Genomic DNA, 70,517 nt, shown 5'->3' on the forward strand with positions numbered 1-70,517 from the left:
TAAACTTCCTCGAGATAAGCTTGATTCATTACCTCGTGCCGTCAGATTCAGTTCTTCTGAAAGTACGGATTTGCCCTCGGCATTGAAATGTGATAGTGGCGGCAGGGGGCAAGGGTAATTTCGGGTGGAAAAAAGTCGCCAGTTAATACCTCAAATCCTATTTTATTGCTGGTCCCTGTTGTAAAAGTACTGGTGAAGAGCTCTCGTTTTCAGTTTACCCACGCTCCTAGTTGCGCGTGTATGTGTGCATGTTAAAATATATTGAGTAGGTCTCTTGTGAGACAGTCTCGCGAATTTTTATTTATGAGACATGTCAATCCTATCGATATTCACAATAAAAATTAATACTCTTAACATAAAAAATAATATTTTTTTATGGATGACTAAAATAAAAAATCCGTCTAAAAAAAGACAACTGTCTGTTTCGCATAAGTTTTCGCCAAACATATTTTAAAATCATGTGCCAATTCATTTTATGTTTACTCATTTATTATGAAAATAAAATAGAGACGATGGATGGTGGAAGAGTTTATATTTATGATTATACCACATACATGAAAGGAATTGAAATATGCATTCGATGATTTTGAAATTTGAAACAAACACGAGTGTATAAAAACTACTCGACGATTAAAATAATGATTTGTGTTTCGTTTGTTTGTATGCTAATTATAATTATTGTCGGTTTTTTATGACGTGGAATTGTTGATACAATGAGTGATCACCGTAAGATATGAATAAGGGTTTATTTCATCCTACTCATGTGAGCATTGTCCTTATGATAGATGGATGGTCAAGATTTGTCCATGTATATATAGAATCTATTTTTCTTTTGTAAATTGTATGTGTGGTAAGATCTTACTCATTGAAATGAAATGAGAATAATGTCAACATAAGTAGGATCTCATCTACCATAGATAAGGATGATAGATATTAAAAAAGATTATCCATTAATGAAACCGTCGCATTTTGATTGAAGATTAATATAGACCTATTGCTATTTAGTGACAGACACGCGCGAGTTCTTGACGTGTAGAACTATAGAAACCCTACCAAGAAACGTCTACAGACAAACCACATAAATTAACTAAAAGAGTGAAAAAGGAAAACAATTGGACAAGAAAGAGAGAGACAGAGAGAGCAAGGCGGGCTTTTATTTTTTTTATTTTTTATGTTCCACGCATCCATGGCAGAAAACACAAGGCAAGGACATTTCTACTTCTTCGTAGATTAGAGGAGATAATTATCGACTGTGAAATGAAATTGCTTCGAACCTCCATTTCCATATTTTCTTGACCACCCATCCTATTTGTTCATTATCCCAGTATAATGATACTGAAAAGATAGCCGCAGCTACAGATTGATACATGTTCTTGTGGGTATACATGCGCATACATGCACATAGGTACTTGTATATATTCCCGAGTTTCCTGCATTTGCAAAGATTTTATCTTGTGGATTCATGTCAAAGATTTTAATTATCTTGTAAAATATTCTGGTCAGTCTTGTTTTGGTTGGTTGAATCTAGAGGGATTGAAGTAGGTGGTGGGTTTTTGGGTCTTTGGTTCTTAAATGAAGGGGATGCCCTCAACCTTTGATTTTGAGGGGACGGGGGTGTTAGATTTGGAGCTGATTTTGAAAAATAGAGGCTTCTTCTCAGATTATTGCAACAAAAGTCACTTCTTTAACGGTAATTGTGGTGAGCCTACTTCTGTCCTGGATTCTGCGCGGGTTCCTAGCCGGCCTTCATCTTCCTCAACCCTGAGTTCTTCTTTCGGCGGCGGCGGCGGCACGCCGGGGGTGGTGGCTGTTTCTGACACAAACCCATCTCCCAAATGGCTGCAAGACTCTACTACTGCCACCAGCTCCAATGCTGGAGGAGCTGATAGGGAACTCCTCCCTGTTCCTCCTTCCCTTGAGATCGAAACTGCCTGCCGGGGAGGAAATGCGGAGAAATGTGGTATGTGGGACTGGGAGAGTGTGTTTTCAGGGTCTGTCGCCCCTTCTCCGAGCCAAGAACAACCCGTTTTCAGGTGGATCATGGGGGATGTTGAAGACCCTGTGTTGGGAAGTCTGAATAAGGTTCTTCAAATCTCCGGCGGCGGTTCAGCTGCAGCGGGGTTTGAGCCTGGTGGTGGTTTCGGGGTTATGGATCAAAGCTTTGGTGGAGACCAATTTGGTGCGATTCCTACCAGCCAATTATCTTCAAATCTCCATACTAATCTTGAGTACCCTTCTATATCTAACAATCTAGGATCTTTTGCTCTTCATCAGCAACCTACTTGTGATTCTTCCACAGAAATGAAGTCTCCCATTTTCAATCCACAGCTGCTGTCAAACGAAAGCCAAAGCCAGTATTCTCAGAATTCATTATTTTTCTTACCTCTATCGTATTCGCAACACCAAGAACCGGTCATTTTCGCTGCACCTCAGGCCAAAAGGCTCAATTCTGGCTCCATTGGCGGATTCGTCGAGCTTCCCGTTGGCCACATCCCTAAAGGGTCTTCTTTTTTACCTCCACAGAATCTGCATCAGAAGCCAATTGAGTCAGAACAGCAGGCGATTGACCAGCTATACAAGGTAGCAGAGCTGGTCCAGACAGGGAATCCTATACTCGCGCAAGGGATATTGGCGCGGCTCAATCACCAGTTCTCTGCCGTTGGCAAGCCTTTTCAAAGGGCTGCTTTTTACTGTAAGGAGGCATTGCAAATGCTCCTTCACACGAATAACACCACCAATACCTCCATCATTAATTCATCCCCATATAGTCTCGTTTCCAAGATTGGTGCTTATAAGGCTTTCTCTGAGATTTCACCCCTAGTACAATTTACTAACTTCACTTGTAACCAAGCCATTCTTGAAGCCTTGGATGGATTTGATGGAATTCATATTGTAGATTTTGATATTGGGTATGGTGGACAATGGGCCTCTCTTATCCATGAACTAGCATCAAGGGGGAGGGGCGTAACACTTTTGAAAATAACCGCAGTTGTCTCCCCCTCGACACATGATCAGATAGAATTAGGCCTTGCTAGAGAAAATCTCATTCAATTTGCAGGTGAAATCAATCTTGAATTTGAGTTTGAGGTTATGAGTATTGATTCCTTGAATTCTAGTTCATGGTCTCCATCTTTTCTTGCATCTGGAAATGAAGCTGTTGCAGTGAATCTACCATTTGCTTCCTTTATGAATCACCAATTATCAGCTCCTTTAGTTCTTCACCGAGTCAAGCAATTGTCACCAAGAATAGTGGTCTCTGTGAACGAAGGATGTGATAGAACTGACCTTTCGTTTTCTGGCCGGGTAATCCACACTGTTCAATCATATTCGAGCCTGCTCGAATCTCTTGATGCTGTTAGCATGAATACTGATGCCTTGCAGAAGATTGAGCGTTTCTTGATCCAACCTGGAATCCAAAAGTCTATAATGGGTCATTTTCATACTGAAAAACCGCAGAACTGGAGGAGTGCATTTTTGTCGTCTGGATTTACCCCGGCAACATTTAGCAATATCAACGAATCACAAGCTGAATGCGTCCTGAAGAGGACCCCGGTTCGAGGATTCCACCTAGAAAAGGGCCAATCTTCTCTGGTTCTTTGTTGGCAAAAGATGGAGTTGATATCTGCTTCAGCTTGGAGATGCTAATAGTAATTAGCTGAATTTAATCCCTCCCTTCAACTTTACGAATTTCCTTTTGCTAAAATTCTATATTTGGCTTAGGCAGGATTTTAGTACTTAATGATCTGATATTAATCTTGATTATTGGCCTTTGCTGGTATATTTAACTTTTCTAAGCATTGAATATAGTCTTCACCAATTTGTATGTTTGTCAGTTCTAATCTTGTCCTTCAGATCTTGTTTCACCATCAAGATTTCGCCATTAGGCCTCCTGTCCGATTTTCCTGAAATTGTAGTTTGAGAAATCCTCTGTTTTGCATCGACACTTGTTTCATATTGATTGCTGTCTTGTCTTTGTATCAAGCCGAGATTTATTCTTGTCTTTACTCGAATTAAGCTTATGCTCTGCGTTTTCACGTGATTTAAATGCTCATACCTCCACTCTACTTGATGTTATTGAAATTTTACCAATTAAAATGCCTTTGAGTCGATGTTTTTTTCACATAATATCCGATTTCTTGCGATTTTTTTTCCTCCATTTTTTGAGACAGGAAATACAAACGCACGCAACAGTTCATTAAATGTATGTTTATACTTTAGTACTCTTACCATGTACAAATTTTACTAGAAATTTTACGTTTTTCCCTGCAAATGACCTCTACGAGGTCTAATCGTTAGATTAATCAAAACCTAGTGACTTCCCTAGTATAATTTAAAAAGTTTGTCATCGCCATAAATTTCGGGGATTTAATAATAGATGGTAGGCTTAAACTATAATGGATGAAAGACAAAATTCTATTTAGTACATGCATCTGCAATAGGGTATGCTCTGTCTCCATCATTAGTTTATATAAAACAAATTATACAACTTAATAATCCCACACAAATTGAATGTCAGCTTTTGTAATATAATTACATTGAACTTTAAGACTAATTAGTTTCTTAATAACGTCTGTCCAAATCAAATCACATGGGACTCGTACTATTCTTGATTAGTTTTAGCCATGTCTTTCATTTTGCTTCGGAGTTTTTTATTCATCAATCTAATGTGCAATTGTATGATTTTTATTTTAAGAGAGAAAAACCATGTTGTGACATTGAGTTAGAATTTACTGATCGAGGACAAATAATTGCATTAATAAATAAATCCAAATAATAAAAATAAAAGAGAGATTGTCCCTGTCCAGCCCATCACAGCCAGCTTGGATGTCTCCTCGCATGGTTAGCATTGTAATCTCTGTCTAATTAATATTAATGATGTAGCAGTAGAATTGTAACTCTGATTTGACAGAGGTACCAAGTACTGTTTCATTGCTTTGTCGTATTGATAGCGTAAAAATTGTTGAAATCACTAATTCACTATATATCTTTGGCCTCCATTGCCCATTCGTACTGTTATTATGCATTTGTAGGGTAAGAAACTCATGGAGGGGACACTATTTTGCATACGGTCAGCTCAAGTCTTATCCATTTGCAATTTTTCCATGGAGCAACTTCTTTAGTTCCTTTTGTGATAAATATACAATCAACCTTCGGGTAAACTCAAATATTATTCAGTTCATGAAGTTATCGAACTCCCAATTTTCAAATTGAGTTTGATGCCCAGATTGTGTTTTTTTTTTTAATCCTATAAATAATAAATTGCTTGCAAGTTTCAATGCATTCATGAAAATGTCACAAATGTATCTAAAATCAAAGGGAGACGACTTAAACCATAACTCAATATCTTGTTAATAGAAAATCATAGTTAATGATGAATAAATCTCCCTTCTTTTTGTTTGCATAATCATCTACAAGCCTAGCCGTACCGCACGTATCTTCCAAATCATGAAATGAAATAGTTTCTGAGCTATTTTAACTTGCCACTGAGCTGTCGAAAAAGAGCGCCACTGCAATCTCGCTTTCATGTAAAAGATGAAAAAGGAGACCTATCCATTGTTCGAAACATTAACAGAATATACCTGCTTAAGTTACGGAAATAACCATTTTGAATTTGTTAGTCACCCATTTCCAACAAATTACAAAGAACATGAAACCCAATCTAGGCATATTTTCTACAGTCAAACAAACTTCTAAATTCAATTATAAGCAACTTACAAGCAACACATTTTCTTCAACGACCTAAATCTTTTGACAGACAGGCATAAACTGTGGTTTCCCTTGGAGCAGATCGAGTTTAATTCTTCATGTTCTTTTAAACAGATACCCAACCAGAATCCCAATCAAGCCAATGATGATGACATACTTGAACGGTATACCACCATGGCTTCTATTGCCTTGACGTTTCAAAAGTTCCTGTACATCATTAGTAAAATAGAATAAAAATGACAAGAACAAAGGACAAAATATTAGCATCATGCAAGAGCTGCACGTGGCGTGTAAAAGAAATCAGTATCCTACACAGAAGCATACTCCATGATGGCCCAACCAATCTCATTCCCAAAAACTCAACTGGGATTTTCGCAAGAATACCACATTTCAACATAAATTTGGACTCAAACCCAATGCAAATTCTTTGGTTGAGAATTTAGCTAGAGGTTTCAAATCATCGGTTTTCATTCATCGTTTGAACAATTTCCTAACAAAATGAAACTAAATAATTTCAAAGAAACCCCTACATAACCCAGACGTTTTCTCAATCCACGACTTAAAAATCAACAATTATTCAAGAACATCATGAATCATGTTGTTTCTCGTTCTTCATACTGTTCTTCATACTTCCCATTTGTAAAAAGCTTGTCAATCGAAAGATATTTTTTACATTTATTCTATTTTGGGGCAGGGTTGTTAAGAGGAGACAGTTACAAGCTCATCAAATCCTTGCTCGTCTAACAAATCAAATCATGAAGTACCAGAAAGCAAACAACGAAGTGGTACCATTTCTTGGTGAAGCTTCTTATTTTGCTGAATAGCATTTTTTTTCTCCTCGGTCAACTTAGAAATCATGGCCTTAACCTACAGTTGAGACGAAAATAAATCCTTCTTGATAGAGTAAAATATTCAGAAGATTTCATCATTTCTACCAAAGCACAACAATATTATCCACAAATGTGCTCCAACAATAGATGAGTAATTGATGGGTCAGAAAGCACGACTCTAGATTGAGGGAGTGTTAGCACCCCTTTAAGTGATTAACTTGTGAAAGAAAAATCCATAATCACTTATTTTTAGAGGTGGCACGAGTAACTTGTTAGTAACAGCTAGCTGGCTACAGATAGAGTAGTTTAAGTACATGCCAGGTTCAGACATTCGTCAACAAATTATAAGTCAAAGCAGTAGCTGACAACTGCGATCTACTAGTCATGATATGAATGCTCACTTTGACTCTTTAATCCCAAGGCATTTTATAGCATACGAGGATTCAGTCAGGATTCAATCAACAGAAAGGACATCCGAGCTATATCAAAACAGACCATGTAAATACGAGTAATGTCTAAAAGAACAAAAAAATTCACATAAACAGAAATTAAAATATCTTAAACCGACCCAAAACGTGCAACAAATGAGATATAAAGCAGAGACAAATATGTCCATAACAGTAAAAGCCAGCATATGCAGAGGGAATACTCGGAAAAAAAAGGCAATGATGTGAATAACCTTGTAGACTGTAATGGTTAATGCTAGTAGATGCCGAGGTGAGGATATCTTTGCACACGAGTAATAAAATTATAATAATAACAAGCAATAAATTACAAAAAATGATGGATATAACCTCTGGTATGCTCCCGCGAGACTCACTAAATGGTTTTGACATCTGCGAAATTATCAAAAAAAAAGTTCACTTATACAATCATGTACTTGACATATACTATTATGGTTAAAATCGAGATTCAATCAAGGATCCAAAACTCACAATGTTGAATTCAGGAGTCTGATTCACCGTCCCATTGTCTGATACTGAAGCCCGAGGTGAAGAGCCTTCCTCTGACCCTTCTCGAACAGGAGAAGGTGGTTGTGGCGGTGGAACATAGGTAACCTTCAACTTACATTCGTCAACGTTATTTCCCGAGTCTTTGTTGAACTATCATACAGCTCACACATGAAAACTGTTTACATTTTTTAATAACAAACATAACTTATCTGATGAAGCACATGAAAGTAATATAATATTACCATTTCTGGAGTAATATCCTTTGAAGCAATACCGGGTCTCACCACTACGCTCTGAAGGAGAAATTTATCCCTGCATTGCATGTCTGGCGGTGCCTCTTTTTGGGCTTGCATAGTAACTGAATGACAGAACAACTAAAGATCAGCAATCGGTCTAATTCTTAAAAGAAGCACCTCGACATTAAATAAATATTTCAAAGTCTTTCAGCATCCATTAACTTCTAAATTTTTCATGCGAATGATAAATAAAATAAATAAAACATGAAAATATAAAATAATTAATTGATAGGGACAGCATATGCACGCCGAGTCGCGGACACATGGGCAGATCAGATTTTAGCGAACGCGGAGTCGCGGACACAGGGTCAGATCAGATTTTAGCGAGGGGAATGACGTGTCCATTTATCCTAACGATTCAGAAATACACAAAAAATTGAATCTTTCATCTTCAGCACGGAGATCTCACCCACAGCCTGCCGGTTATACACACACCAGAGAGAGAGAGAAGAAGAGATACCTATGACATCACAAGCCGAGCGAGGCATAACTACACCAGTATTCGGCCTCACACAATACTTCTTCGGATTTGTAGTCTTCACCTGAATATCACAAATTAAACAGAATAGAATAAAAAAAAATCAAAAATTCAGATACCCCAAGAGAATTAATGATTCTTCAGTTATTTCTTATCCTACTAAAGACAAACAACTTATACCTTGAAAGCGACATAATCATCTGATTTGTTGGTTAATTGCATGGAACAAGAGATCTGCTTCTTCAATTCGACTTATTTTGCAAAAACAATAAATAAAATTAATCAAAAACAAATAATTCGAAATAAACTCAACGCGCAGATCTAAACAAACAGAAATTAAGGCAATTATTCATCTAAATGTTAACATAAGACAAAGGAATTTGAAACCATAATAGACACCGGATACAAATATATTTTTTTTAAAAAAAACTTACATGGGAATTGAAGTTCAAGAGGATCAATTAGGAGAAGGTCCCCGTTACTCATTTTCAAGCGGATCGCTGATCTACACGCCTATAATTGATCGTTCAGATATTACCGGAGGCGGAGAAGAGCTTCTCCGGCAGCGGGCGATGGAACTTAAGTACGGTGTCTCCGCAAAAATATCGATATTATTATTTATTTATCTAAGAGAGGAAAGGCCGAGGCAGATAATATAAATATAAATAAATATAAACATAAATGTGAAACGTGGAAAAGACAATCTCTATCTCTATTAAATAAATTAGTAGTTTTTCTAAATGAAGTCGCATCCGGAAGTGTTGTCGCTAAACATATTTCTGCTTTATATACAGCGCTTTCAATATTTTTACACGGTAATCAAATTTTCAATTTCATTTCAATTTCAATTTCAATTTCAATTTCAATTTCTCACGAGAAATTTACCATTTTCGAATTATCTATGTTTATGTGGCAAAAGAAAAGATTTAAATGTCTAGGCGTGGACCATTTTGACTCGACTTCAAAATTGGGCTACATAAATCTTACAAGTGTAAAAACTACCTTGGGACCATGAAATTAAAGGGCACAGTATATGAAGACGTGGCTATTAGCGCAATCAATCCCCCGAGCTGACGAAGGTTTTTGGATCCAATTATTTGGCCCACTTCATGACATAAACAAATCCAGATAAATTTAGGAATATTGAGGAAATATCGTATAAACAGAAACACGACAAGTTTTAAATTTTCTAAAGATAAAAATACATCTCTAATATTTGTAAATAGGTCATGTATTTTAATTGTAGAAAGTAAGGACCTAATAGGATCGCAAATGAAATGAAGGGCAGTTGAGGCTGAAGAAATCCCTTTTGAAAACCGAAAACTATTGCTAAGGGGACGCCATACCCGGTAACATTTGCAACCGTGTTCCAGAACTAATGACTCGAGGGAGGTTTGCTGACGCAATCTTGCGTATTATCCTTGGACCAGGAAGTAGTATCCGCCATGGGAAGAAAGAGGGAGGCGCCAAGATTGAAAATACAGTCTAGTCCTGTTAATGAAAGATGATGGCTAGCTATGTTGGGATCAAGGAAAATTGATGAAACCGGTAGCCACAAGCTGGGAACCATGCCTGACACTAAAAGAACAGTTTGTCCAAGAAACTATAAAGGCCATCTAAGGTACTGGAGCTGCATGTGTGGCCGATTGTTTCAATCTAGAAGGTGTTCATTTTTAGTTATCGAAGCTTCTGCTGGATCATCAGAAGAATTTACTGTCTCAAAGTTCAGTAATTTTACTTCATTTCCATGGCACCTGTTGTAGGAGCAGGTTCCCATGGAGACATATTTGCATGAACAATAGTGCAGCATTTCCTACTAATACAAGTAAACTTAATCCTATATTGCTGATTTTGAAATTTCCATGACTTTGTAAGAAAAAGAGAGACATGAGTAAATACTGGAACACTAGATAAAGGCTGTGTCAATGATGTCATGCATTGGTTCTTGTCTGTTGAACTAAAGATTAATTGTAAAAAAATCCGATTAAGCTTTCAGATTACCTGAAACCTCAATACAAACACCACGCATCATTTTTACTAAATTGTCGAGGTGGGTGATTATGGTTACAGAATCCAAAAACTTTCTGAAAATAGATAGGTCCTAGTTCTTCAGAGTCAAAAGCAAGCTTATGTTAAGGAAAGCGCCACATAAAACTTTTGGGCATTCCAGTTCAAAGCAAACTCAATCTCTAATGAAAAATTTTAAAAATTGATTCGACCGATAGTTTACAACTCCATCTAGTACAGTCCACGTATTTATATGCTTATGATAACAATAGCCCATAAATAACTCAAAGAGCACATTCCCCACCTTCTGGAGCACATAAATAGAAATGTTTCAACCCATTTGATCCTAGCTATTTCAGCTGCACATTCACATCAGTATTTCTCTGCCAAAACCTATTTACCCTTCCCCCGAAAAGTTATCACAGTGATATATACTTCAGCAGCAGCAAAAAAAAAAAAAAGAATCTTCAGCGCATAAAAAAAGTAAAGGTGGTTCAATCTTTCCGGTAGCGTTTGAATTGTTTGCTATCCTTTATTGGGCGATTTGGAATGAGAATTGTAAAATTATACACGACTCTTCAGGAAAGAATCATAAAATTCAAGTGGATTGGGCTTATGTTTTTTTTTTATATATAGAAATATTCGAAAAAACAAGTTTGGAGTGCTCTATTGCTAGTTCTGATATGACGCAGCTATCGGAACATTCTTCCAAATCACTTCAAATTGAATATTGATTCGGGTTTGTATTCTATCAGCAATAGATATAGCGTGGGGTAGTGATATTTGATGATCAGGAACGTGTGTGTGGAGCTTCGACTATCAGAAATCCAGGTACTGTGGCAGGTGCGGAGCTGATGGCTATCAGACGCGGTATATCTTTTTTTTTTTATTACAACTCACGCGTGTGTAAGGGGATCGAACTGGAGAACCGGCTAATCTGACAGGGGTGAGATCATTGGGCTACAAGCCCGGTCTCAGACGCAGTATATCTTGGTTTGACTAATGTGTGTGTCTTCTTGGATTGTCTTGCTGCTGTACGTGTGATGATGTTTTCCTATCTTGGCTTATGAATGGCCTTTCTGATCTAATTATATGGTAGTTTCGTTTTAAAATTAATAATAATTTTGTACTTTTCCATTCAAATACAAGATCGTTTCATCTTTAATTTACAAAATGATTTTGAAAACACAACTGAAAAAACAATTATTTAAAACTCAATTCTTAATTATATTACCCAAAACACAATTTATATGGGAAAAATATAGGACACATACAAAAATTATTAATATTATTTCAACCGTGGAAGAAAACAATCCATACGCGCATATTAGTTCCCATTGTTACATATCACACTGCAAATTGCAACAAATATGAAACCAAAAACATTAACCCTAATATAAATATATATAGTTAGATATTTATAAAAAGAGAGTAAGTTGTCCTAAAAATATCATCAAGGGATTTGTATAGGTGGAAGAATCTGCAAGGTGTGGAGTATGTCGGAATCCGGAAATTTCAGCGGCGGCAATGAGAAATGGCTATGAGTAGAGCTCCCCCTTCTCATCTCCTGCATGGTGAGAAGCGCCGCCACGGTGTTCTGGAATATTCCTTCACCGGCCAAGGCTAAAGCTTCCTTTTCTCCACGGAGTGTTCCGGCATCCGATACCGATGGCGGGAACACTGAGTCTAAGGTGTTTTCACACTCTTTGATTAGCTTTGAGATTAAATCCGTGGTGAAAAAGGGCTGTTCCAGTACTTTTTGGATGAAAGGCAAACGCAGTACTCCACCTGTTCTCTTGTCATATTTCTTGAGTATCTTAGCCAATCCTGAGGTTTACATACATAGTGATTTCAGTATTTTTAATTTGCAATTCATAAAAACTTTGATTCAAATATAAATTAACAAAGACATACAAATATTTAAAAATAATAAAATTTGTACCTGTGTAATTAATGTTGCTGTAATTCATTAAGAGGACCATTTCACCATGGAAATTAACAATGTCTTTTCTGATCTTTGCCAACTCCTCCTTGTAATCCTTTTCATTCCCATTTTCCATCACTTTCTCTATTCTCTGCTGCAATTCCTGCATCATTTTAGAATAACCACTTTTCATTAATTAATACCGAACCATCCTGCTTCACCACTAATCAACTTGCTAACAGTGTCAGGAACAAAACTACAAATTTAGCCACAAAAGGCCAAACCTCGTATCCATAGAACAAGATTGAGTATATCATTATAATATTAGGATTAGTCCATCCTACCACTGCAGACAGTGACTGCCGGAGTACATCCAAGGGTCGGATTTTTTTTTGGCCCAATTTTTTTTTTTTAATTATTTTTTCCATGAAGTGGAATCCCCACCATTCATATGGGATGTGGACACTGCCCCCACACCCAGGATCGAACGAACCATAATATTAGCAAGCTACTTGAAATATGTCGAGTCATATTTGGCAGTTCTATGCTTTTTTCGTTTCGGTAAATTCGATCGCATTACGCAATACGTACTCATCGTCTAACCCACATGCTAGATCCAACGTGACAACACATGGGCTATGGATTATGACCTTCGGGTAAGGCCAGAATCGAATTTTCTCTTGGATTCCCTTGACCCCACATAAATTCATGGGGGCCTCCCATTTATTTTGGGCATCCAAAAGCTTATGTTACACTGAAGTAGCATAGTCAAAGCCGCAATATAATATCCCATTGGGTTTGAGTTATAACGACGCTATTACACAGAGCTCTAATGCATTGTTCAAAAACATTTCAAAAAAGAAAAACAAACAAACATACACCACATGATTGTCAAAAGAATTTTGAAATACCGACACCCTTTTATCGTATTTACGTAAAACCGGTAGTGCTCCACTCATGTCATTGTAGCCAATAATGTAGCTGGTTCAACCGAAGCGAAATTGGGGAATATACTCTTGATAAGGTGAATATCTTGGAACACACAATATGCGTCTGATTATAAATATTGTACTCATCTTCCTAGTCTAAGACCCATTTTCATGCACGTTGTGAAAAAGTGAACATACTAAAACATCGACGCAAAAAAATGCCACACGAAAATGAAATTGCTGCGCTTGAAATGAATTGATTACAATGACTGAAACAGGGAATTCAGCAGAAGAAAAACACAGTGGATCTAATGAGTCTGAAACAAGAACAGAGCATAACCATCTATATCGATCGATGAATTTTTAAGTTGGTCTAAACTTACTGATTTCTCAAATTTATCTCAAGCACTTGCATCGCTATGTATCAAACAGAAAATGGATCGGAATTAAGACCAACCTTATGGTGAATAATGAAATCCTCCTCTTGCTCCATGAAGAACGAATTGAACTTGTCAATCTCGTCGTTCAACAAGCACACGAACTCGGCCTCCGCCTTCCCACACTCCAACGGCGGCGACGCCGAGGAGATCAATCTCACCAGCTTCTTCAAATCCTTGTAGGACAGGAAATAATCCCGCCATCCCGGAAGAGACTGTTCGATTTGCTGCTTCAATCTCTTCCCGAATTTCATATTCCCCGCGAAACGGGAAAAAGCAGATTTGACGCGATAGATTTATGGGGGGAAATCGGAAACTGGGAAGTGGTGGGTTTTATTATTGAGAAAAGATAGAATATTTGGAGAGCATATGCTTGGCGTGATGAGAGTAGCGGGCGTGAAGAAGAGTGAATTCCTCAGCATATTCGCTTCGCTTCTTCAAGTCACACTTGCGACCTAGCCAATTAATGACTTTTCCTATAATAATTAATGTTGAATTTGGTGGGTGGCTCAAAGTGACGTCTAAATCAAAATTATTTTATTTATATATATATACACACAGACACACACAAACGAGAAACCAACCAAGTTTATCTTTACGAAATAAACTGCATCAAACAAGCTCAATGAGTAACATTTCGGTTTATTGTTTATCTATTCAATCAGCTCGAATACTCATCAAAGATGGACTAAGATCGTATAAGAAACACGGGGTCTTAGACCATCTCCAATCATGGCACCACATTGGTGCCACCATTGTGGTGCCATGATTTTTCATTCCAATCCAGCACCAAAACTGGCGCCGGATTGGAGCAGCTCTACAAGCTGCTCCACAAATTGCTTCGCCACAATTTTTTTTTTAGTTTTTAATTTGATTAATTTAATATAAGTGTTTAATATTTAATTAATTAATATTTTTTTGAAATTTTAATTATAAAATTTTTAATATTCTGATTAGAAATTAATTAAGTGTAAAAATAAAAAATAAAAAAAACACAGATTAAATTAATAATGCGTTAAAATGGTACAAATTACGAACAAAAAACAATATTGAAAAAAAAAGAATATTATTGAAATATTCTATTGTAGTGTAAAATGTAGTGCAATGTGGTTGGAGATGATTTTAGTGTAACACCAATGTAGTGCAGAATGTAGTGCAGTAGATTGGAGATGGCCTTGATACTTCAAATTGTTGAGGATCGAAGTTGAGTTTAGAGGGGGGTGAATAAACTCTACTCGTTTTTCGTTCTGATGAGGTACTAAAATCCTGTTAAGGATAGTAGTTGATCTTGTGCAAATACTTTCACCTGATTACAGTAGAACGTGCGGAAACAATCTGATGAAGTAGTTGGAAAAACAATAAAGCAGTAGACAGCAGTTGTTTATGGAAGTTCGAAGATAAATTCTTCTACGTCTCCCCTTCTTCTATTTCCAGAAGGTATAACTAAAAGACTTTGGATATTACAGTACAACACTTGTACACACCCTACTTCATAAGGACTTACACCTCAGCCTACTGAAACTCTTAGTTTCTCAACTCACAAAAATGCGAAACACAAAGTTCTGAAAAGACTCTTTTCAGATTACAAACTCTTCTGATAAAATATTAGTGCAGTAAAGATCGTGAAGAGTGTAAGAATTAGTAGCACAAGATGATCTACAAAAGATCAGATATAAGCTATGAAGCGTGTACTACTTTTCTTTGTGTTGAACTTTTAAAATGCTCAAGGAAAACTGATATTCGTTTGATAAGAGAGTAGCTTTGTTCCTTGAAAAATGATATTATGCGAAGTGTCGTATCGAACAAGGATTTGATCCAAGTATATATAATCGACTGAGTTCAACGTTCACAATCAGAGAAGTCTTCAGATAACTGATACAATCAGCTTTATTACCGAAATATGTTCCTGCAGAAAAGCTATAAAACAATCAGTCTTGTTTTATACTTAATTGGGTAATATGCATTAAATGACTCCGTATAGTATTTAATGCTGCAATTAATACTAGTACTAGGAACTCTTTAACGGTAACAATTAAGATAGCAACGTTAGAAAACGTTCTCTACTGGTTTGTATTGTTATCCTTTTTCTACTGGTTTAGTTTTACTAGAGCAGCAGCTACTGATAAGCTATTCTGTTGTTCTGGTCTGCTGGTCTGCTGGTTTTAGTTATCATCGCCACAATAAAATTCATGTCTAACACAAATGAAATGTATGTTCTAGCAAATCAATTTTGATTGAATTATTTTGTGGTTATTTTGCATTTGTTTTTTATTACACGTAAAAAGATGAATATGAAAATGAGGATCAAATTTGGAATTTTAAAAAGGATCAAAATTGGGATATTTTAATTGAAAATGGAAACTGGTAAGAAAGACTTTTAATAGAATATAATAACAATTCTTCAAATAGGGAACGAGAATATGTAAGAGGATGATTCCTAGGAATCTCCTGGGATTCTCCCCATTGGGCTGGAAGGGTCAGTCATGGAACAATTCACACGTATACATATTTTTCTTTGAACATGTGTTTTATGATACAGTCTCACGAATCTTTATCTGTGAGACACGGGTCAACTCTACCGATATTCACAATAAAAAGTAATACTCTTAGCATAAAAAATAATATTTTTTCATGGATGACCCAAATAAGATATCTGTCTAATAAAATACGATACGTGAGACCGTCTCACATAAATTTTTGTTTTTTTCCTTTGTTCTCTAACCCTAGTTAAAACATATTAATCAATAAGAAAATGACTATAGTTGGATTAATAAGTTGATGTGGCACTATGCAAAATTATATATTTATCTTTGTTTTTTTTACTAAAAACTTAATTTTATGCAAATGTATTAAAATAAGGGACAATTGAAATTCCATTTATGTTACCAATTCAAATATTTCTTTTATGATAAGATATCAATCATTTGGACGTAAATTTATCATTTCATTTTAAATTTGATTTCATTTTTAACATATTCTATTTGAGTATACCAATCAACTCCGAATTTTAAATTGAAAAGAAACAAGTTGAAAACAAAAACATTTAAATATGTTATGGAAGAATTAAGAATACTTTATTCGACTCTTTCAGGGTCCCACGCCTTGAATAAAGCTGATGGATACAGCCGTTTATATTTAATTATTTATTTATATTCCTAAAAGAAAGTATTATTTAACTAAATAATTTAAAAGTAGTAACTTTTTACTGAAAGAAAAAATTTATATAAAACAAATAACTTCATGGTCAAGTGTAGGATTATTCACACCCTTTCAACTTAAAATCTGTGTATCAAATCATAGGTGATGTTTATCGTTAAGTCCACTATTTACCGAAGGAGCGATCCCGGGAAGGAATGCAGTTGACTTTGAGATAGTCGTGCCGAGTCAACCTAGGAAGCTTCGGCTGAAAACATGTGTGCATAGAGAGCTGGTACCAGGATGAAACTTCCGTTTCAGAAAAAAGGAGAGAAAAAAGGAAAGTAGCAGCGACCATCTTCGCCTTCCTGTCTTGCTGCTCTTAAAGCCAGTCTCGACAATGTGGGCTTGTTTCAAGTCAGAATCGTCAGAAGCCACAACGGGCTAGTTTTATTACCCGAAATGACTACGACCGATTCATATCCAGTCCCTTACAGTGGAAGAACAACTGGCGGAAATAAGGGCAATCGAATGAATCATCCACCTCGACAAATACATAGGTCACCGTTGCACGACCACAACCACAAAAAGCAGGAGCAAACATTGACTGACAAACTTTTCCAGAGGATCAAGAAAATCTGAAACAAAAACATAACAAGATGCTGCATATAAAATGGATACAGCAAATGACTGCAATAAATTCAGATAACCAACATATTATTGATTGCATATGATTCTCTCCCAAAATGAAAGTTTATGAAAAGATCTGTCAGTTTTAAAAAAAAAAAAATTGGACAATTAGCGACGGCTTTTTAGAAACCGTCGCTGATTTGCTGACACGCGGGATAAATGAGTAGACAACGGGATCCATAAATAATGAGTATTAATATTAAAATGAATGTGGGAGTAAAATGAATGTGGGAGAAGGAAGCTGTTAATGTAATGTGTGTGTGGCATGTGAACCCCATACTTTTTAATGAGGTGGTGGGTGTTATAACATCCACCAATGCGGGTGCTCTTAACAGGAAGGCAGAAAGGTAAATTCTATGTTAGTTACTCGTGCTAAAGGCGACCCCTTACTTTTATCCAGCATTGTTGTGGTTGTGAACGTGTTTCATCTACGAATTAATTAAAGATAAAAATGCCAATTAATATCTAAAAATATCTTAAGAATTGCTTGTCAAATAGAATCACCAGCTAGTATTATCATTCACTAACATAAAAAAATAAGAAGACGAAGAAGAAAGAAACATGCCAGCTCGAACCTCTTAATGGAAGGAAACTATCTTTCACCAGCTGGAACCGGAAGCATCCCCTCATGGGGCACTGTGAGTCAGAGAGTAGTTCCATCTTCTAGAGATGATTGTTCTGGATATGAAATTTCGGGGATTAATATTCCAATTTCAGAATATCTGGAAGTTCTGGTGACTAAAATGGTTGGAGATCAATGGCGAAGGTTGTCAGGGGGGGTTGGTTGGAGACGGACAAGAATTCGAAGGCTTCTGAAAATATTTTGCACGCAGTGATTCCACAGCTATCAGGAACCGGCCAAATTTCCGATGCTCGGAATGATCTTCGGAAGTAGTTTGCATGTAAGTTTGGCATTTGAGTCATCATTTCTAGGAAGACATGCGAGCTCATTCTCAAGCATTGTATAAGCATCCGCAAATGCCTGCATAAAGCAATTATATTTGGACACAAGTACTCAAATGTTAAAAGAACAAGGTAATGATGCTGACGCCCTAGCTAACTGAGCACATCATCGGATGTATTTTGTGGAAGAATTAGTTCCTCGATCAGGTATTCTTGCTCTTCTGAATCTAGATAGGAACGTTTTCCCATATCTTAGGAACTAGATTTGATTTAGTGTTTTTTATAATGTTGTTTTCAAGAGATTTGATTCAATCCTTCTATCTCGATCTCAGGTTCATTTTCGTTTTATTTATCGACCGTTTCAAGCAAACTTCCCGCCTAAGCACAAAAATGTGTCAGAAAAATAAAAACATTACCCGAAGTAAAGAAGTAGAAGCGAAAATTGATATTCATCAGACACTACACGCAGAGCAAAAAAGAAGTAGAAGCGAAAATTAAATTCTGGACACTCCTAAATGTTCAGAGATTCACCTTGACATTAACCGAAAGTAATTGATAATTAAAGATCGATAAAAGCAGGAAATGACGAAGAGGTCTTAGGTTGAATAGGTGCTATATGTTCTCTAATTTTATATTTGACAAGAAGTAATGAAATCCCCTTATTGGAAGGAAAACTCGGTGATATTTTTTCTTCAAATGTAAAAATATCAAACCGGTAGGAATACATAAATTAAGAATAAAGGCTAACCTTGATACACTGATGTATGCGGAAGCAATTCCGCCCGACATTATCGGTTAGAAGAAGAGGATCATCAATGTAAAGTGGATCGATGCTGCAAATGTAGATAGTAAATGATAAAAAGAAAATAGAAACCGTTAATTTCATTACAGAAAATCAAACAGACTTTGGCTTCACCTGCACCCACGTTCCCTGTTTAAATATACCCCACTTCCCCGTACTGAAACACACATTTGACGTGGGTCAAACACATTCCTGAAGCAAAAAGGTTCAAATCATAGCCAAGGCAAGGCATTTCCATTATAGGATATTAGGGGATAATGAAAACTAAGAAAACGTGAAGGAACATAAAAGCATGCTAGCTGGTTGGTATGTGGAAACATGATATAATGCAAAATTGTTAATTATGTTACTTTCTGAGAAGGTTTTACTCACCCAAAGAAGTAGAGAAAATCCATCAGAAGGCTTCCATAATTCTACAGCCAACATGTTAAATGAACATGAAACAAAGTAGGAGCCAAATACATCCAATAAACATTAAGGTAAGATCAAATTTTAAACTAGCACAAACTTGAACCATAGTTTCTGTTAAGCCTAAAGATTGACAAGACGAGAGCTAGTAAGACAGTAGACATGCATAATATCATAGAAAAAATAAGATGATAATGTCACATGAGACAACTATATGCACATACTTTTGTTAGACCATATGTAACATTGTCAAAGCATGGGGGAGAAAACAAAAGGTAGCTTGGCGATGTGACAGTAGACATCAAAATAACCTATAAAAGCACAAGACAATCCAAGAACAGAAGTAACACTGAGCCCAACATCCCCAAAAAATGCCTAAATACATGGGAAAATAACATGGCTGCCAAAAAACCTCACATTCAGATCCAAAATCGTTATAGAACTATTAGCTAAGTGAAAATCAGAGATATGAGATGCTTCCATTTTTTTAACTGAATATTAAAACGCCTTCTTCTATTTCTCATTTCTCCTTTTCTATTTGCTACGTGAGTATACACTCGGAGTAAAGAAATTAAATATCTTTCCAAGAAACTGAGAATTGCATAATAAAAAATATTCTTTTTATATGTAATGTGCCATTTAATCTCACATTTCAACAAATACATCATGAAAGATCTTGCTGCCAGCACCGGAAAGAACCGTTTTCATTTTTAAGTTTTATCTTCAAGTTCAGAGGATATAAGTACAACACACAATTTTCATAATATTCAATAGTTGGATTCTTTAATTAATAATGGAGATGAGATCATCCTCCATGCTCTGGCTGAGCTTATGGCTCTATGCTAAACTTTTACGTGGTAGTATCAAGCCAATACAGCTAAACGAGAAAAAGTACAGGCTGATACACACTTGAGAAATAATATGCAAGAAAGAAGAGTCAGCATAACTGGCAACTAAGCATACTTGATTAATAGGCCGGCCTTGATGATGTTCATGCTGTATAAAACGCGTGATTAATAATACCTGTCAAACAGAAACATAGTCCCCGATACGAATGAGAAAACAGATTCCAGGTTAATTCCACTCCAAAACCAACAAAGTACGGAATATTCAAAAGATTATAAATAATAAAGCAACAATGATAGCAGCCTCCTATTGGAGGAGAACTAACCAGGCAATATGAACTCAAACCACCGGAATAAGATTGGTCCAGGCTACGATCAGCCAAGAACTGTTTCAGCACCAAAGTAAGAGGTGTGACAGCAGGAAACCGATCCGCCAGATCTTTAACCTAGATGGAGAACTCACAGCATCAGAAGAGATGATCAATTGTCATCTATGAAGCTTGTGTGAACGTGTAGAAAGGCCATTCAAAGGGAAAGATTTGACTGACTACCAGTCCAGTTGTCTGAAGTCCAGTGTGTGTGGGAGACTTGAAACTAATGTCAAGACGAACGGATTTGGCACCACAATCAATACCATTTCTAGTGCTACACCACTTCAGTGAAGTAGAGCTCTCAGAATCAGCTGTATTCGTCTGAAAAAGTTTTTCTTCTTCAGAAGCCGCACAATGGGCTTCTCGTGGCATTTGAGCATTTGACATAGCAGAAGAAGTCAGATCACAAGGAACTTCTACCACAAGCATGATGATAGGTATCTGAAATAATAGAAGTTGTTACAGAAAAACATTTTAAAGAACTAAATAAACGTGACCAACAATATAAGAAGTTGTAATTACAGCAGTATTTTCAACAATCTTGAGAGAATCACTTTTGACCCATTCCTGGTTTGCAAGATATCTAGCAGCATGCTGCAGGGGTAAAAACCACAGTCAACAAACTCGAAAAGGTAGATTAGTGCAAAGTTGGAAATGCTGGACTACACTAGTATATAAACAGATTCAAATTTATTTTTGCTTTTATATGAGGTGAATTGGGAGGAAAATCAATTTATTAAAGAAACGGTGCAACACAAAGCAAAAACCATGAGATATCTGGAAGAATAACTGAGGAAAAAATTGGTCCACTAGTAAAAAAAAGGAATTGACAGCAACCACAGCCCACCAAAAAAGAGGATTGCAACTTAAAAAAATAATAAGGAAAAAGGGTAGGAACAATTATGGACTTTCTCCTCTTTTAACCTGCTAACGGAAGTACCAAAAAAGGAAAATGAAATATTTTACATGACAAACAAAGAGTCAAATCGACTTAGAAGCTTACGAATCTTCCACTTTTCTTTATCGTTTCTCAACATTATTGTCCACCGATGCTGCCGCTTTATAATTCTCATTTTCTTCGTTTTTTGGTTTAAAATAATAATTTATTTAACCAAAAACACTTACATCTTAAGTTTGCAAAACAAGAAAGGTCGTGCCATGCAGAAAATGAGTTTGAAAGTGGTCACTACAGTAACTAAAACTATCTTAAGCGTAAATAGATCATGCTTAACCCATGGGCACCGCTTTTCACTTCAAGTCATGACATAATTTGTTTGAAGTCACCGACAATAAATGGAACGGTCGACTAAAATTGGACCTAGACTTTGGTACTGTGTGCATAAACCATCTAATAAACTGGATTCAGTGCTCTTAGACTACTTGCCTCAACCATTCAACTATCCACTTAGTGTGAAGAAAAATTAAGTGAGATCCCTACACGAGGAATCCTGACTACCTGAAGGCAAGTTTCTTTGATGCCATTTCGTCCTTCTAAAATCCCAGCCTCTTTAATAGGTTCCTGAAAAGTGACCACATTTTAGTTCTCATTTCTTTTGGTTTCGTTACAAAACATAAAGAAACCATCTAAATCAACTTTCTCACCAAATTCCGCACAGGGGGGAGACAAACCACAAGGTCCACATCACTAGATGGCAGAGACAAACCAGTTGCATTAGAACCAAAAATATTAGTCCTAGAGCGTGGCCACAACACTTGAAGAGACCGTGCAACACGCTTAACAGCCCAACTAATGTAAGGCTTCCTAATTAAATTCTCTGTAGCAACCTTACGAATCGCAACATAAAAAAGTTTGTCAGCAACTTGCAAATAACAGCTCAATTCAAATCATAGAGAGTTGAATTAGAGTCAATCGTTAATCACTTAAACTTCAAATAAGTAGAAGTTGCTCAGCTATCCTTTTTACACCTGCTTGCAGAAAGAGTTGATCTCATTGTGGAGAATCTCATGAATCAGTGTCAGAGATGCCTCGTGAGTGGAACAGTTCAGTGATGTAGCTGGTTGCAAAGGAAACGTACAATCTGGCTGGGTAATAAAGGAGTCAAGGACAAAGTAGAAAGTCAAGAAACATGGTGAATATAAGCTCACAGATTCAGTAGAAGAAAATATGAAACAAGAATAATGCTCACGTGTTCCTGATCAAGAGCTAGCTGTGAAATTGCAATAAGGTGATCCTGAAGCAGTGTTCCTGCCAAAGGCTGAGTCAATTGACGAGCTGAAATGTTTTTGTTTCTCCAAGAAGGCCAAACTACTTCACTCCCATGCATGGGTACGCTAGCTTCTTCAAAATTGACTCCATCATGGAACCAGCCTTTGACACCCCAGTGTCTTGGGCTTGAGCTACCAGATCGAACGGTAGGAAAACCTCTGTGTTTTCCAGAATCACCAACAGGAGAGGGCGGAGGTGGGCGAGGAGCACGAGGAGCACAGAGGACTACAGGAGAAGGAGGCCTTTTAACCCAAGGTTGTTCCCGAGTATTTGGAGGAACGCAAGGGCTTTTGTGATCAAAAGTACGCTTAAAATCTGCTCTTGATATGTCTCTTGACATATTTGGTATGATTATTGGCCTCAAAATTGGGTAAGGAAGTGAATCCACAGTCTTCACTTCTCCTTCACCCGAAATATTGGATATAGATCCTGACACACTCTCCTCTGCAGCATCTGTCATTGTTGAGGAAGAATGCAGCATCTTGCCACTAATTTCACTTCCAGGTAAAACAAAACCTAGAGCCCCTGAACCCAAAGAATCAAAAGGGGAGCAAAAGGAAGCAGCAGATGGAGAGGTCAAACCATTTGTACTATAAGAGGAGGAGAAAGCCACCATATCATCAACAGCGCTGTTCATATCTGCTTCCCGCCACGCCCAAGAGCTATCATCTGAACAAAGAGAGGGAGGACGAGAGAAACTGGTTGCTGGATGATCCGAGGGGTTCCAATACATCACACCTCCACCAAAATACTGATTATAATCCATCCCAGAGATGGCATGTGCCTCTAATTCTTCCTCAGACATCCAGTGTTTATCGTGCTCCTCCACCATTTCCTGTGAATTTGTAACATCAATAAAGTCCATCAGTTCACCAGAAAGGGTCCTTTCATCCTCAGAAGTTGTTGCACCGCACTGTACATTTTGAGCAGCAAAGCCTCGCTGAAAAGTAGATTGCCTCCGTAGAATGAATTCAGAATCATAATTGCAAGTAACTGATGAAACTAGTCTATTAACACCACGCACCGAAGGGGGCCATTCTGAACTCATTGGCAAAGGTCTAGACATAATCCCACTATAAGCATTGTCCATGGGAGAATTTCTTACTTGTAAAGTTGGTATAAAAGATCGGTGAAAATGATTTTGCCAATTGTGACCAACATCAAGATGCAATCTGTCGTTGGCAGCAGGAAGATGAGTATTGGCATAATGATGAATGGGGGCTATATTAGGCCATTCGTAAGAAATGTATGCTGGTGAACTTAAGGCCCCAACTCGAAGTACACTTAAAGTTCTTTGCTCCTGAAAAACACTTGGTTTTCCTTCTGGTTCGCCACCTTTCATTTGTTTTCCTATATTACCTGTCTTCAAGAAATTTTCATTAGAATTTGTATCACTTCCATGATGATGAAAAACACCAATGGACAAATAGTCATCAAGCTCTAGCACAGGCTTACCAGGTGTTGTGCAATAGGTCAAATTACTTTTCAAAGAACGATCTGAAGAAGTTTTAGCACCACTTTGGCCTGGGTTGGATGAGCCTCGACGGCTCTTTGAGCCAATTTTACCACTTAAGCCAACAGAATAGTCACTGTTGACTTGTGACACAATAGTTGTACTTGCAGAACTACATACATTTGAATTTGCATCAAGCCTGTCATTCCCAACCATAGTACTGTCTGACAAAGACTCAAAAGTTGATCCTCTAGATGTATAACTAGACATAAAGGACCCATAATGAGAACTAGTAGAGGTCGCGGAAACTTCAGTGATTCTTGATTGACTATCACCAATATCTGCACCATTGGGCCTAGAGCTTTTAAGCTTTTTTCTCTCTTTCCTATTCTTCCTAGAACCACTTCTTATTTTTTCATTAGTTACTCCTGTTAACAGGCTCCTGGAGATAGTCAATCAGTTAGTAACCATTCAATATCACTTATTGGCTGTCATTAACTACATGAAAGAAAAGACAAGGACAACCATAATATCATCAGATAAGATATTCCCTTGAGTAAGATCCATTTCCCGATCTTTAAAATCAAACTTACTGGACTGTCTACCATCTTTACCGCTGCTACAAGATAATCCACATTCTTTACCCTGTAACATGAACCAAATCAGAAAAGATTTTGCAACACAAAACTTATGTTCAAAAGAATATCTAAAATGGTTGTGGGGGAACAAATACGAACCTCGGTAGGCTCAATTGGCTTTGAGCCATCTTGACAAGGTCTTGGAACACCATTTACCTTTTTGTTGCGGTTCTTCCCTTTTTTCTTGTGGTTTCCAGGGACATGTTTCTTGTTAAGTTTCTCTCTTGGAGAGTTTGTAAGTTCCTCCTCCAATAACTCAATTTTTGCGGAATCAAGTGAAATAACCATGAGTAACTCTCGCAATTTTCTTAGTATACCATCTGAAATACTATTTACATTCTCCAAAGAGCTGAAAAAAAGTCCCTCTTTGCCATATTCTCCATGCCTAGATTCTAATAACATAGCGGAAATAACATTTAGAATACACAAACTCTTTAATTTACAATCTAGAAGAGATTGATTTCTAGATCCTTGTGCACGGTTGGCGTTCCGTTTAACTTCCAAATCTGTGCCCTTGAAGGTTGGGAAGTCTCGCCTACCCAACCTAGCAGAATTGCATCTTATTGGCTGCTTACCAGGATAATCACAGCACCGCATTTTATCATCCCATATACAATCTTTGTCCTTTATTACATCAACAACCTGAGATTTACAACAATACATATCACCGCACCCAAAAAGCCAAAAATTACAAGACAGTGAAATGCATAAACAAAGTAAGCATCTAAAACAGATGTCCACATAACCAAACTTTGTTCATGTCACAATTAAGTAACCAACAGTTGTCCTACTATATCAATGATATGAAATACATTAGAAACAAAATAATATGTAATAAGCAAGCTGCAAGCTACCACCAAACTATTTCCAATTAACTCCACGACAAAGCTATTAAATGGTAGCCTGAATATTATTACACATGCAGGTTTCATCGCCCTGCGCACCACTTATTCACCACATTAATCATAGAAACAAGATAAAAACACACGATTCAAAAAGAATTTCACGACAAATACCAGTGACTTTGCGGCTTTTCCCAAGTAAGCACAAAACACTTTCTTTTTCACTGAACAATCCAGCTTCTCCCACCAATCAACACACCTTTTCTTCCTCCAAAACAAATTCGCCGCCATGCCAGCAGCACTCAATCTTTCCTTTAACCTCAAACCTCGTTTCTTCCCACTGTTACAACTCATCCAAGCCAACCTAAGTGCAACCTCCATTTTATTCACAACAAACTCCTCCAAGCTATAATATCCCTTCCCCTTCAACCACCCCAGCTCCACCCACTCCCCCGCGATTTCCCCCTCCTCCCCACCCCTCAAGAACTCCCCTCCCGCGACTTCATCCATAATCTGGAAAAACTTACAGCCGTCAGTCACCAAATTCTCACTCACTGTCATCGCATCAATAGGAAGAAACCCAGTAATTTTCTCGTTTCCCGCCCCTTCTCCCGAGCTGAACAGCTCCACAGAATCACGAATCGCCCGTTCAGCGTGATTGAACTCGGAGAATCTCCGCAATAAACCGTCAGATTTCCGGTAACAGAGAGTGGGCAGGGCCGAATCGTCGTTCTGGGGGAGGTCTAGGAGAATGATGAAACGGCCGGAGCCGCTGGATAGAATCTTCTGTCGCATTTGAAGGAGGATTTTGATGAAATTGGGGTCGACGGTTGTCAGGAATGAGCGGCGCTGGTGCACCGAGAGAGAAGAGAACCATCGGAGCACAGCTGACCGGTGATTCGAGTTCGGGTTCTGGTTTGGCTCCGGGATTTGGGAATGGTAAAGAGAAATATGAGCAGTGAGGGAATCGACAAGATTCCGGTTGGAATTCATCGGCGTTTGGAATTTCAGGATCCGGACAAATGGAACAACGTTAGTCTATTACAGCGTACGTCCTGTGTTGTAAAAATACTTTTTTCGGTGATTTACGTACATTAATTTTGGTCAATCAAAAAACTTATTACGATTTTTGTAGAAAAAGTTTATTCATATTATCTAAAAACTTCTTTTAAACAAATATAATATCACCAAATCTGATTCAATCACAAAATTAGTCTCCAAATTCAAAAAAAAAATATATATATATAGATATATATAAATTTCTTTTAAACAAATATAATATCACCAAATCTGATTCAATCACAACTAATTAGTCTCCTAATTCAAAATATATATATATATATATATATATATATATATATATATATATACACACACACACTAGGTAAGAGAACCTCAATTCTTGAGGTGTCTTGCCCAAATTTGTAGTCATATGAGCATTTATATTTATCTCTAGACCAACTAACCATGTGTTCATATTTGTGTATATCTTATTTAATAATTTAATTTTAAAGGCCATAAGTATTTTGAGTATAGTAATTTTTTATTTTCTTTTATATCCGTAGTCATACTATTAGTATTTCAAGTTGGTATTGTGCTTAACAAAGTAAAAAAAATATGAAAACCCAAGGAATTTATAAAATTGAAAATAGTTATGAAAAAGATTGAGTTGCTGTTCAAATAAGAGAATTTTAATAACATGTCTCAAATTGAACATAAAGTATTTGTTCATCTTAAAATTTAATCATGGATCTACTTCATAAATAGATTATTATAAATTCGAAAATAGAATATCCATATTTAAAGCAGGGTAATGGTTGTAAGGGTGCCACACTTAATGACATGGTTGACGTTAATCGATTTACAAATGTGACAACTTTAACTTAAATATTAGTTGTAATATGAATCATTAAACAATCGATAAGAGCATTTAAAATTTTAGTGTAATCAAAGAGCTTTGAAAACTCGTTAATGTAGATAGGATTTCAATAGATATAACACTTTTTTACTTTAGAATTTAGTTGATGTATTTATGAATTTTGTAACTTCGAGTTTTTAAGATATTTAACATGAAAATCAATTTAATTCACAAGACAGCTGAATAAATGATTACAACGAGAGATTAATAAAAGAAATCAAAGTATATGAATAGAAATTGTTTGGAACTCATATTAAGAAGAAAACGCATGTCAATAACATGTAAGCAAAAGAAATTAACATGGAGGTGGTTGATGTATTATGAGAAAAATAAAAAGTAAACACATAGAGTAACGAAATGGAGATCAGTTTTCATATACGTTTATTTGATCACGCATAATCTAAAACTTATAATATTTCTACACATATGGACTAATACTAAGCATTTTCGATACTATACGATAAATGTTTTATTATTCATTTAATGTACATGGTTGTTTTGATGGAGCTCGTTGATATTTAGGGTTGTCTCAATGTCTGTTGCACAGTCTAGCACGAGCAAGAGCTTTGATTCCATGTTAAGTACTCTTCGTAAGATGATTGTATATACTGAGTTGGAGTAAAATCTTCTTATTAATTCTTCAACTTCTTTCTGAAGTAGATAGTTGTATTGAAATTGTCCAAAATCGATACATGTACAGTAAATATTGTTTTCCATCGAATTTGGTTGATGTATTGAACATGTAATTAGCAAATGATGGGTATTAAGAAATTATAACATAGCAAGTATGTTAAGCTCCAGGTAATTGAGCATATAAGTGTTTATAAGGTAAGATAGAGGGTGTCAAGTGAATTTTCATATATTAAATGACAGGTGTTGAGTCATAGATAATTTATAATTAATGTCATGGTTGTTTTTGCCGATTGTAATAAAAGCAGGTTAGTCATATGTACATGTTGGCAGGTGGTAAATTACAAGCTATAATTTTTAATCACAAATCTGAGTCATCACAACATTTGGTGTATTTCTGACACATGTGATGTTAAAAAATAAAGATAGTCATCATTTGTTCATGTCACATGTCAATGAAATAAATATTGTTATAAAAAATAGAGTATTTTTGAAAACGTATGCATGTTTTCGTAATGAAAAAAATACATGTTCTTAGCTAATTGTAAAAATAACAATACATGTGTGGTTAATAAGAAAGGGGTGGATAACAACCTATGAACTTCGAAAGAAGCAACAAATAATAGAATTATATAAAATTTTATATAAAGAATGCAACATGTATTATATAAAATTACATATGACCTATACTTTAAGGAATATTGATTGATATGTTTATGTTATAAGAAGCATTAATTAGAACAATTGAAAAAGTTGATAAATTTTATATATAATCAATATTAATATATAATTATCTAAGGTAGATTTTTGAGCTAATAGTTTTAATATGATATTACATATATGGAAATGTATATATTTATTTAGTTTGTTTACTTTGTAGAATTGAAGTTGGGAAAGTCGCACACCTGAGCGCACACACACATATTTACATAATGCAAATTCCTTTGTATCCAAAGGAAAAAAAACATATCACTATCTCGATATCCTAACTTTTCTTCCATTTATAACTTTCACAAAAATGTCAATATTTAAATTTTTTTTTTTTTACAAAAATTTTAAATAATATTGTAAATTTTTACACCTCAACCTAAAGTGATCCCTCGCTATATATCATCACAATTCGAAAGAGTTAGTTATTAAATCTTATTTATGTCTGGATTAGTAAATAGTAATAGTAACTCCACCAAAATATAAGTGTTTTGTTTGCTAACATAAAGTTCAACGCGTATTATGATCAAGTTTAGTCTTCTCATTACGTGAAAAATTACATTTTCAAATTCGTAATTTACACAATTTTTATTTTTCATTTTATAATCGATGAATTTACGATTTTAGGCTTTAATAAATTTTGTCGTTAGTCAGTATTTTTCGGTGTTTTATTTTTTATTTTGTAATCGATGAATTTATGACTTTAGTCTTAAATATAGTTTCAATTGTAATAATTTTTTACTGAAATGCTATCGTAACACTGAAAAATACAATAACGACAAAATATATACAATATAACAAGTATAAATATTCATTGTATCTATTTGAATATTTGTCATTTGAGCATAAGCTCGAATTTAGGGTACTTTCGGTATCATATTTTTTCTCAAAAGAGTTTTTATGTACTCGTCTTCTCATCCAATTTAATATTTGATAATAGATACATATTTATATTTGGTTTTGTTGAATTTAATAAATAGTGATCAATATTATATACATTCCGTAAGGTCATAAAATAGTTAGATCGCGAGCACTTTGTTCGGGTTTTGACATTTTACAGTAGATGCTTTGGAAAATAAGAAAAATGATTTTTTAATATAAAAAATCATTTACTGCGATGCTTCTACACAACGGAAACAAGGGGAAAAAAGACTGTAAATTTGTACTTCATTTTTAAATATTTGAAGTAAACTACTTGTTAGACACACTGATATAAATAAGGAGGGTGTATTTTTTTCCAAAAAATAATAAATTTTAAAAATGGTTAAAATCATGTTTGATTTCATTGCTTAATGTTAGAGAATTCAAAAAATAAACTTGTTCAGTATAAAATTTAACCTCTACTTCCATTTTGCCAGTTGCTAATGTACACAACACAACACAAGACAACCACTTTCTTTAAGCTTTCATCTTCTTAAATAATTTTCCTTCATGACGAAGAGGAAAAAAATAAGTTGCATTAAATTCCCACAATAAGTCACTCTCTGTCTTAGAAAAATGTACAAAGATAATCCTGCCATATGTCACAAATTTCTTAGTTCATTTGCCTTGTGTGCGCAATGGAAATCATACACTGCTTATTCGTGTTACGGATCTTGAATGTACAATTCTTGATCCAAAATTTAGCCAATGTGGATGGAGGGAGACATCATAATCACATGAACAAGAAGCAAAAGAGTGAAATTTCACCCGAACTTACCCCAGCCTATTCCCGGACCAATCTCCCACTGTTCCAGCCGACTCGCCTCTTCACCAACCAGGGAAATTCTCGAGCACGAGCTGCATTTTCAATGTGTCTGATTATGGTGTAGTTGGAGACGGAGATACTGATGACACTGATGCCTTCAAAGCTGCATGGAAGGAGGCATGCTGAGTGGAAAATGTAGTGGTTCTGGTCCCATCATATCAGGTGTTTCTTATTACTTCAACCATTTTTTCCTGGACCCTGTGAGCTGGGGACATTTTTCAGGTAAGATCATAGTTGTTTCCTAATGGTGTTGAATTTTGAATAAAAAATTGTGCACTATGCGAAGTAATTACAAGGGAATGTTATTAATTATTGTACCTGTGAAGGTGGATGGGGTGCTAATGCCGCCTATCTTGACGGCTTGACTTTCACTGGAGCTGGGAGCATTGAAGGAAATGGCCAGAAGTGGTGATATACATTATGCATACATACAAAGAAATTAAGTTGTATCCCCCTCTGTGGGCGGTGATTAACAACTAATGAAATTGATTTCATTTGCATATATTTTCAGTTGATTCAGTTTTTCATGAGTTTGAGCTTGGTGGTGACCGGTTTGCGGATCCAAAACAGCCCACAGTTTCACATGAAATTCGACGGATGTCAAGGTGTCCTAGTCGAGAAGATGTCGATTTCTTCCCCTAAGTTAAGCCCAAACACAGATGGAATACACATCGTGAACACCAAATCTGTTGGCATATACAACTCAGGCATAGGCAATGGTAATCACACACGGACACACATATACATAAATCGATGCACAATTCAATGAACCAAAGAATTACTGATATGAATTAATCGACTGAGTCGTAAAATGCTTTACAAAACAGGGGATGATTGCATTTCAATAGGTCCAGGTTATTCAGATGTGGATGTAGAAGCCGGCACTTGAGGGCCGAGTCACGGGATAAGGTATGTGGTAACGCTGCTTTCATCACTCATGCTCGAAAGAACAACATTGAACTTTATTAATGTACCGCGTAGTGCTTGCTACAATAACTTAAAAGATTCCTTGGCAAAAAATGCGGATTTCTTGCTTTTCGAGAGCAACGCGTTTGAAGTTGTAAAACAAGAGTCAAGAAACGTCGACAACAAAATCTTGAAAGAGGTAGACGCGAAATTAGAAGCCGATTTCAAGGTCTTGAAACATGCAATTTGCTCACCGAGACATAGGAAGAAAAGAAGAAAATGATGAGGCAAAGAAAGAAGCAAACCCACCTGAAGTGCGGTGTTGTGGTGGTGCAATGGTGGAAAGACGAAGACCGAGGCTCCAGAGCAAAGTTCCCCGCAGCAGAGTTAAAACCGATAAACTGCAACAAGCAGGAGGCAGAGAAGACAACAAGCAAATTTTTTGTTGGAATTTGCTCGGTGCAATGGTGTAAAGGAGAAGACGGAGGCTCCAAAACAATGGAAGACAAAAGGAAAACGAAGAGGGAAGAAGGAAACAAACAGAAACTGTAACCTGCAGGTGTGTGTTGCGATGGAGAGAGGAGCACATCCCACTTGCTATTGTCTCTGTACGTAGTGTGGTGGAAGAACAGGCTAATGACACTTGTTATGGAAATTCCCGGCAACTTGCCACAAACTGGCCAAAAACGAATTATGCTCTCTTTTAGATATATATATATATATATATATCAATCTCCAATCGGATAACCTTCCCATTATAATGAAATTAAAGATTTTAGTTTTTTTTTAATAAAAAAAAATTCTCCAATAAATTCTGTCAATTTCTTATTATTGCATCATTATATTGAATAGATAGATAGTTGCTTTACAGGTTATAAATAGATAAGATTATTTTTCTTTTTACAATACAGTGAATTAGTGAGATATCAGTCTTTATATTATCAATATATATGTCAATTTTTATAAAAGACAAAAACTTGTGTGAGACGATCTCACGGGTCGTATTTGTGAGACGGATCTCTTATTTGGGTCATCTATGAAAAAGTGTTACTTTTTATGTTAAGAGTATTACTTTTTATTGTAAAAATAGTTAAAGTTGACCCGTCTCACAGATTAAGATTCGTGAGACGGTCTCACATAAGACTCACTCTTTATAAAAATGTGAATAATTACATGATATAATAAAAGTAGAATAAAATGAGAAACAATCCTGGTGTAACATAAACTAACATCTATAAATATTAGTTTAATCAAATAATGAAAATTTTGAAATATTATTGAGGAAGAAAATGTATTAAACTTTAAATAATAAAACAAACTTATATGAATATTGATAATTAAATTTTTTTATATTAAATATGATTTTTCTCATAAATTTTATAATATTTTTACTATCTTGTTTTATTTAATGTAGCACGAAAGGTTCGGCTAACCAATTTGAAATGATGCATGAAAAAATAAACTACTAGAGCAAGAGTGACAAAGGATAATATATTTTAATTATCTTGAACAAACATCATATGAATAAAAAAAAAAAAGTATGTCTCGCGAATCTTTATCTATGAGACGATCTCACGAATATTTATTTGTGATACGAGTCAATCTTACCGATATTCACAATAAAAAGTAATGTTCTTAGCATAAATTTTTCATGGATAATTCAAATAAGATATTAGTCTCACAAAATACAGTCCGTGAAACCGTATCACACAAATTTTTACCAAAAAAATAAAAAGGAACGGTTGCAATTGAGCTTTTCTATCAACTTAAATATATAGAATCAAGCGTAATGCCAAAAGTTTGCATCTCTCATTGGATGTGAGCTTCTTCTAATTAAAGCACGTTTAACCTTCTTGGACAAGACATATCATCTAAAAATGATTTGGATCCAACAACAATGTGATTGTGCAAACAATAGACTGAGTTCCAAATTTCAAACAATTATTCAAGTCACCTCCCAAACACTCCAACCCTTAACTACCAACAAGATAACAGTGTATAGTAGGATGAGTTTGGTCCGAGTGGCCAATTCCAGAATCAGCTCCATGCAATTTTTAGATATTTTATGAAGGTGATCAATGAGGGTCGACACGTATAGGAAACCATGAGATAGAAAGTTGTTTTAATGGTTCATAAGAGATGGGGTGTGCAATCGGTGTGGACCGAACTAATCGATTTTAGCCATTGAAACTGATTAACCGAACTGGTAATCGAAATAACCTATGTTTTTTAAAAAAAATTGTTTTTTTAACTCATAATCTAATTTTATTAAATTTAAACACTCAACAAAATAAATAAAGTAATGAGTTGTTGAATAATTATAATGACATAATAATAAAATCAGACATTTGTTTAAAGCTCGATACTTTTTTTAGATATAGTTAAAGCCTAATACCAAGAAATAAAAAATGCAAAAAGTCGGGCCTCAATAATAGTTATATATATGAAATTTCGGTTTAACCGATTTTTTACATTCAAATTCAAAACCGAGCGGATGAAACCAATTTGACCGGTATTTAAAAAAACAATTAACCTAACCAAAATTTTGATTCCGATCGATTTAATCAGTTTTCTCGATTTAACCGCAATTTTGCACAACCCTAGAAGCACATCTTTGCATATTAAGTTACATCGTGTCATACACACATATGTCCAAGTATTGAAGGATGATACAAATAATTAGATACATGTTTAGTCATTTACTTATATTTTCTTTCATTCATATTTTTCTACCTTTCGACCACACCAGATTTGAGTACTGGAGAATTCTTATTTCCACCACAAAACATTTTTAGGACAATTTCATCTATTTGTTCGTATTTTGAAAATTTGTTGCTGACCAGAAATCATAACTCAGAACCATAATTAATGGTTGATAAATATTATTTCTCATCAATTATCATTATACTGTGAATCTTTCTACTCTAAGTTAGCACAACTAATAATAAATTTTTGTTAAAAATAAAATAAAATCAATTCAAATAAGTCACCCAAATTTGGTTAAACCAAGGGATATATTACAATCCTTTATATTAGATGTATATCTCTTGTGAGACGGACTCACGAATCTTTATCTGTGAGACGTGTCAACCCTATCGATATTCACATTAAAATTTAAAAGTAATACTTTTAGCATAAAAAGTAATATTTTTTCATGGATGACCCAAATAAGATATTTATCTCACAAAATACTACATGTGAAACCGTCTCACACAAGTTTTTGTCTTATATGAAAACTAATCTCTCATTGGTTTCTTCGTAAATCTTGGCTGTGGTTATTGCGTTACTTCAAAACAAAAATAAACATAATTCTAAAAATTAGATCAGAGATTTGAAATATTTTTATTTGATAAGCAAGGATTACCCTTTGCATGTGTTGCAGTCATTTACTATCTACTATTTTATTCACTATTCCTGCATGAGCAGCCGAATACTTCTAAAACCAAGCAACATTTTTTGCTATAAACCTCCCATTTTTCTGACTTAGCTAGGCAAATAAATTAATTCTCAAATTTCAAATCAAACAGTCCTTTAACACAAAATTTAGGCAAAAACATGTTATTGTTATTTAAAGTTCATTCTGCAACTCAAGTAATCAGATTATATCAATCAAAATCCTTGCTTTGTTGTTGCGGTAACAAGAACATAATTCTTGGTAAAAGAAAATTTCAGTTTATATTGGAGGGGGGAAAAAGAAAAGAAACCATTCTTTTTCCTAAACATTGCATGCCCCTGATCCAAGAAGTAAGTTAAAGATCACTACTTCACCACTAAAAAACCAATCTCTTATTTTACCCAAAATAAGATTAATCAAAACCATCTAATTCAGTTGGTGTAATTCTGCATCAGAAACATAATCGAATGCATGCTTTTACTAATCTAGTCGTCGTCGTTAAATGGGGCTGGGAGATTAAGATCTATATTGAAATTTTTGCCAACTCTTGAATATGGCTTCGTCATTAAAGGGACAGTAGTATTCTTCACAACATGATTTCTTGAAATTCCAAGAAAATGTGTTCTTTTATGGCCTCCAAGTGCCTGCCCAGATTTAAAGACTCTGGGGCAAAAAGGGCACTCGTGTACTTTCTCCTCCAGCAGGACTGCCACCTCGGACACCACTGCGGCCTTTGAACCACCACCGGAATTTTCGCTCCTCCCTGTCTCCATCCCGATCTTCTTGTGGCTTGCCCTGTGCCCACCAAGAGCTTGATAGGACCTAAACAATTTATCACATGCTTGACATTTATACTTTCCTCTAACTTTGTTACTCCTTGTAACCTTTTGAAATTCTTCTGAATAATCATCTTCACTTCTCTTTTCTTTTTCTATCTGAATTCGAGCTCGATATTCAAGTTTATGATCGCTTTCCCACTTGTCCTTGGACAGCATGATCAAACAATAAGCAACATCTTCTTCTGAGGTTGCGTCTAAAATTGAACTCACTGGTTCATTCTCCACGTATGAAGAACAGTGAATACTAGCATTTTTTTCCTTCTCTTCTTCAAAACACTTCGATTTCTTAACTTGGAAAAAACCCTCCATTTCCATCCTTTCAAAATCACAAGTTCTTGATCTTCCAACCCTCTTGGATCTTCTGCGACTGGGGTACTTCTTCTTCGATGAATCTGTTTCACTTTCTCTATCTTCAAGAACAACAGAACCCACAGCATCAAAAGACGAATCCTCATCATAATTTTCATCATCTGATGTTGAAGAATATGTTGAATTTGAATTATGAGAATCATCATGAGCACATTTCATCTTTGAATCAAAAGGATCCTTTCTTGCTGCATAAAGATTCATCATGTGAGATTTCATGTGCCCGCCTAAAGCTCTTCCATTAATGAAGCTTCTGGAACAAAGTTTGCATCTGTATTTCTCCTCCATCACAAGAAATACAGCGAAAAGTGCAAAAAAGTATTCAATCTTTCTTTTTTTCCACACGCAGTGAGTGTGTTGAAAATGGTGGAGAATTGTTAGAGATTTGAAGTTTTTCACAAGTGAGGGGAAAGTAGAATTAGGAGTAGGTGACAAGCATTCCCCCTTCCCAGGGAATATATGTGCAAACCTGTAAAATTAGTGTTGTTTACGTTTTTCCCTACATAACATTCTTCGTTACATCTCAACTCTCTAAATAAATATTACTAGTAGTAAAATTAGATTAATAATTTTATTATTTCTTTAAATTAAAAATATAAAAAAACCCAAAAACTCTCATGAGACGATCTCACGGATCAATTTCGTTGGTAGAATATCTTATTTGGGTCATCCATGGAAAAATATTATTTTTTATACTAAGAGTATTACTTTTTGTTGTAAATATCGGTAGGGTTGACACGTCTCACAGATAAAGATTTGTGAGACCGTCTCACAGAAGACTTACGCTATAAAAAAAAAGTATGAACTTAAAAACAAAATTTGATGTGAAGAAATTAATCCATTATAATTATTTTTTTGTATTATATCGTAGAATATTCGTGTACACAAACAATATACATACATACTTATTTTATATGAAAAATAATGGTAAAAAAGCTATTATATATATATATATCAAAGGCAACTTGAGTTTAATTAATAAGAAAAAAACTTTATTAAAAACGATGCTTGCAGGCATAGACAATACAAATGTATCATGCAAACTTTAAATTTCACGCCCTTAAATTTCCTAAAAATCCTTTGACTTTCGTGTGGATTACATGTTTTTCCTTGGAATGTCAAAAAAGTTGTATTTAGTTTTAATATTTAGTGTTTAATTTTCTGGCAATATTTAGTAAAAGCTGGATTTATCATGAAAATAAGGAGCCATAATAACTGAACTTAATTGTAATTAAGCTCAATTAAAGCAACATATTAAGCAGTTAATCCGATTTACAAATCTTGTAATTCGGTTACTATTTTACAAAGGACCAGCAATATTTAGTGCATGGAGTTTGGGGATCGATGCCGGCTTTGACTAAAATGCCATTTCCCATTTAATAAATTCTTGCTTAATGGGGGGCATAATAAATGTAGAATTAATTGGAGTTGAACTTTAATAAAATTTTGCATTGATTTTGGTTAATTTTTTGGTTGAAATGTTTGGATTGGAGGTGGGAAACGGGTAGGAAGCAAGCCAACTCAATACATTGCAAGGGCCTAATTTCAAAACCATTTCAAAAACTTTTATATGTCGACAAGTTTTCAGCCTTGTTTCTCAATTTGATTGGAACATTTTTTTACGATACTATTTTTATAATGTATTTTATTTTTTATGCATATAAATCCGTCAGATCGTCTCATAAAAGACCTACTATTTTTATAATGTAATTTATTTTTTTATGCATGTATCTTCAAGATTCAAAATAATTAAAATTAATAATTAATTTAATTTTTTTCAGAAAAATAAATGAAAAGATAAATACAGTTAGTTTTTTAAATTACGTATTTATTGGTAGTTAAATAAGAAAGTACAACACTTAAGTTATTAAAGCTTTATTATACCATATTATAGATTTTTTAAATCCTATGGCATGATGCTTTGCCCTAGTATTTAAGACACTAAACTTGACACGGAGAAGTTTTAACGTAAAATGTTAATTTTTTTTATAAATTAAAATCGCGTTTGAAATGACGTTTTTTTTAAAATTTATTTAACGTAATATCATATTATCTATATATTTATTATTATAAATAAATATTCGGATTCTTAGTGATCTTATTTTGTGAAACAAATTTGTTTTCGTAAAAAAAATTCATTTAGGTAAGTAATGTTTTTCGTATAATTTACTTATAACTCTGTTATCTAATTCCTTTTAAAAATCTGAAAATTCGCGTATTATAAAGGTCGAGGCCTTAGTGGTACGACTTTATGACATCAATTAGTTTCTACAAAAATGCTATAAGTAATGTTTTTCATATAATTTATTAACAATTACAATATCTAATCGAATTTAAATTTCCAAAAATTCAAATATCATCTCTACAAGTCATATATTTAATATAAGAGTAGGTTTTTTGTGAGACGATCTCACGAATCTTTATCTGTGGGACGAGTCAACTTTATCGATATTCACAATAAAAAGTAATACTCTTAACATAAGAAGTAATACTTTTTCATAGATGACTCAAATAAGAGATCAATCTCATAAAATACGACTTGTGAGACTCTCTCACACAAGTTTTAATATAATTATATTATTTTTATCCAAATAATAATTAAAACTATAACAAAATTTTTCACACACACACACACACATATATATATATATATGAATAGGTATCTTGTGTGACGGTCTCACGAATTTTTATTTGTGAGACGAATCAACTCTACCGATATTCACAATAAAAGTAATACTCTTAGCATGAAAAATAATATTTTTTTCATCGATAACTCAAATAAGAGATTTGTCTCACAAGATATAATCCGTGAGAGTCTCACATAAATTTTTACATATATATATATATATATATATATATATATATATATATATATATATATTAGTGTGAGTTTATTCGTAGTTACTTTAATGGAAGAAATCACCAAAAAAAAAATAGTATTTAAATAAATCTGAGAAAAGTGTCCCATTGGGAGTGTTACACAGAATTTTATATATTTTTTGGTATTCCGATTATACAAAGTATTTACGATATATAAAGCTGGGTATTTTAGAAAATTGATGTATAGATAGACGGAGGTATAAAGACGAGAGGAAAGAATCCTAATCGAAAACCCTAGAGGAGCGTAAAATCAATTGAATTCTCAGTTTTAAATTGTCGCGAACGGTTGGTTGTTGGTATGCTTATTCTACAATATTTGTTCTTTCATTCGATACTTGATTGTAATTCGGTGAATTTATGGGTGTTTTATTTGTTCATTCATATGGGGCAAGGGATTTGTTCTTTCTTTTTTTTTGGTATCTGGATGAACACTGCATATTCCGATCTAGAAAATTGTCTTTTTGTTTCGATTGGAAGCATGAGATCTGGGCATTAAGATCTATTTGGAGTTTAGAGACGATGAAATTACTGTGTACACTACATTATTCTTTGGTCAAATACTTTGCGTTGAATTAACTTTTCGGTCAAAACTACTTGAGCGATGATTGTTACAGTTTGATCTGATAGATTTTCTTCTATTATACTGAAATATATATCTGTGTATATGATTTTTTGCTGCTATAAAGACCTCATATGACCCACCCATGAAGCTGTAGTGGTGTGAGCATGAAAGTTCAAGCTTTAAACTTACATCCCGGTTGTTGAATTTTAGTTGCTTTTAGGCATTTATGGTAATACGTTTTCCGGTTAATGAGATTCAGACAATATATATTGATAAAGAATTCAGTTTGCGGTAGCTATTGTGTGTTACACCATTGTGTGAGCAGCATGGGGGGAGTTAATTAGAAGACCTGAATGATGCATTGCAAACCAATGTTTAATTGTATCAAAGCCTCTAATGTATGCTCTTTTTTTCTTCATTCTGACCCTTTTTTAGCAAGTGTGATGTCGGAATATCGTATTTTGCCTTGTACATGTGTCATATTATGTTAGTTTTTTTTTATAGGAAACAAAGTCATATTATGTTAGTTTTTTTTATAGGAAACAAAGTCATATTATGTCAGTTTGTTGCTCTTTAAAATGTCTCTAACAGTTGTTGGAGAGTATCATGGATATTTTTGAACGAATATGAGATTTTTGATAGCCACGAACATTACACTTTTCATATCATACTAGTTTTGTCATTGGAAGCCATTAATTTCACCCCTTGAACAAGTTTGTCGGCCAGTAGTGTGTTTGCGTTTTGTTTCGGAGTGTTAGTTCATTAGTTTGCCAGCATATGCCTGCTCGAAATTTCCGTTACCCGAAGCATATACTTGTTTGGCGACGTAAACATGCCCATGCTTCCCTTTTATTAAATAACTGCTTTTATTTATTCACGCCCCCTTTATTTAACTGCTATTGTGCTTATATGCGCTTGCTTGGCCTTGCTTCTTGTTCGTAATGGGAGTGCAGTATGCCTTTTTCTTGAGAATTGAAATCTTTGGTGCAGAAATGGCCACAGGTGGAACTGGTCCCCAGAGAGGATCTGCAGCAGCTGCTGCAGCCAATCTTCGTAGGAGGAGAACAGGGAGTGGAGCCTCTGGTGGTGCAAGTGGGACGATGCTCCAGTTTTACACTGATGACGCACCAGGACTCAAGATTTCTCCCAATGTTGTGCTTATAATGAGCATTGGTTTCATAGCTTTCGTTGCCATACTTCATGTTATGGGTAAGTTGTACTTCGTTCGCAAAGATTAGATGATGTCTGAGTGGTGACTTTTGGATGGAAAAAATTTGGGAGAAGTTTATTTTTTTCCAGGTGTTGTTTTGATAAATTATTGAAGTTATGTAAAAGAACCAGCCCAATTTATACTTTTGCATTTTCTTTCAAAAGTTTCAACTCATGCTGCTGATATACTATTAGCCATTGAGCATTAAGGACGCCACTCCTTAGTTAATCAAATTTCCGACTGAAATTTAAGATGTTCTTTGCAACCTAAGCAAAATTTACATGGAAAATTTAGAATATCATTAAATTAATAGATGTTCCTAAATTTATCAGAATTATTCTGAACTTCATTGGATAGAATCAAAGTCGAATGTATATGCCTATTTTACCATTTTCAGTAAATTGAAGATCTATTAGTCGTCTTTGTTTTGATATATAAATACACATGAAGGGGCATGGCCAAGAGCTGAAGTAACTGAGAGAAGACTGTTGATTACAGCGCAAGTATGTCAACTAGAGTACATGCACAAAATGATACTGTCTCGTGCCTCGTTTTATTAAGTTACGAAGGGTCGAGCTGGCTCAAATATTCTTCAGTTAGTAATCAAAAGTATCGAATTCGACCAAAAGATTATGTCTTCAGTATACACTATCAAGCATAAAATTCTCAGTAGTTCACCGGCTTCAATATACTTATGAATACTTTATAATATAAGTGATATCGAACAAGCTCATGAACACGAGTCATAATCCAAGTTTTTGTTCCACAGAATTTGATAATTAAGTTAGAACAAAATGAATCGGATCTCCTCAAAATTTTTGGTTTCTGAGTTTCGGACCAAGGAAATTCAAGTTCCAGTAGTATTTGACTCGAGCTAGTTCTTTTATATACCTGCAATCGAACTGTAACGTTTTGAGAAGACTGGTATACATAGCCTGGGAATTTTTGTTACTGCCTGTTTGAATCTTTTATTTGTTTTTCCCCATTATCAAATCTTCCTATATTTTGTTATCCACGGATATATTGAATTTGGGCTGCAGATTGTTTATTCTAAAATCCTATTATTTCGAAAGTCTAACATCTCATGAAAAAATCAATTAGCCCGAATTAGCTGAACCAACTGGAAGCTCCATTCAACTCCGTCCGATTTCATGACCAATTATTGGTCTAATAACTGGACTACACACCCCTAACATGATGGGTGGGATCTTTAGATCGATCACTTGTATTGAAAATGACGTTCATGTCATTAGCCATTGGCTCAGTTGTCACGTTGCTTCTCAATATATTGAGATGTCCCCCCCGTGCCCCCCCCCCCCCACCCCCCCCCCCACCCCACTTGTAATTAAAAAGAATAAAAGAAAATGATGTTTCCTAGTGTGGGAAATAAAAATTTCTGTAATGGTTTTAATTTAACTACGATTGATTTTAATTCAAACTAACAATACATGCACGTGATAATTCATGTTCATAGATTTTGTTGGGTTCCGAAATTATAATAATCTTGATTTCGATGATAACAAAAAAAAATTATTATGTTTCTAACATTTTTACTCGAGTGTGAAGTTGTTAACTGAAGATGAAATGTGAAACTTGAATTTAATCAAACTGAAAATCTGACGAGCTTGAGTTTTTCAACGATATCTCACAGTTCAGTGAAGCAAATTACCAGCTTTTAAACCACTAAACAGAAAACTCAATTATGGGTAAGTTGTATTTCACATCAGTTGGGCAAAATCGGATATTACTAAGCAAACTGATGGCAGCAAGGGCCAAGGCTCGTCAGTTTGGTTGTTTAGAAAAGATCGGTTGGACATGAGCAATTACGATATTTTGATCAGCCTGATCAAATCGGTTATCCAAATAAAATGATTCAATATGTTTACGAAGTTCAGAAGATACAAATCATCTTCACAAGTGAAAGTTTGAATTGAAATTTAAAATACTGATAAATGACGATGAAACTAGTTATGCATAAGCTCAGCATACCTCATCAATTTAGTTCAGTCTAGCTGACGAGCCCAACTGAATGATCAGTCTAGCTGACGAGCCCAACTGGCAGCAGACATCGAAATCAGTTAGGCTCGAGAAAAGTGGTAAGCAATGTGGAAATGAATGTTTCAATATCAGAAACAATATATAAATTTTCATAATTGACATATTCTTGTTTCAAACGTTCATATCCGTGTTGAAGACTATAAATACAATAACTTGAAGATCAAATGTAAGTTATGAAAGAGATTCAAAGTATGAGCAATCTACAAGAAGAAATTAGCTAGAACGAGAACAAGCTCAAGTATGAGGATACATAATCACTCACATATATACATGAGAGTTGAATTTCAAAGTTTAGATGAGTGAGTCTTCACACAAAGATATTAAATATTGTGTTTGTAATATTGACATAAGAGACATTAAGCATTATGCAGATTGTGAGGTTGCAGCCTACAATTAAGAGTGTTTTAAGAGTTTCAATCAGGCTCTCTGAACATCCATAAACAAATTATTATCTATTTATTTATCGTATTTACTTATTATTACTATTGTTTTTAAGATGAATTGTTGAAGCATTTGATGTGTATTTCAAATACCAAAATATTGTATATCAAGTGTTTGATAAAATGATTCAACCAAAAACGTTTTACACATTCAACTTGCATATTTTTTAAATGTTGAGTAAGTTTCTTGTGAGACGGTCTCAGAATATTTATCTATGAGACATGTCAACCATACTGATATTCACAATAAAAAGTAATATTATTAGCATAAAAAGTAATATTTTTTCATGAATGACCCAAATAAAATACATGTCTCACAAAACACGAACCGTGAAACCGTCTCATACAAGTTTTTGCCTTAAATGTTTTACCAAAATGTTTAAGCGGTTTCTACGGAAAATTATTTTGAGTATCTTCCACTTAATTAGAAAACCAACATCGATTTAATTCATCGGTATTCAATATTTTAAAGACCGAGCTATTATAGCTCAATTATTATCCTTCAACCGATCCTATCAAACTTTTTATCCAATTATTTGTTTTTAAAATATTTAAGTTATTAATTAATATTAAACAATATATCAAAATTATATATATAAATTAAAATGTCCCTTTCAAGTATACATACAATATTTTATATAAAAAAGATTTGGAAGCTTCCATCATCACATCCACGAGCGCATCCAATCTTGTGATCCCACGGTCCATAACACAGTCCGTGTTTCGCGATCTTTGTCGCGATGGGCCCATTTGGTTATGGTGTCAAATTAGGCCCTATGAACCAACAAAATCTTTAAAAGCCCGATTGAAAGTGAACCAATCGGGTCCACCGTTTCCCCAAAGGTGGTGCTGCATTCTTCAAACAAAGCTTCCCCTAAAGTGCATAATTCTTGATATTTTTTTCTTTTCAAAAGATGAAGGGCCACCACATGCAAGTGAACCAAGGGGGTGATATTATATTACAAAGTAGCAATCCATTAATTTTAAATTAAGGATTTTAAATATGTAATAATAAATTTATTGATTATATGAGTAAATTAATGTAATTAAGTATGATAATTTGTTTCTTAAGACATAATTTGGTACACATGATAGAATAAACATGTGATGTATAATATAAGGATAAGTTAATGATAAATAAGATGTAGGATATTGTATTTAATGTTTGGTATGATTTTAATAAGAGTGATTAAATTTATATATTAGATTGTAATCACAAAATTAACCTAATCATAATAAATTTTATAATTTCAAATTTGTTGCTTGAGTTCATATTTCTTATATGTTAATGCGCAGACATTACTTGCATGATTTATTTATTTTTTTTTACCTAATTTTATATATTATATATTATGATAATTGAGAATAATTTTATTGAGATTTATGCAAATCATTTATATAATTATCTCGAGTTCATTTATATATTTATCATATTATATAATATATAAAAATAAATAAAAATATTTATTTGATTTTAATTTCTACCTACAAGTAAAATGAGAGAAAAATATAGTTTAGAATTTTTATATATTGAGGACAATTAAGTCATTTGTGGTATTTTTATCATTAGATTAAAATTATCACATCTCATAAAAGAGATATTTTATCCTCGTATAAAATTATTTATCACATGGGATTTTTAAAAAGGTACCAAACGTGGGATAAGAGATGATTATTTATCAATCTCTCTCGTATCTCATGTACCGACCATACCTAAGTATTCATCCAATGTTATTATGGATAATGTTTTTATGATTTTACTATTTCAATTATTAAATATATGAAAAAATTATAATTCTAAAAATCGATGCGCATCCTTAACCGGTTTCCACAATATCAAAATATTTATAACATAATTCACATGTAACTCATTTAAAATAAAATAAAAAGATCCTTATTTCTGATGTATTTTTTTTAACACTATTTTATTAATTGAAAAGTGGAATGCTCTACGTGAACAATATTGATTTGGTTTCTAAAAATATAATTAAAAACCTTTGTATATCCTTCGTAATGAAAAATATAAAAATCAAATAAATTCCTTTTTTAAATGATAAAAACTTGTATGAGACGGTCTCACGAGTCGTATTTGTGAGACGGATCTCTTATTTGGGTCATCCATTAAAAAATATTACTATTTATGTGTTGGGTGCAATAATTGTCCCTGCTTGGTAGAGCGATCGAACCATGGTGTTTGTGTTGTTGTGCAGTTTAAAAGATTTGAGTTGCACCATTACCACTAGCTATAGCTATTGGTAAAGCGGTAAGCACTCGGTCCTACATTATGCTAAGAGTATTACTCTGTATTGTGAATATGGGTAGGGTTGACCCATCTCACAGATTAAGATCCGTGAGACGGTCTCACACTGAGACCAACTATTTTAAATAAATAAAATTTCGTAAAAAGTGAATGGCCCATTAATGAAAGTTATTGGGTCCCATTTTGTGCTTATCGCGTCATCCCTATGTTCAGTGTGTTGTGTATTACAGTAAAGATTTGATCATTTACAACTAAATTCAAACTATTAATTTAAAATTAATAAATAAATTCAAATTGCAAGGTCTACATCGTAAATCCTATGAATGGAATCATTCAACCTTTTTTTTAATCATTATTAATTAAGACCAAATTCCATACGTTAAATAATCTCCTTTTCACCATGGCCAGCGTTTTATTTCTTAAATTTTAAATTATTCCTTCTTAAAAATTCTTAATTAGAACCCACTCGTTCATTAAATATCGAGTTTGGAAATAATTATCCTTAAACTTTCATTCCACGTACGTTATAATTAATTATTCTCATTATTTGATGTACTAATAGTTTGAAAGTAATATTTTTTCATGGAGGACTCAAATAAGATATATGTCTCACAAAATATGACTCGTGAGACCGTCTCACACAAGTTTTTGTGTGTATAACACATATATATATATATATATATATGTATATATATATATATTCACACATACACATACATACCCATCCTTATCAATTACCATGATGGTGATGACGATTTGTTGACTTTAATAAAAGGTTTGTAGTGAAACAACACCGTACTTTAAATTCTCGGCGGTTTTAATGTTTTTAGTTCCCACTAAGTAAGATTAAACGACAATTGTATCCCAACTGTATAATTATTATCATTATCATGACAACTAATGATACCAAGTTGATCGCAATTTCTTATCTTAATTCTAAAGTATCCCAACTTTAAAATAAATCATTTTTATATTTGAAATATATAATGTTTTATTGTTTAACATTATACTATCGCACATAACATATACATATAATCTACGATTCATGTCATTATTTCGATGGAAAAAAGATTAAAATTAAGAAAAAAAAATATACATTAGTGGACTAAATTTACCGTAAAACAAAAAATATATAAAATTAATTTTTTTTTCTAAAAAAAATATTTTAAATTTTTTTTGAACCTGAATTGATTGAGTATGCAATACATGTGCTGTGGACACGATTAAAATAATTGATTGCCATCCTTTTGACAATGAAAGAAACGAACCGGTGCCTCACGCTCTTTGGAAGGTACAAACTTTCTGTCTCACAAAAGGAAATAATAAATTAAAGAAGGACAAAACTGTCCTTTCACTTCATCCATACTAGGCCTCACTCGCACCTGTCTCCAACCACAAGCAACCTGTGGTCTATCCATCAACACAAAATTATATATATTTCTCATATAAATATTCGTGAAATCGTTTTATATGAGTCGTACACATTCATCCAAACAATTAAAACATTCTTTGCAATTTTAATCTATTCATAAAAATATTTAAACTTGAAATTGATAAAACATCAGCGTACTAACGTAACATCTTGGTGACATTAGACAAAGGAGTCGTGATTCCAAAATCTACTTGGAGTATATAAATTGTGGACTTTTTGAAAGAAATTATATTAAATATTAATTGACTGTGTGATATGATTTTTCTTATTCAGGTCGGCATCATAAATAATATTTCCACATAGATTAACAGCCAATTCTATATTTTATTTTTTAATTTAATTCATGTGGGACTATAAATATCAGAGAGACTCCTCACCGACTAAAAAAACCACGTATATTATGCATAATTAATTTCTTCCTCCGACGACCTATATATATATATATATATATATAACTAAATATTTCTTCATCGATCAGCTGAGCAGAGAAAAATGGTGGATCTCCAGACTGTGTGCTCTATGTGCGGCGACGTCGGCTTCCAGGACAAGCTCTTCCGCTGCTCAAGCTGTCGCAACCGCTTCCAACACTCGTACGTCCGCCTCCATCTCTCTCTCTCTCTCTATACACACACACACACACACACATATTTTTTTTGTCCAGATTGAGCAATCCCAGAAATCATTCACATTATTTTAAAACAAGAAATTTACATTTTTTCCTGTTGTCGGGAGCAATACATTCACTTTCAGTAAACTCGCCCGATTGATCAAAATATGATGATGCTCACTGCTGGTGTTTTCAGGTCCCCCCTTTTTTTTATATAGTTGTTTTGATTGTTTTTCCCATTTGTCTGACATATTTTCTTACAAAAACAATATTCTCGTTTGATAGCACATGGTTTTGATCTGGTAGGGAAAGGAATGAAGTACTATTTTAGATATACATCATTGCTAGCTTATCAAGCTTCATCATTCTGACTTGATCACACACAGTGACACAGACATATTTAATTGTTATAATTACAGAAATCCCGTGTGATTATGTCGTCTAATCCATTTTCTAATCAAGTAATTACAACTCTCGACTGCTCGGAAAAAATAATATGTACTGATATCTATTTTGTGGATGGATGTGTGATAGGTACTGCAGCAACTTTTACAGTGAACTAGCGGGTCCTATTGAAGTGTGCGATTGGTGCCAATATGACCAAAAGAATTCATCACCAAGGAGTGCAAACTCTTCAACGACTTCAACAAGTTATAAATCCGGGCATGCCAATGAATTGCGGTCGCCCTATTCCGGCGATAAAATCAAGCAACACGTTCGCCACGATGGCAGGACTACTGCCTCCACGGAGAAGGCCGCCGCAGGAAAAATCACGTCGCCTCGGCCCGCCACCCGTAGGTATAAGCTTCTCAAGGATGTTATGTGCTAATTCAATCAAGGAAGCACGCCAATTTTACTATTTAAGATATATGGTCACGTAAAGTACATACCTAGTAAGTCTTTTGTGATACGATCTCATAAATCGTTATTCATGAGATCATATCACAAAAGTTTTTGTGGTCGTCATAAATCGCAATGCATGAAAATAGAATATTACTATAGCTTAGGGGTTATCCTAATTTTGGTGTTTCATTTAATAGATATCAATGTTGTATCGTGACATGTATTAAACTTATAATATAATTTAGTTGGAACTTTATAATCGAGGTGTGAATTTAAATTAATTTGTAAAGTGTAATTTAGTACGGGATTAATATCTAACGCATGCATATTAACAATATTTCTAATGAAAATTACGATTAATTTTAAAAGTAGGGCAAATTTTATTTGTAGCTTTAGTATTTTAGAAGAAGATACACAGATTGATTATTCTCATCGTTTACAAATATACACTTTTAAACGAGTTTCATGAATGACGTATGATACGATTATTTGTAATATAATATATTCAAGATTTTTATCTATGTACATTCAAAGTATATACATATAAGTAAATATTGTTAAAATTATATTTAGTATTTAGCTTTAATAATCGCAATTGACTACGTACTTTTATATATTAATTTGAATACATTCGTGTCACATCCAACGTCCCTCTTGCATTATTTAGAGCAACTTGGTGGAATGTTAAAAGAACACGTTTCTTTTTCCAAATATTAATTAATTAATGTTTTAATTGTAATTAATTAACGATGTTTTATAATATCGACAGACTAAGTTTTATTTTTACAAGGGTTTTGTCTGTGTCCCATTACAATGGCTTGGCCTGTTTGATCGACTAGCTCGACTTTTTCTTCAAATGTGTGTGAAATATTCATAGTACGTGTTCTTCCTATAACGTAATATGTCAAAATATTGATGAAAATTACACTTTTGGTAGGATCACACACACACACACACACACACATATATATATAGGATCACACACACACACACACACACACACACACATATATATATATATATATGGTTTTGATATTGTGTGTCAAAATTAAATTTTACTCCACTGTGTTTTTTTATAAAAAAATTAAATTTTACTCCACTGTGTTTTTTTTATAAAAAAATTAAATTTTACTCCACTGTGTTTTTTTTTATAAAAAAAATAGTCTTTTTTATGTTATAATGTGACTTGCAATTATATATATAATGTCAAATCAACGTTCTCATTAAAAAGATATTAAAATCGAAAAATACATGATTAAAATCAAATTTTAAATTAATAATGTAAATGACCGAAACTATATTAAAAAAATACATATATCACTGAAATTCAATTTCCCAAAATATTAATTTGTGTTTTCATACGTAAAACGATTATTTGAGGTAAATAATAAATATAATAGAAGGAAAATTTTATATAGATTCTTTGATCATTTAATAAATATTCCAATAGATCTTTTTTTCTAAGATAATATACGTATGTTTTTTCATATTTAGGAATGACAATAGGGCGGCTTCACAAGGACCTGGTACCCGACCTGTTAAATGTTTTAAGACAATTACTCTCTTCGACTCGTTAGAACTTGAACATATATCCAATTTACCAATATCCAAATTATATAAAAAAAATTATATGTATACTTTATTTCGATATGTCTGATTTTTAATTGACACAATCATAAAAAAATTAAACAAAATAATTCAAATCAAGACTCTCATTGCAAAATTAACTACATCAAATTAATTAATAGAAACATTCTTCTTGAAATTATTTCTCGTTACCAAATATTATAAAACATGCTCGTATAAACATAAAGATGAGATAAAATTTGTTAAATGTAGTTTGTCCTATTATTATAAAAGTATATATAAAAATATACTTACACGTCCAAATTTTGTTATTGTATCTATCTCGAGACCCGATTTTTATACTTATACACTCCCCGAACAAATCGGATCCGGGTTTTCTTATCCTAAAAGATTCATCTCCTTCCTCTTTTCCATTTGTTGGTTGAGGTTCTTAGTTCACCCAATAGAGTTTTTGTGGCGGAAAATGTGACTCACAGCCTACACATACGTGGCATGCCTATATGATTGACACGTGGTTGTTAGCCCTAGCCCTAATTGTCCACTTAGAAGAGCATTATTAATTTTGATGTTGTGGTGTTGTTCAAAGAAGAGACTGTGACGGTGATGTTGTCTGGACGAGTCTATGTTATAACGAAAGTTTTATTTTTGGTATGTTTGTATAAGATGATTATTGAAAAAAAAAAAAAATTGATGGATCTCATATTTTTTATTTTGAAGTAAAATGATTGATGATTATTTTATAAAAAAAATCCGGATAAATCTACTTTTAGTATAATATAGATTGACCTATTTTTTAGGCTACAAAAAAGGTTTACAAAGATTTTGCGGTTTTATCTTTCTTTCTTTTTTTCCTCCCTTAAAATAAATTAAATATGACTTAAAAAATTTAAAATAATTTCAATGAAATGAATTAAATAACAATTATTCTATTATATCTCGTATATCATATTAATTTTTGTGAATTAAAATCCTTCGTACTAATTTAAAACATCTCAACGTGCAACGGTTAATGCCAATCTCTCATCAAAGCTCGCCAAAAAATGATGGAAAATGCAATAATGCACATACCTTGAGTTTTTTTACTTATTTATTTTTACTATTATTTAATTTGATAGTCATCATGTAACTATAACGTTTCTATTTTTACCATCGTCGTAATTAAAAATAATAATAAATCTCGAGCACATGTTTAATAAATTTATTATTTATCAGTATTCTAATTTTATACCGGTCTATACGCCACCATGGACTTAAAGAGTGCAAAAAAAAAAAAAAAACACAGCTCCGAAGGAAAATAGATCATGCCACACAGTCACAAGCCATGAGCATGCAATAACAGATCGCTGGGGTAGCAAGAAAAAGACAAGTGGATCCTAATATAGACAGGTCACACATGAGTGTAATGGTATGTGTAATGGTCTACACACGAGATAAGATAACATTGGAAACATTCAAATGTTACAGTATTTACTCAATAATGTCCTCAGGGGGACAGATTGAAGCTTACTCAATTTCCTTGGTTCAAGAATAAACAACAGAAGAAAAAGGAGAAGATGGACGTTTAGATTTAATCAACGTACCCAATCAGGAAAATTCAAGTCCATAGAACAACTGCAATGGATCAATCTTTCTCTATGATCCTGTATCAAAACAACCAAAAAAGTAACCATAATTTATTCACATTGAGACAAAGATGTTAACATCTGATGAGATGCTAAAGATTTGCTACTGAGTAAAACTTAATCTTTAGAGTAGAACTTACTTCGGCTTGTCAGACAAGGTCACTAGAGATCTCAACACACCTGGACTGATTTTATCGGAAAGAACACCTTTTTCTGAAATTAAGAAGGATTTCTCTTTCACATAGCTTTGAAGTTTCTTAGATTCATAATCAAGGCGAGCTTGATCTACAAAATATTGAAACCATCAGAGTGAGGAAGAAGAACAAGAAGCCCAATTAGCACTGAAGTAATGTCGGAAATCACAGCCAATAAAGATGAGAATCAAGTACTAATATGTTAAATGGCATGCTTAGAAACACCACATCCAGCATGAACATACTTTCCTTCAAGACTTGGCGATAAAATAGATGGTCAAGAAAAGGAAGTACTAAGTTACGCTCATATAATATACATGTAAAGCCTATAGAAACTGGGACATCATATTTTATTAAAATGTCTGTCGATTAAAATTATTCTTTTGTCATGGCAGCTTTATCTCCTTATGTCCCCAGGATTCCTGAAGCACATAATAAGCTTTTTCCAACAAACCGTAACACAAACTACTATCAGAAGTTATCTTCCCTTCCTTTATCCCCAAGTATTAGAAAGAAAACACTTCACACAGTCAAGTGCTAAGAACAAATTCGAAAATTTAGTCATTAGATGGTATTATTCAGTATGCAATACATCAGGCTTTGTTCCATGGATCATAATTGTCCTAATGATGATTGTTCACCCTCAATATTATTCCAGCAATCTATTTGATCTTTTTCCATTTTTCACCGATTATGAGGCCAATGTTGCTGTTTCATTTCAAGTGATCGTGTCTTTCTAGTTTATCCAATTTTATTTGAAGCCTCTTCTTCTGATTTCTCCAGGAGGTCAGCTCCCTAGAAGAAGCAAATCCTAACATAACCCTTGCATCAGCAAATGTCATCTTATTGTTTCCAGGTCAGATTTTGATGTAAACGTGTTTGGTGCTCAAATTTCATGAGAGAATTACTAGGTATAGTTACGTAAATGAGCCTAACAAAGAAATTTCTTGATTCTTAACCTCTTTTACTTTTCTTTTGTAAGTCAACCCCCATTAAGAATTCCTCTCATATATACCAAGATTACCCTAATTGAATGGCAGCCCAATTGTCTTGACCCAAAATCTTCTTTTTTCCCAGTCACCAGTCAAGTCCTATTCTCCCTCCCCCCTGCTCTATCTCCTCACCACTGCCCTACCACTAGGTTCTATTCCTCTTTGTCATTGATGATATGAGCATCCAAGTGGGAGAAGCAGTGCAGGTCTTTCCGATGTCCACAAGAAAATCCCTGCACAATGCCACACAACTCTCTCTTCTTCCACACTTCTCTAACTTATTCCCTCCATCAATCATATGCCGAATGAAACGCTGCTACTGCCGCCTACTGAAGTACCATCAACTAGAAAAAATCTCCAATTTGCGTCACCAGAAAACGAGCAAGAACCATTCAGTCGATCATGCCATTCAATCATGTTCCACTCAGCCAGTTTTTTTCCATTCAGCACGGGTCATTTGCATTGACCTCCCCTGTACATTGTTTATTTGACACTTCCCTCATCGAGTGCAAAAATTATAACATGAAAATGAGGTAAGCGTCAAATACATCAAGTACAGGGGAGGTGAAAAAAAAAAACCCCATTCAGTTCGGTAGGTAGTAGGCAAATTTTTAAGGCTTTAATTGTATTTTACTTCTGTTCTAATGTTTTAAGCAAGGAGAAATTCTGTTGAATAAACAACAGCTCTAATCTCCCGAATCTGTGTAACTCATATTCCTTAGTTTGAAAAATCCATACCATGGAAAACAAAAACACAAGTCACAACTTTGTAGAATAACTTGAGATCGATCTTAAAAGATGAAATAATTCACTCCAAAAACACGAAACTATTATAACAAATAATTCATTGCCAAAAGGATCCACAACTACCTGTCTCTAAAATGGTATGAGCGGCGTGAAATGGCACTGTGGCAAATACATCAGTTCCGGGGAACATAAACCATGTCTTTTCCCTCGAATTGTGATCACCACAGGTCGCACAGACCTCTTTAATCAGTGGCCTTGATTCGATATCCCTCATCGTCGACTCGAAAGGCAGAGGAACACTGGCCTTTGTCGTTCTAGCCCTCTTTCTTAGCGCCGTTAAGGCTTCCCTATTACCATTTCTCACTCTATCAATCTCAACCAACTGCAACCACCATTATCATAAAATAAGCCTTCTTCTCTGAAAAAATAGATGTATTAGGTAATTTCCAAGTACCTCATGACGCGCCAATAGAAGATTTTCAGCTTCGATCTCAACTTCTGCAAGCCCCTGTTGGAACTGCTTCATTGCTTCGTCCATTATGCGTCCTAAATTATTCATCAATCCGTTGTCAATTGCCTCACTAAATCGCCAAAATCAACACTTTCTTTATCTTCAAGGATTTCAGCAAGTCTATAAAATTGCTAGGGCTTCTCGAATTTAATTACGGCCCATAAATAGTTCTTTTTTCGTTTCTTCTACTAATAAACCGCGTGATTAAAAAACTTTATAATAAAAATTCAAATTACACCAAAAACACAATATTCTTCAATTTAGAGGCGGGCACGGGTGGGGTTTTTTGGGTTGCGTACCCAATTTTGTTGGGTAGTGTTTTTACTACCCGAATCCGGCCGGATTCTGGTTCGGGCAGTATTTTTACTACTCGAACCCGACCCTTTGGTTCGGGTAGTAGTCTATTTTTAAAAAAATCTTACATTTCATGAGACTGGCATCACTTAACAGCAGAAACAATGAGAGAACAAGCATAGACAAGAAAAGAGGACAGCTTTGAACATAATAGGCATCACTTAACAACAGAAACCAAAACATTTCATGAGACTGGCACTGGCATACCAAATCAGAAACTTCCGTTTGTAAATTAGGGGACCAATTGACCATGTAAGAACCTGCAACAAAATATTCGTTATCACATATAATACAGGGTATGAAACACAAAATGACAAAATTCTAAATCGATTCAATGTCGATCCATACAGTTACGAACATTTCAATAATGCAGCAAAGAAAAGCAATTGATCTCACTCTAATTCACAACATAGGTTTTTGCCTACAGGAGTCCAACCCATCTAGCATAAACTGAGTAAATTATAAACAAAAATACCAATTTTAAAATATAGTAAGAAGAAAATCAATAGGTTTCTCCTGTAATCAACAACTAACTGGAAAATATGCATAGATATTAATATATTATACAAGCAGATATGATATGAGGTAATATGTTAGCTCTTAATTTCCTTTAACAAAAGCAAACTGCACGGATGATCAAATAATTTCCAGTATCTTCTTTCAAAGTATAAGAAGGCTTGTAGCAGTTGATGCATAATGTCTTCAAACATTTGAATAAGCGCTGTGAAATTACCTTGATAAATTAGGCCTTTGTGGTGAATCCTAATAATGTCGTGAATCCTAATAAATGCCTCAACTGCTGGAACAGACGGGCATAACATAATATTCAACTTCCAAGGTTTTACTTTAGAATCTGTTTTTTTTTAACAAAAAATGTCTCCGACTTTACCGGAAATTGCTTGACTAGTTAATTAAGTAAAATGTCAAAAATTTTAATATTTCTTTTATACTACATAAGTTTAGTTATTTTATCTCTTTTGTGAAAAAACTTAATTATTTGCTATTTTAAGGTAATTGCTGAATTGAAGCAGATCGAGTGAATTTGTTAGTGTAATTACAATATAATATTTTTTTAATGAAATTCTTTCATTTAAAATAACTAACGTTTGGTATTATAGTCTGTTTTAATAATTATATATATTAATAAAGTCTTCAAACTTTAATGCAAGAAATATGTAGCTTACCAGATAGAGTCTTACTTTCCTATGTAAGACTCAAGTTGTATGTTCAATTCATACTTTTTTATCTTTCTTTTTCTATTTATTTTTGTAATTCATATCAAAATTATAGTATATTTCATAACTATTTCTTATCATTACATTTTGATCACCATTTAAATATAAACAAAATAAAAAAATATTACAAACAAGCAACGCGTGCATAGGTATATTAGTTTATTTAATGAATGAGCTTTAGATCAGTTTAAGGAGGTAACTGAACATTAACACTACATAAACCGTCGCTAATATAGCGACGTTTATTTACAAAACCGTCGCTTTATTAAACGACGGTCTTTCAAAAAACCGTAACTTAATGAATCGACGGTTTTAATCTATCTAAGTAAAAAACAACCCAGACATGATTTACAAAATTAATAATCTACTACCCTAAAATTCATAAATAGAGTACTATGCAAATATTAAATTTTCTGTATAAAAAATGCTTAAAAAACCTGAGTGCGCGAAAATATGCAGATCCACGTAACACTGGAAGATCACACCGACGAGCAAATCTATGAAATTAATACGAAAAATGTTAATACAAAATAAAAAAACCGAAGCTACGAAAAAATTGATAAAGTTTCGTACTACCAGAGAAGAAAGGCGAAAATCGCGTAAAGAAAGATCGCGAATCTCGGTATATATAAAATAATAGCGACGGTTTTGGCTACAAATGTCGCCATTAGCAACAGTTTTGATTTAACCTGTCGCCAATAGCGACGGTTTTTTAAACCGTCGCCGATGCAAACGTCGGTATATAAACTGTAGCGACCGTTGGTGTATATAAAACCGTAACAACGGGTTTGCGACAACTGTCGCTTGTAGCGACGGTTATGAATTAAACCGTCGTCTCTAGCAAGATCTGCAACGGTTTTTTATAACCGTCGCTAATAACGACGGTCTTATATTTTGTCGCCAAAAGCGACGGTTTGGAGATTAACCGTCGCTTAATTTAAAGCTACAGTTCCTCTCAAAAAATTAAATATTCTTTATACCATGGTTCGCCGGAACGGTTGTGGTGCTTGGAACGATAACTGCTGTTCCAATTTCAATGTTATGTTGCGGGACGGCTGCGGAAAAAAAATTAATAAATTCAAAAAATTGGTAAAAAAGTTTAAATATAAATTACATCATAATAAAAAATAAAATATATGAAGTTATTACAAATTAATATATCAATACAAAATTATTTTACAATAATAGCACAATAAGGAATACACACTAAAAATTATAATATTCCAAAGCTAATACCATGACGAGTGACGTAGAGGAGCGAAATCATTGTTATATTCTTCATCAGTATCTCGTAGATTAAATTGATTTTGATCATTTGAATATTGACGTGATTGTCCATAGGGATATTGATTAGATTGAGATGACGAAAGATCATTGGAATGGGATGACTGATTTTGTAATAGTATTTCGTCACGACGATTATAGTATCAGAATCCACGATACACAGTAGAACTATCGGTTGTACTTGAAGATCTATACTCGGAACCATGACGTCCAACACCGACTTGCCGTGGAACTTTGGAACGCCAATGGTCGTTCCCGTTCCGAGACGGGCGTTCTTGCCGTGACGCGGACGTTATAAATTTTATAAGTCCGGCGAACCATGACTTATATAAATGTTATAAATTTTTTCATAGAAAACTTCTCCAAATATTATTTATAAAAATTATCTCAATCGAAAGCTCTTTTCACTAAACTTGATTATTAAAGTATTATGTGTATCATGGAAAAGATTATAAAATGTTTGCTCATCTAAGAGCAAGAAACTATGATTTATACTCTTTAATATTTTTTTAATATATATAAGAATCATAGCGACAGTTTTTTCAAAAACATCGCCATTAGCGACAGTTTTGAGTTAAACCGTCGTCAATATCAACTGATTCTAACTAAGGGTCGCTGATCAAGATCGACGACGGTTTGCGCACACCCATCGCTAATAGCGACGGTATACTAAAACCGCCGCCTAATATTGCGACGGTCTTGTAATATACCGTCGCACATAGCGACGGGTAAAAACTCGTCTCCTAATATGGCGACAGACTTAAATATAAACATCACCAAAGGCAACGCTGAAAAAACCCGACACAAAAAACGGCGACAGGTTTGTTCGAACAGTCGCAATATTAGCAACGGTTTTTTGATAAACCGTCGCTAGTTTATCACAAAAAATGGCGAAGGTTTGTTCGAACAGTCGCAATATTAGCAACGGTTTTATGAAAATCCGTCACTATATAGGGACGGCTTTTCAAAAACCGTCGCTACTGTCCAACCGTTTTTTTTTGTAGTGGAAGGTGTTAAACAACCTTTGAGGGCTTTCACAAATGTTGAACACGATGGTTTTAGATGGATCAAGAATGACACTGATTTGGTTAAAATTTGCGAGAAGAAGATAAATTTTGGGTCAAATGCACACATACATACATGAATTATTGGTATTAGGAGATATGGAGGGAAATTACTTGTCCTTTTTCCCTCTTTCCTTTAACGAGTTGGACATGTAAATACAATAAAAATTATGAGAAAAATGATTAGGACATTAAGTGACAAAAAAATCAAGGAATCCTTCATTTTCAATCCACATAAGCTTCAGCTATCGCCTAGTCACTTTTTTCTGGCAGAAACTGGCCACCCAAATATAAAATAGACAAAAACAATGAAAAAATAAAATATCATGGATCAGAATAAAAAATTTAAAAGTTAATTGACTAAAACCCAAAAACGATAAAATTATTGGACAAAAAAATTCTTTTTCCCAATTTTAAATTAAGTAAGGGCATGATAATAAATTAATTATGAGCTTGGACTAAAAGTAAAATTAAAGGGTTGTGACCGTAATTATTTCAACCTCAATAGTACGGCAAAATCTTTCACAATGATAAATAATAATTACACATACAGAGTTGATGCCAGAATTGAGAAAGAGTCGAATAATTATAGAATCTAGATCAAAATCTCTTTCATGCAGCACATTGATCATAATGAAACAAGATGTGACTCACTTGCATGCTCACGTGTAGTATATTGACCCGCGAAAAGTAAGATGTAACTCACATGACAGACAAAACTAAACAGAATAACAAATTAAGATCCAATCATGCAGCACGTTAATCAGAAAAAAACAAGAGGTGACTCACAAGCAACTATTTGATCTACATGAACCCAGATGTGATTAATATGACATACATAATATAACAAAACGTCCACAACAAAACCATGTCATGCAACATGTTGACCATATTAAACAAGTTGTGACTCATGCATACTCATTTGCGATACTTTGACTCGCAAAAAATTAGAAGTGACTCACATTACATACATATCAACCAGAATATCACCAAACACGACAAAAATACCAAATTCCAACACATGAGGAAATAATAGAGCACCAATAACAACAATATGCATCTAAATCCATTATTGTAGAGTTTTTGCAAAATGATGTAGAAAGAAGAGTGTATGCACCCGAGACCTTTAGTTTAGTTACAAATACTTAGCAAAATCCCCCAAGTCTCACAATTTAAAACCTAAGTTATCCCATTTCACAATGATTTAGTAAACTCTAACTCAATCATGCTCCAAATTATTTACTTACGAACAAATAATATACATTTCTATGCTTTTCCTATGTATTATAATTATTGAGGGATACTTTTTGAAACTTTCCAATTATAATATTAATATTTTATTAAACATAAGAAATATCTAAACACTTAGCTATAGCATCAATTCAAATATTCAAAATACTAAGATTGTATTTAGATGGATGTATTTGAAATATGTGGAATTCAATTATATTTTTATTGTTAATAATGAAATAATAGATGAAATCATGAATATATATCTTTTTATTTACAAAATTGTTACACAAAGTATAATGAATTTCAAATACAGTAATTATTGAGCGAACTTGGAATTCATCATAACTAATATGAAACATTATATAAATATAAAATATATAAAATTGAAGTTTATGGTCTTTTTTTCTAAAAAATCAAAAATACCTTTAAATATATTTGAAATTTATGAATTTGAAATTTATTAATCAAAACACAACTTAAAGTCATTTTTTCCCTTGACCCAAATGTTAAAGCTTTATTTAAATATCTAAGACTTGATGATTTAATTATTAAAGTTACTCTAAATATACCAAAATTTAGTTATAACTTATTTAAGATTTCCAAACGTAAAATTTGAATTCCAAGAAGATTGTTTTTCTGAAGAATTAACATTTGATCTGTGAGTGTGTCTCATATGAGACCGTCTTACGGATCATAATCTGTGAGACGGGTCAACCCTACCCATATTCACAATAAAAAGTAATACTCTTAGCATAAAAAATAGTACTTTTTCATGGATGATCCAAATAAAAGATCCGTCTCACAAATTCGATCCGTGAGACCGTCTCACACAAGTTTTTGCCTTGATCTTTAACCATCATAACAATTTATATATGAGTAGGTCTCTTGTGAAACGGTTTCATGAGTCTTTATCTGTGAAACGAGCCAACTCTACCGATATTCACAATAAAAAGTAATACTTTTAGCACAAAAAGTAATATTTTGTTCATCGATTACCCAAATAAGAGATTCATGTCACAAAAAACGATCCGTGAAACCGTTTCACGCAAATTTTTACATTTATTTATAGAGTGCCTAAGGTTATCAAACAACCATTAATAAATTATATCGCATCGATCACCAAATTTTAAGATTTCCAAATTCACTTGTTTTCCTCTTTAAAAGATTTGTCTACTCACATCAAGTTTCAAGAATAACACAACAAATAAAAAAAATAATTATGTACCGTGACTACGTTTTAGAGTAATCAAGAAGTCATCAAGGCTGCGTTTGGATTTTAAATCTTTTTGCTTTAAAAAATTCCTCTTTAAGTTGGTTTGTAAATTAAAAGTTGTGGTATTTGTATTTGGATAAATAGATAGAAATCATTTTTTAATATATAATTAATGGAGAAGCTAATTTAGGTCCCGTTTGTATTTAAAAGATCTTTGTTAAAAAAGTGATTTTTAATTGGCTTTTAAAAGTGTTTTTTAAGTAAAAAATTGTTATTTTAGTGTTTGAATAAATAGATAAAATCACTTTTTTAGGTTATTAATTAATTAATAGAGAAGGTTGTTTTGGCGGATTAAGTTAGTAATTAACGAGGATTAGGTAATTAATTAAAGAGAAGCTTTAAAAAACTCCAAATTTGGGTTTTCAAAGATCTAATTCCATCTTAATTAAGTGCTTTTAAAAAACTTAAAAACCAATCCAAACACTTATAAAATTGTAAATGCTCTTTTTAAATTTTTATATTAAAAAAATAACATTTTAAGCAAAAAGCTGCAAAATCCAAACCCACTTTTAAAAAAACTACAAATTTAGACTTTTTGAAAAGATCTAATTTCAGCTTAATTAAAAGCAATAAAAAATCATCCACACACATATCAAACTATAAAAGCAATTTGTTTAAAATAAAAAATACTTTCAAGCAAAACACTTTACATTCCAAACAAACTCTAAAAAGTACAAATAACAAATATCTAATTTCTTTTATTGCTTTGAATATATATTACCAAGGAAAGGGGATTATTATTATTTTTTTCAAATATATTATTTGAAATGAATATATTAATTGGTGCAAAGTTCAAAGAAGTGTGAATTCATAGCAAATTCTACCGACTGAAGCACACAGATGAAACAAATTGAGATCCCTTAAATTATGAAAACGACATTCATCGCATTCGCACTTCAAACTCGGATTTTGGAGGAGAAGAAATCCGAGTGATGAGTCCTTTATCTTGAGTAGAAGAGTAACTTTTCTAGAATTTGATGAATCGGGAGGAAAAAACTTCCTTAGACGTGGAATGAGAAGGTGGAGAACCATATTGGATACTAGCAAAAGATGCGCACGCGTTGCATGTGTTATAATTATTTTTAATTTGATCAAATAATACTAAATCGTTAACACGAAATTTTTTCAATCTAGAAGAGTTGTTCGATTTAAAAGGGAAGTTCTGTTTAGATTTTTTTTTACGTAAAATATGAAGTTATTTGAGGAGGTTTTTAATAGGATAAGAAGGGTAATTATGAAACTAAATATTTTGGTGTCTTCTAAGGTAGTTACTCTAAGGTCTCACACTTAATAATATAATATAGATTAAGAAATATTCGATGCATTGACCCACACAATATTTTTTATAATTCATTTGATTTATATTTAAATGAGTATCAAAATATAATTATAAGAAATAATGAGTAACTACACTATAATTTCGAAATTTGAATTAAAATAATAAATAAAAAGTTAGTTTGTCAAAAACTTAATCATATAAATTATATAAATAAATGGTAAAAATATTACATTTTAAAAAAGAAAGTTGGTGTTTTTAAAAGCAGTTTTTACAGACCTATCAATTATAAGGGTAACTCCAACCCAACTCCAAAATAGAGTATTCTTTCATTATAGAAAATGGATTCTCCTCCATCCCATCTTTATTTGTCTACTCTATTTTAGAGGAATGAATAATAATACTCTAAAAATGGAGGACAACTATTCAAATAGAGGATGAGATGAAAGATACAAATAATTACAGAATTGCCATTATACAAAAAGTGCAATAAACATTTGTGGTTTTATCAAATTTTTGGCCAATTATTTGATAATTTACTTTGTAGTTTTGTCAAATTTTTTGGCAACTTTTTTTAATTTCGAATTTTTTAAATGTTTTTAATTTTAAATAATTTTTTTTTCCATTTTATATTTTATATTTTATATTTTGAATTATATAATTCTGAAAAAATTATTTTAATTGTTTTATTTTTTTGCATTAATTAATTATAATTTACAATTTATAATAGTCACGAAATAGAATTAATGAACAATGTAATGACAAAAAAAATACATAACATAATTTACTACAAACATTTATTATTGATTTAACTTAACTTGATAAACATGCGATATTTGTAGACATAAGAGCACCCACATTGGTGCATTAATGTGTAATTATTAACATCAATTAACATTCATGAACCAATGTAGATATATAGATTATTAATCTTGGCTGTCATGTCAGCATAAAAATTCATTAGTATTAATCTCATTAATTCACTTACATTTTTTTATTAAAAAAGGACAAAAAACCAAACTGCTCTTTTGAGAATATATATATATTATTTATTTATTTATTTTTTTGTTTTGTTCTGAAAAATAAATCATTCCAAAAAAAAATTATTTTATTTAAAAAACCAAATGATTCTTTCATTTAATTTTAAAAAAATTATATATGAAAAAATTATAATTTATTTACTATAAATACTAATCAATTTATACAATTATGTTAAATAATTATAATTTATAAGTTTAAAGAATGATAGCCAAGAGTTCAACTGTTTTTTAATTTTTTTAATAATATTTTAATCAATATTTAAATTAAATTATTTTTAAAATAATAATATTATTTATTTTCAATAACATTTATTGTAAATTTTTAAACAAAATTAGAAAGATATTTAATTGATATAAAATAAAAAAAATGAATAAGTGGATAGTGAGACCCATAAATAATGAAGTTGATATTAAATGAATGTGAGTGTGTATTAATAATGAGAAAATGTTAATATAATGATTATGTGGCTCATGGACCCCATACTTTTTGAAGAGATGGAAGGTTAATAATATAGATTAATGACTACGGATGTGGATGCCCTAATAAAGTAAACAATAAAGAAACACACACGACAATAAATATAAACATATCACCAAAAATAAAAAAAACACACACAACAATAAAAATAAACACATTCTTAGTTCATTGCAATCATCAGACAACACTAGTATGGTTGAAGGTCGGACCCGGATGGTGAAGTTCCTCCGAAGAACTGTCCAAACAGTGTAGAAGTTCCGTCGGGGCCATCCTTCGTCTCCATTCTTTTCTGCCACATTGGAAAGGTTTAAAATTGGTTTTGAAATACTTTTATGCAAAAAAAGTTCGATACAGAGTATGTCTTTCATCAAACGAAATCGAAAATACATCAATTAGATCATTATATGCAAAGACGTTGATTAATGAAATTTACTTTAATTTTTTTCAATCCTTGGACAAATACTTCAAAGATGCATTGCCGTTTATCCTCATATCATCATGTAAGGTCTATTGAAACAAGTGTAGACGTCATATATGAATATGGACGTCCACATTTGGATATACACTTACGCATCATTTGGTAGCATGGATTTAGTAGGTTTGTGTTTTTTTTCTTGCTTATCTAATGTTTGGTACATCTTTAAATAAACCTACCCAATCTACTCTCGAATGGACTACATTGTACTAGCCTGGTAGGGGTGTCAAAATGCGACACGACCCAACACGAAAAAAATCAGGTTCGGGTTGGGTTTTTCGGGTTCGGGTTGGGTGGATTCGGGTTAGTGCCATGTTAGGCAGGTTTCAGGTTGGGTCGGGTTGGGTCGCGGGTTGACCCGCGAACTTTTTTTGAAAATATTACCTATATTTTTATATATTGTATGTTTGAACAAAATTTATTGTATATTTATATGATAAATTTTCATCATTTAATATTTATTTTGCATATTTTTATTTTTTAACAATTTTTTATTTGATTTAGTAAATATACTTTTAATTTTCTACGATTAATCTTTCAAATTTAGTATTTTTAATGGTCAATTTGTGTGTTGTTCTTTAAATCATGTGTCGTTTATGTTTGTCTTGATTTATATTTAGCGAATACACATGTAGTTGTGTTATGTTTAGCGAATTAATTAAGTTTAGTTAAATAATACATTATGAAATTAATTAATTATATATATATATGTGTGTGTATTTGAAAATAAAATAAATTAGAGAAATGAAATATTTGGTAATATTTAAAAGATATGAGTTGAAAATGAAATAAATTAAAGAAATATAGTATTTTTTAATTTTTAAAACAAATGAGTTGAAAATGAAATAAATTAAAGAAATAGAGTATTTGGTAATATTTAGAGAATATGGTTTGTAGAAATTTTTTGAAAATAGTAAATCTTTATTTGAGAGGATAGACGATGAAAAATAGAAGATTTAGATGAAGATCCTAATAAAATAGTTGTCTAGCTCTTGAGATAGTCATCTCCGGTACGACACAAAGTTACCGTCAGCACGGACCAAAGTCTTTATTTTTCGAAGATCATGCTCGAACACAAAATCCCGAACCCAAAAAGGAAATGACACACGGCCAGATGCCTGCCGAGTAGGATGAAATAATCCCCTTCCCTCCCACAGTGCCTTTTGTTTTCAGAGCTTCAAGTTCGAGTGTTGGATTTTTTAAACTTTCTTCTTCCCCTTTAGTTTATTTACAGAATCAACCTTCTGTTGTTTCGTTTGACCCAAATTAGTCTCTTGAATTTTGTGTTTCTATCGAAGAAAAGTAATTTGTTTTTTTGTTTTGTTTCTGTAGTGGTTTCCGGAATCCGAGTATTCAATTTATGCTGTGTGAAAAGGATTAGTCTTTTTGTATTGGCGCTTGTTTTTAGCGTGCGTTATGTTAGATTTCCGTGCTGCTTGTACGAATCGTGTTTTTCATTCATGTGGGGGAATGAGAAATCGATGATTTTAGGGTTTTGAGTGGTGGGTTTCGAATGGGGAGCACGGGCGAAGCTGACAGAAAACGACGTCACTTTAGCTCCATATCACCCACTGCGGCTTCCGCCAAGAAACACACATTTGTGCCCTTATCCGAGGAAAAAAAGGTGCAAAATTGCCTTTTATCTTTTCTTCATTGTTAAAAACTACGATACGTTGAATTGGGTTTTCCAGATTATTGTTCGATTTTGAGTAGTAGGTTACTGACCTGAGTGATATTTGGTGGTTGTCTGATTCGGCTTGTGATTTTGGATTGGTTTTTATCCTTTGTTGGGTTCCTGCGTGTCAACAATTTGAAAATTTTAGCAATGCTGAAATTTAATCAGTTTTATGAGCTTATGTTTATGAATCCTGATTTCATGAGTGCGATTTATGGTTTAACACGTTGTGGATTTGTTTGTTGTACTGGACCAACTTAGTTCAAACTTATCTTGTGATGTATTGTCTCCGAATATTTACCCATTCTTGATGGATGCATGATTATTAAGCCATTGTAGCTAGATTTTCTTGACTTATGGGGGATGTTTAACTTTCTCAGGTAACAATTCTGCTTAATGGAAGGAGAATTTAGCAGGAAATTATGTACAACATGGTGGTCATTTATGAATTTGATCATGATCTCTCTGTTGGCTGCATTTTTTACAGCATAATCAAGTCCTGTTTGGACTTTTATTTTGATATTTATTTCTTTATTGGCGAAGGACCTTTCAATTTTTATTTTCCAATGCTGTAGCTCGATGTGGCAGTGCTTAAATTTCAAAATCAGAAACTCATCCAGAAGTTGGAAACTCAAAAAGATGAGATTACCGGTCTTGCAGACAGATTGGGCTTGTTAAAAGACAAACAAAAGTCTTACGAGAAGACATTAGATGTGGTCAATAATTCGTGGGAAGAGGTATATCGTCGATGATACTGGTTTCCATATAAAATTACCTTACATAGATTGATTCCTGCTGATTTTGAACTGGCTATTTTTATTTGTTACACTTGCTCAAAACTGTTTAACGCATCAAAAGCAAAAATCAGGAAACGGGCTTGGGGAAGGATATCTGGTTCTCTTATTTTCTTGATTCTTTCCGCTCTCTTTGATCGCTGTTCATTCCAACATCAACAGAGATTGTTAAGCATCTTGTCATATTATTGTCAGAAACAGGTTGTATTACAAACATTGACTTAACTATGGATTGAGAAATTAATTAAAGGAAGAAATAAACCAAATAAAGGCATTCAAGTCCAGAAACATAATTGCTTTACTTGCTTCCTTGCTGCTGTTGGCCTGATATCAATCATCACATATAAGTTGAAGCAGCGAAGGGTGGGGGTTGAATGAAACTTCATCAAATTAAACTCCCCTTCTCTCTCTCGTACACTGCTTGCTATGTTTCAGTGGTGTAGATTTCCTGTCATTTACCTTATTTCAAAATTGAAAGTTGGACATGAAATTTTGGTGGCATATGATTTTTCTTTTCTTTGAAATCATGGATCTACTTGTCATGGGTTCTTAGGCATCTTTTGTATAATGAGTGACAAATTTATTTGCGGTTGGCTGCAGTGGAGGGACAAGACTCATGAAACCTTTATCACTGGGTGTATGGTTGGTCAGTAGGTAAAATAAAATAGGGAATTAGGGTCGACAGTGATAATGAAGCAGATGATACTGGTGGAAGAGGTCGTTTATCCATCTTGATTTTTTTTATCAAGGGACGAACTCAATCTGTTTAAAGTCTGAGGTCCTATGAAACATAAATATTCCTGGAAAAAGTGGCATTTGTAAAATTATCACGAGCAATGTAACCAATATTTTGGGAGCAGAAATGTTTGTATATCATAATATCATTTGGCATATACTCAATATTTTCGACATATTGGTGCTAAAATTGTTTCCCTTCTTTGCCAGCTGCTTGGTGATATGGAATCACGCTCTAAAGGTACAATGGTCTTAATGAAACACAGACAAGGTTTTGAAGTAAAAAATACTAATGAAGGTGAGTGAAGCCTCTTGTTAACGAGAAACTCTTCTTTGTTCTTCCTTCCGCCGCACCTTGTAACCCCCATTTTTGGATATTCTGTTATAAAGAAATTTGATAACTGAAAATTAATGAATAGTTTTTGTCATGGCTCTCTAATTGAGAGTGCGAAGTGGGAAAAGACTGCAGCCAATTTGGATTCAAATATCTGTTGTTTGTTCTGTATTTTTTCCAGGTTATGTTTGTAACGGTCTTAGACTTAACTTTTATATCTCTGTTACGATCTTCTGTTATGTTCTTATCAGAGCATAGTTGTGAAAACACTAGCCAATGGGTTGTTTTATTTGCAGTTTAACCTTTTTCATTGCTGTATCGACTTAATAACAAGTTGTGTATTACAGCTTTTTTTATATTTGACAGCCTGAATTATATTTATTGATACATGAACTGTGGTTGCTTGGATGTTCATTTCAACTGTTGTTGCCTGAAATTTCATTTGCTAATAAAATTATATTAATTGCTTGTTAGATGGTGATTCCCCATCAGAAGATGCATTCCTAAGCCGGCTCCTGGAAACAGGTGCGACTGAGAGTTGCTCAACCACTACAATTACGAAGCCAATGGAAGCAGATAGACAAACAGATGGTAAAAAGGCTAAGAGCATACTTCGGAATTTAATAGCTACTTTGGATGACCTAAGTGGTTTGAAGACTTGGTTGTATGCTGCATCTTTTGGGGCAATTTCATCTAGCGGTGAGATTATATGAGAAAAATGCATATAGCCATTAAGTTGTTAAAGTCAATGACCAAGTTTATTATCAGCTTTAAATATGGTTTTGTCTTAAAAAATTATGATTTCCTGTTCCTTTGTTGGTATTTCTTGCCTTCATCTCTCTCTCACACATCTTTTTTCTCTCCCCACGCATTTTAGGACTTGGCCAGAAGCCTATGCCAAGTAATTCTCATGCAAAAGTTAAAAATTTGAGAATTGAAGTCCTCAATCTTCACGTGAAACACAAATCGTTAGCTGGGGAATTGCAGAAGCACCGAGACAATGAGGCAATGAATAAATCTGATCTGAACCGTTTGAGAGGTATTTCTTTTTTAAATGTATTTATTTCTGTATGATTGTTATCAATGAAATGTTTTATACTTTAATATTGATGTCCACTCACTTCAGGTTGCTTTTTAATGTCCTTGGCTCTTGCATAAGCTGTAGATGCCTTCTATGGTCCAGGTCTATGTCATGGATAGTATGCTTTCTTTCTTTTGTAGCTCAGAATATTAACCCTTAAGTAGCTTTAAGAGTACGGTAATTTTGCTGTAGTTTGTGATTTGATGATATCATCAATAATGTTTATTAATAATTTAGAAACAAAAGAATTTCAAAAATCTGTGACTTGTATACATGAACATATTGACCATATATGACAAGTTAGTCCGATGCTAATTCTCTTTGGCTTTGAAATATTTAACCAGTGACTGAAATGTTGTCCCCTATGAAAAGCAAGAGGTTGATTGGATGAATTTACTTATGTTTCCCTTTCTCATTTCTTCTCCTTTTTTTTTTCAATTTTCAATATTGGTTCATCATTTTCTGTTATTTTGGAGGCTATGTTCTAATTTCCCAGTCATGTACTTGTATCTTTATTCCATTCCCAACTCCCATGTACCAAAAAGTGCCAGATTTTGATTTGATTGCAAAAAACTCTTCTTCGAATATGGTGTATTGTTCATCACGGCTAATTTAATCCAGTATAATGCCTTTGCTTACTTGATCACACATTAGTTATCATTTAAATGTTATAGCTTATAGGCGCCAAGTAATCTTTGTATTGTCCCTATTTGGTTAGGCTTAATTTCTGTTGATAAATGTAATAAGAAATACTACAAAAACAAGGGAAAAAGATCATCTATTTGCCATGAATATTTTATAACAATTCCCAGGTTGCCTCCATCTCTGGGGTTTATTTGTGAACCTGAGCATCCCTTTGAAAATTGAAACTACAAATCACATCATCAGGTGACTTGGTACCAGGGTCTAATTCTGCTTGGCGGTCTTCTAGTGGTTAAAGCATAAACCTTACCATCTTACTAACACTCTGATTTAGTAGCACGTGTATGCAAAGAGAGATACATGTAAAAGCGACACGGGAGCTGCTCAGGTCTTGCCATGATAATGAAAATTATAGCACAAGTATCAGGGGAAACTCTTGTGTAAATGAGGGTCTTGGGCCTTTCTCATTTGTGTCCCTTATGAGTGATTTATGTATCAGGCTCCTCTTTCCCAAATTTATTTTCCCCTAATTGTGCTTTTTGTTTTTCTGTGGTTGCCAGTGGAATGTGGTTGCATATTCAGTCTCCTGTTTATAATGTTATTATTTGGTTCTTGTCTGCTAGTATCTTTTTTCTGGCGCCCTCAATTTTTTCTTATATCTGAAATATACTCTCAATTAAATTATCATGATAGTTTGTAATACGTACAAGCCATTGAGATTTTTTGTTTGATTTATGTCTTAAGGAGAGCTAGAAAGTACAATTGCTGACTTGGAAGAAAATAACCGTAAACTGGTAATCCTAAAAGCTGAAAGAGATGTGGCAAAAGAAACGTTTTCCCCAGTCCTGAATCGAGGAAATAAACAGCTCACTAGCGAGAGAGTGAGGGACAGACAAAGAGATTTGCATGACATGGAATCCTCATTGAAGGAACTGTTGGTAGTTACTTGCATTTTGATATCTTATGATAATTATATTTCTGGGTACATGACTGATTAAGTTTATTTATTGACAAGGATCAATCTTCGTCTCGTCTGCACAATCTCAAGCGGCTCCACGAAGATCGGTTGGATATATTGAGGCAGTTGTCAATTTTGCAGGTCATTATTATAGTTTCTCCTTTTTTTTGCCTGGTTTTTCTTCTCACTTCTATAATAATTTTCATTTTAAATGAAACATTTGACAGAGCAATCCAAAGAATTTGAAGTTTATTTGCTC

The 70,517-nt window shown here is 33.6% G+C and overlaps 8 protein-coding genes and 1 long non-coding RNA gene across 14 annotated transcripts in view; 4 read left to right on the top strand and 5 right to left on the bottom strand.

The window, feature by feature from the left end:
- Positions 1-1,099: 1,099 nt before the first annotated feature.
- On the top strand, positions 1,100-4,474 carry LOC140812135 (scarecrow-like protein 6). The gene has a single exon (XM_073170346.1). The coding sequence runs from the start codon at positions 1,573-1,575 to the stop codon at positions 3,643-3,645; it is 2,073 nt and encodes a 690-aa protein (XP_073026447.1). The 5' UTR covers positions 1,100-1,572; the 3' UTR covers positions 3,646-4,474.
- Positions 4,475-5,556: 1,082 nt separating this feature from the next.
- LOC140811986 (vesicle-associated protein 1-2-like) lies at positions 5,557-8,939 on the bottom strand. The gene is made up of 8 exons (XM_073170134.1): positions 8,698-8,939; positions 8,444-8,514; positions 8,246-8,327; positions 7,732-7,847; positions 7,472-7,639; positions 7,331-7,372; positions 6,496-6,573; positions 5,557-5,913 (listed from the first exon to the last, which is right to left on the bottom strand). The coding sequence occupies exons 1-8, from the start codon at positions 8,747-8,749 to the stop codon at positions 5,803-5,805; spliced, it is 720 nt and encodes a 239-aa protein (XP_073026235.1). The 5' UTR covers positions 8,750-8,939; the 3' UTR covers positions 5,557-5,802.
- Positions 8,940-11,541: 2,602 nt separating this feature from the next.
- Positions 11,542-13,980, bottom strand: LOC140812017 (SPX domain-containing protein 3-like). Its single transcript, XM_073170184.1, has 3 exons — positions 13,581-13,980; positions 12,213-12,357; positions 11,542-12,097 (listed from the first exon to the last, which is right to left on the bottom strand). The coding sequence occupies exons 1-3, from the start codon at positions 13,812-13,814 to the stop codon at positions 11,724-11,726; spliced, it is 753 nt and encodes a 250-aa protein (XP_073026285.1). The 5' UTR covers positions 13,815-13,980; the 3' UTR covers positions 11,542-11,723.
- A 3,175-nt stretch (positions 13,981-17,155) lies between these two features.
- On the bottom strand, positions 17,156-25,414 carry LOC140812421 (uncharacterized). 3 transcript variants are annotated; one of them, XM_073170678.1, is made up of 17 exons: positions 25,132-25,414; positions 24,920-25,039; positions 24,397-24,836; positions 22,862-24,300; positions 22,641-22,757; positions 22,317-22,499; positions 22,171-22,233; positions 21,237-21,308; positions 20,895-21,155; positions 20,670-20,789; positions 20,462-20,521; positions 19,463-19,503; positions 19,205-19,282; positions 19,037-19,121; positions 17,961-18,367; positions 17,776-17,813; positions 17,156-17,333 (listed from the first exon to the last, which is right to left on the bottom strand). In XM_073170678.1, exons 1-15 carry the CDS (start codon positions 25,182-25,184, stop codon positions 18,233-18,235), a joined length of 3,267 nt encoding a protein of 1,088 aa, XP_073026779.1. In that variant the 5' UTR covers positions 25,185-25,414; the 3' UTR covers positions 17,156-17,333; positions 17,776-17,813; positions 17,961-18,232. The 3 variants fall into 3 exon arrangements, with proteins under 3 accessions (XP_073026779.1, XP_073026778.1, XP_073026781.1); XM_073170677.1 differs by lacking the exon at positions 17,776-17,813; XM_073170680.1 differs by lacking the exons at positions 17,776-17,813; positions 24,920-25,039; positions 25,132-25,414 and having other exon boundaries at positions 22,862-24,304; positions 24,397-24,532.
- A 9,991-nt stretch (positions 25,415-35,405) lies between these two features.
- Positions 35,406-36,840, bottom strand: LOC140812469 (zinc finger protein ZAT9-like). The gene has a single exon (XM_073170736.1). It carries the CDS (start codon positions 36,668-36,670, stop codon positions 35,663-35,665), a length of 1,008 nt encoding a protein of 335 aa, XP_073026837.1. The 5' UTR covers positions 36,671-36,840; the 3' UTR covers positions 35,406-35,662.
- A 2,559-nt stretch (positions 36,841-39,399) lies between these two features.
- Positions 39,400-41,180, top strand: LOC140813188 (protein transport protein Sec61 subunit beta-like). 2 transcript variants are annotated; one of them, XM_073171656.1, is made up of 2 exons: positions 39,400-39,558; positions 40,815-41,180. In XM_073171656.1, the coding sequence occupies exon 2, from the start codon at positions 40,817-40,819 to the stop codon at positions 41,060-41,062; it is 246 nt and encodes an 81-aa protein (XP_073027757.1). In that variant the 5' UTR covers positions 39,400-39,558; positions 40,815-40,816; the 3' UTR covers positions 41,063-41,180. The 2 variants fall into 2 exon arrangements, with proteins under 2 accessions (XP_073027757.1, XP_073027758.1); XM_073171657.1 differs by having other exon boundaries at positions 39,408-39,547.
- A 6,440-nt stretch (positions 41,181-47,620) lies between these two features.
- On the top strand, positions 47,621-48,992 carry LOC140812184 (uncharacterized). The gene is made up of 2 exons (XR_012113619.1): positions 47,621-47,814; positions 48,366-48,992. It is a non-coding gene; the product is annotated as an uncharacterized lncRNA (long non-coding RNA).
- A 2,663-nt stretch (positions 48,993-51,655) lies between these two features.
- On the bottom strand, positions 51,656-56,513 carry LOC140812183 (uncharacterized). Of its 3 annotated transcripts, XM_073170398.1 has the most exons (7): positions 56,493-56,513; positions 56,354-56,413; positions 54,889-54,941; positions 54,271-54,362; positions 53,940-54,198; positions 52,024-52,168; positions 51,656-51,901 (listed from the first exon to the last, which is right to left on the bottom strand). In XM_073170398.1, exons 4-7 carry the CDS (start codon positions 54,352-54,354, stop codon positions 51,883-51,885), a joined length of 507 nt encoding a protein of 168 aa, XP_073026499.1. In that variant the 5' UTR covers positions 54,355-54,362; positions 54,889-54,941; positions 56,354-56,413; positions 56,493-56,513; the 3' UTR covers positions 51,656-51,882. The 3 variants fall into 3 exon arrangements, with proteins under 3 accessions (XP_073026499.1, XP_073026501.1, XP_073026500.1); XM_073170400.1 differs by lacking the exons at positions 56,354-56,413; positions 56,493-56,513 and adding an exon at positions 55,571-55,589; XM_073170399.1 differs by lacking the exons at positions 56,354-56,413; positions 56,493-56,513 and adding an exon at positions 55,415-55,562.
- Positions 56,514-65,044: 8,531 nt separating this feature from the next.
- LOC140812472 (E3 ubiquitin-protein ligase BRE1-like 1) overlaps positions 65,045-70,517 on the top strand; it is a 15,481-nt gene continuing 10,008 nt past the window's right edge. The window contains exons 1-9 of the mRNA XM_073170738.1: positions 65,045-65,195; positions 65,531-65,663; positions 66,290-66,451; positions 67,454-67,541; positions 68,052-68,276; positions 68,455-68,616; positions 70,045-70,238; positions 70,316-70,399; positions 70,486-70,517. The exon at positions 70,486-70,517 is cut by the window's right edge and continues 88 nt beyond it. Of these exons, the coding sequence (XP_073026839.1) occupies positions 65,553-65,663; positions 66,290-66,451; positions 67,454-67,541; positions 68,052-68,276; positions 68,455-68,616; positions 70,045-70,238; positions 70,316-70,399; positions 70,486-70,517 (1,058 nt within the window). The 5' untranslated portion in view covers positions 65,045-65,195; positions 65,531-65,552. The remainder of the gene's footprint in view (positions 65,196-65,530; positions 65,664-66,289; positions 66,452-67,453; positions 67,542-68,051; positions 68,277-68,454; positions 68,617-70,044; positions 70,239-70,315; positions 70,400-70,485) is intronic.

The sequence above is a fragment of the Primulina eburnea genome, chromosome 14, assembly GCF_022965805.1.
Source record: "Primulina eburnea isolate SZY01 chromosome 14, ASM2296580v1, whole genome shotgun sequence".
Lineage (NCBI taxonomy): Eukaryota > Viridiplantae > Streptophyta > Magnoliopsida > Lamiales > Gesneriaceae > Primulina > Primulina eburnea.

What these genes read in the sequence shown, in the direction of transcription:
- LOC140812135 (XM_073170346.1), top strand. Translation starts at nt 1,573, where the DNA reads ATGAAGGGGATGCCCTCAACCTTTGATTTTGAGGGGACGGGGGTGTTA.
- LOC140811986 (XM_073170134.1), bottom strand. Translation starts at nt 8,749, where the DNA reads ATGAGTAACGGGGACCTTCTCCTAATTGATCCTCTTGAACTTCAATTC. An exon ending in AGGATATTACTCCAGAAATG is followed by an intron (nt 7,640 to 7,731) that starts GTAATATTATAT and finishes GCTGTATGATAG; the next exon opens with TTCAACAAAGACTCGGGAAA. An exon ending in AGACTCCTGAATTCAACATT is followed by an intron (nt 7,373 to 7,471) that starts GTGAGTTTTGGA and finishes ATAATTTCGCAG; the next exon opens with ATGTCAAAACCATTTAGTGA.
- LOC140812017 (XM_073170184.1), bottom strand. Translation starts at nt 13,814, where the DNA reads ATGAAATTCGGGAAGAGATTGAAGCAGCAAATCGAACAGTCTCTTCCG. An exon ending in ATTTCATTATTCACCATAAG is followed by an intron (nt 12,358 to 13,580) that starts GTTGGTCTTAAT and finishes AAAATGATGCAG; the next exon opens with GAATTGCAGCAGAGAATAGA. An exon ending in CAGCAACATTAATTACACAG is followed by an intron (nt 12,098 to 12,212) that starts GTACAAATTTTA and finishes TGTAAACCTCAG; the next exon opens with GATTGGCTAAGATACTCAAG.
- LOC140812421 (XM_073170677.1), bottom strand. Translation starts at nt 25,184, where the DNA reads ATGGTGTTCCAAGACCTTGTCAAGATGGCTCAAAGCCAATTGAGCCTA. An exon ending in GACCTATTGCACAACACCTG is followed by an intron (nt 24,301 to 24,396) that starts GTAAGCCTGTGC and finishes TCTTGAAGACAG; the next exon opens with GTAATATAGGAAAACAAATG. An exon ending in TCAACTCTTTCTGCAAGCAG is followed by an intron (nt 22,500 to 22,640) that starts GTGTAAAAAGGA and finishes GCGATTCGTAAG; the next exon opens with GTTGCTACAGAGAATTTAAT.
- LOC140812469 (XM_073170736.1), bottom strand. Translation starts at nt 36,670, where the DNA reads ATGGAGGAGAAATACAGATGCAAACTTTGTTCCAGAAGCTTCATTAAT.
- LOC140813188 (XM_073171656.1), top strand. Translation starts at nt 40,817, where the DNA reads ATGGCCACAGGTGGAACTGGTCCCCAGAGAGGATCTGCAGCAGCTGCT.
- LOC140812183 (XM_073170398.1), bottom strand. Translation starts at nt 54,354, where the DNA reads ATGGACGAAGCAATGAAGCAGTTCCAACAGGGGCTTGCAGAAGTTGAG. An exon ending in TTCTATTGGCGCGTCATGAG is followed by an intron (nt 54,199 to 54,270) that starts GTACTTGGAAAT and finishes TGGTGGTTGCAG; the next exon opens with TTGGTTGAGATTGATAGAGT. An exon ending in TCATACCATTTTAGAGACAG is followed by an intron (nt 52,169 to 53,939) that starts GTAGTTGTGGAT and finishes AATATTTTGTAG; the next exon opens with ATCAAGCTCGCCTTGATTAT.